This window comes from Rattus norvegicus, chromosome 17, assembly GCF_021556685.1.
Source record: "Rattus norvegicus strain SHRSP/BbbUtx chromosome 17, alternate assembly SHRSP_T2T, whole genome shotgun sequence".
In the NCBI taxonomy this organism is placed as follows: Eukaryota; Metazoa; Chordata; class Mammalia; order Rodentia; family Muridae; genus Rattus; species Rattus norvegicus.
In genome coordinates this window covers 21,099,900-21,161,211 of record NC_141550.1, presented here as the reverse complement: position 1 = coordinate 21,161,211, position 61,312 = coordinate 21,099,900, and the positions used below count along the sequence as shown (strand labels likewise).

The 61,312-nt window shown below is 45.8% G+C and overlaps 2 protein-coding genes across 2 annotated transcripts in view; both read right to left on the bottom strand.

Moving 5' to 3' along the window:
* Positions 1–4,076: 4,076 nt before the first annotated feature.
* Positions 4,077–17,414, bottom strand: LOC148000060 (uncharacterized). Its single transcript, XM_087591827.1, has 5 exons — positions 17,320–17,414; positions 17,001–17,082; positions 14,602–14,663; positions 13,011–13,183; positions 4,077–4,386 (listed from the first exon to the last, which is right to left on the bottom strand). Exons 4-5 carry the CDS (start codon positions 13,121–13,123, stop codon positions 4,140–4,142), a joined length of 360 nt encoding a protein of 119 aa, XP_087447953.1. The 5' UTR covers positions 13,124–13,183; positions 14,602–14,663; positions 17,001–17,082; positions 17,320–17,414; the 3' UTR covers positions 4,077–4,139.
* A 38,814-nt stretch (positions 17,415–56,228) lies between these two features.
* Positions 56,229–61,312, bottom strand: part of Mcur1 (mitochondrial calcium uniporter regulator 1) — a 17,098-nt gene continuing 12,014 nt past the window's right edge. The window contains 3 exon segments of the mRNA NM_001305178.1: positions 56,229–56,305; positions 57,433–57,547; positions 58,638–58,691. Of these exon segments, the coding sequence (NP_001292107.1) occupies positions 56,250–56,305; positions 57,433–57,547; positions 58,638–58,691 (225 nt within the window). The 3' untranslated portion in view covers positions 56,229–56,249.

Below are 61,312 nucleotides of genomic sequence, written 5' to 3'. Positions count from 1 at the left end.
ACCCATGCTTCTAGTCCAGGGGCAGATAGACCAAGTTCTGAAGAAGGATGGTTCTGTGTATGAATTGCCAAGACATCTTGGACAAAACACAAAGGTGGCACTGCTGGTGATTGTCACACACCCAAGGACAGTGTTCCCCAGGTCCAGGGTTCAGGGCAAAAAAAGTCCTACAATCATATGGGCAGTACAAATGTGCTATTTCAGATTCATGGGTTGTTTTTATTTATTTTTTAATGGTTACAAGCCACTGTTTTTCTGAAACAAAATCCATGTGGAAAACCAGTTATTTTAGAGGAAGCTGCATATTTCATTCATATGCTCTTGAAGAGTTTGGAGAAAAAAATTACAATTTTGGATGAAATAATCTTCATTAATGACTTGACAAGTTCATACAGTCTCAACCTCCTGATTTCCCTCTTAATCTTTTTTTCTTTCCAAAGAAAAGGTCACACCCACTTTTCCACACAGATGTCTATATTTTTTATTGCTGCTAACTGACATGCAGGATGCATTCAAAATGGAGCAGCAACAGAAAACAGAAAACAAGAACTCGTCTCCTTCCTCACTGCTTCTGGATCAAAGGTCAAGTTCACGATGAAATGGTAGACAAGGAAGGCTGACCCAGAAAGTCTGAGCCCCAGGGAAAGGTGCCTGCCATCCTTGGAGGTGCTATAGTTAAGCCTGTGCTCCCTTATGCGGGCAGCCAAAGGCAGAGTTAGGAAGGATGACACAGGAAAAGGGACATAGGAGCCAAAAATAGACAGTGTAGGAAAATAGAGGAGAAAATGATGGTCCTTTAGGGCAATGATAAATAGCTCTCCAAAGTGCCAGATATCATGGGGCTATAACTTGCTTACCCACTGTGGGTTGGCCCAAAAACCAGCCTGCATGCCTTTCATTAACTATCCAGAGCCAACTGGATGAAATACACAGCTAGGCAGCACACAGATCGGAGTCCACCGGAAATTGAACCCAAGGCTTGGTACACGCTCTACCACTGACAAACAATTCTAGACCCTAGTGGGATAATGCATTGTTTTGCTTTGATTTTGCTTTGCGGTTTTCAGCAGGATCTCCCTCTGTAGCTCAGATCCTGGAACTAAACCGCCTTTAACTTACCAGGACCTTCTGCCTTAGCCTCTCGAGTGCAGGGGTTTACATGCCACCAATGGCCCAAACACCATTTTTTTTTCTTAAACTTACCATTCTTGTCATTAAGAAGCGTGTGATTTGTGGGAAAGAATGTTATTTACATGATCAGCCCCTCACAGTGTGGAAAGTGCTCTAACAAAGGCAGCAGCGTCAGGGAAGCCAGGCAGTGGCAGCTGTCTATCATCTTAGTACTTGGGAGGCTGAGACAAGCGGGCATCCAGTTCAACGCCAGTTTTGGCTACTTATTAACCTACCTCAAACAACCCACAATGCATGAGTGTCAGGCTGATATCACAGGAAAGGGGATTCTCCAACCTAACCTATTATTTTGAGTAACGTGAATTAATTTTTCCAAGTTTCTTTGTATGTTGTTTACAGCTAGAGATAGCTGAAGGATTTTTTTTTTTTTTATTTGAAGTCAGGTTGCTTTCAAAGAAGGCACAACATTAGCTTGTGCTTGAAGTACCACAATTTGAAGTGATTTAGTGAAACCATTTCAGAAATCATTTCTTTCATTATGGGTTCTATATGCTTGGTAAGGTTTTAATATTTTTGTTTGTTTTCTTTAAGCATCTTCGAAGAATCACAAGGAGAAATCTGAACGGCAATGTGGAAGATGTTCTAAACCTTAGTATTTCAAAGATGTTAAAACATCTGTACCTTTAAAATGATGAAGGTCTTTCAGATACATCAGTCATTTTTCTTCTTCGGCTACAGGTATTTAACTTAGAAATGGACACCAGTTATATCAAGGCTAGCCCTACTTGCTGTAGTGTTACTAGTTACCAGTAGTCCCTCAAATACACACTTGGACATTGTCCACATGGAAACTAACCATAGGTAATATGTGTGATGGGTAAATTTGCTCCACACAGGGCTTTGATATTCGTGAGAAACCCCGGTCACACTGAGTCCTGTGCTACCCCATAAAATTTGGTCAGTGTCAGTTAGGGTTTTACTGCTGTGAGCAGATACCATGACCAAGACAACTCTTAGAAAGGACAACATTTATTTGGGGCTGGCTTACAGGTTCAGAGGTTCAGTCCAGTATCATCAAGGCAGGAGCATGACAGCATCTAGACAGGCATGGTGCAGCAGGAGCTGAGAGTTCTACATCTTCATCTGAAGTTTGCTAGTGGAAGACTTACTTCCAGGCAGCTAGGATGAGGGTCTTAAAGCCCACACCCACTGTGACATACCTCATCCAACAGGGCCACACTTTCTAATAGTGCCATTCTGGGCCGAGCATATACACACCATCACAGTCAGTGTAATGGGTGCAGCCTGCTACAGAGGCACGTTGGTATTGAGTGTTGAATGGCTGGCTAGTTAACTCAATAACCAGGGGCATGCTTCCATGCAGGGTAGCATCCTCTGTACTCGTGAGATGCTTCATGCTTGCAAAATGAAGTCAGGACATTCTGAATTGCTTCAAAAGTTAGTGTGAATACAGCCGTTCAGTGTGAGTACATATGTGCTCATACTGCCCTGGTTAAATTTGGGGGGGTTTGTAGCTTTTTGGTTTTGGTTTTGGTTTGAGGATATTGTATTCTATGATTTTGTTTGGAACACCCTCTGTCTTAGTTAGGGTTTCATTGCTACAATAAAACACCATGGCTAAAAAGCAATTTGGGGAGGAAAGGGTTTATTTGCCTTCTGCTTCCATATCACTCACCATCCCCAAAGGAAGTCAGGACAGGAATTCAAGAAGGGCAGGCTCCTGGAGGCAGAAACTGACCCAGAAGCCCTGGAGGGGTGCTGCTGACTGGCTTGCTCCCTAAGGCTTGCTCAGCTTGCTCTCTTATAGAACCCAGAACCAACAGCCCAATCAATTTCTAATTAAGAAAATGCCTTATAGCTGGATCTTACGTGTTGCCGGTTATTTGATCATATCGTGCAACCCAAGACTGTGAATTGGAAAAACCTATTCTTGTGTGTCTGAACCCTGGCACACACCTTTATCCCAAGAGCTTTCTGTAAACAAGAGCTAAATAAAGTCAACCATAGGTCAAGAGGAGGAGCAAGCAACCAGTTGAGAGGGAGTGATCATGAGATAACCCAGGACAGAGAAAGATGGGACTTTTAGTTGAAGGGTATTTAAGACAGTGTGGAAAAGGAGGAGGAGGAGGAGGAGGAGGAGGAGGAGGAGGAGGAGGAGGAGGAGGAGAAGGAGGAGGAGGAGGAGGAGGAGGAAGAGGAAGAGGAAGAGGAAGAGGAAGAGGAGGAGAAGGAGCTTTTTCCTTCTGGGACATTGGCTGAGAGGTCAGCTGGGTGCATTCTCTGCCTCTCTGAGCCAGAGGCTTTCACCACAGCGTCTGGCTCCCGAGTCTTCATTTGGTAAGTCGAACATTTGGGATTTTGTTTCTTAAAACCACACGTCCCCAGCTCCGGAAAAAAAGGAAAAACAAACAAACAAACAAACAAAAAAAAACCACACGTATGGGGGCATCTTTTCAATCGAGGTTCCCTTCGTTCAGATAACTCTGGCTTGTGTGTCAAGTTGACATGAGACTAACCAGCACACTCTCCCTGTGAAGCCTAGCTTGGACTGAAACTTGGGAATCCCCCTGCCTCCACCTCTCAAGTGCTGGATTTATAGGAGCGCCACCTTCTTTCCCAGCTATGCTATTCGTTTTTCTTTCCTTCGTGTGTATGTATTTGTGGGTTGATGCGATTCTGTGTGTGTTGATGTGATATTCTCTCTCTCTCTCTCTCTCTCTCTCTCTCTCTCTCTCTCTCTCTGTGTGTGTGTGCACATACATGTCCTTCCATGTGGAAGTCTGAAGTTGAGCTTCCTCACTCTTTATTGAGGCAGGCTGCTCACAGAACGTGGAGCTCAGCTAATTCAACTAACCTAAGTAACCAGCTTACCCAGGCATCTCATATATCTGACTCCAGAGTGGTAGGGTCATAGGTGGCTACCGGGCCTGCCCAGCTTTTACCTGGGTTCTCGGGATCTAAACACTTATGCTGATACCCCATCTGCTTCACCCAGAGCTCCCTCTACAGCATACTTTCCTGATTATATTCTTCAAACACGCAGATCTCTTTCTCTTCACATCATCATAGGCACACACAAGCACACTTTGAAGTGTCCCCCACAAAGATGTGCATAACAAATGCCTAGAACTTGTGAAAAGGGGGCCTGGTGGATGTGCTTGTGCCACAGATCTTGAAAAGGGACAATCCCGCAGACTCAGGGGTTGTTGCGAATGACCAGAAGGGAATCTGAGACTGAAAAATAGAAGATATACATTGTCTTAGTCACTGTTCTATTGCGGTGGCAAACCCTATGACCAAGGCAACTTATAAAAGAAACCACTTAATCTGGGGCTCTCAGTTCCAGAGGGTGGGGTCCATGACCATCATGATGGAGAGCGTAGCAGCAAAACAGACAGACATAGCCCTGGACCAGAGCTGGGAGCTGACATCCAATCCACAATCAAGAAGCAGAGACAGCTAATTGGGGATGACATTAGCTTTTAAAACCTTAAAACTTACCCCACCTCTCCAAGTGACATGCTGACTCCAATGAGGCCACACCTCCTGATCCTTCCCAAAACAGTTCCACCAACTTCCGAGCAAGCATCCAAATATATGACCCCATGGGGGCCAGTCTCATGTAAGCCACCACACACACAGAAGAAATCACAGCAAGATGGTGCAGAGAGAGAGAGAGAGATGTGACCACAGCCAATAAATGTTCTGCCCACCTAGCCCAGAGGAAGCAAAGAATGGATTCTTCCTATGGAGCTGGAGCAAGTACATGCATCTTTGTGACGTCTTGATTTTGGATGCCCAGCCGTTTGAACTAAGGTATTGTAAACCTCCATTACAGTAATCTGTTAAGGCAGCCAGAATACAGACAAGCACACCTTGTGCTGTATACACCGGGGAGAGGGGTGCATGCGCACAATGTCATGAGAACACCAAGCACACTATGTGTTGGGGAAGGTAAAGTGAAATAATAACCATATTTCCCCCATCAGGATTGTGATGCCTTTAGCCTGGTGGTGGTGGCTCTCGCCTTTAATCCCAACATTCAGAAGGCAGAGTCAGGCAGATCTCTGAGTCTGAAGCCAGCCTGGTCTACAGAGTGAGTTCCAAGACAGCCAGGGCTACACAGAGAAACCCTGTCCTGAAAAACCATTAAGATGAAAAGAGTTGTAATTGTAATGGCTTTAATTTAAAGGTACCTTCCTGTAAGACACAGAGCACAGTATGCCACTTAAATGATGAAACTTAATAAGGCAGATCAACAGGCCTTGTCTCATGCTATCCTCCTATTCCCCCTCCCTCCCTCCCTCCCTCCCTCCCTCTCTCTCTCCCCTCCTCCACACTTTAGTACAGAGGCAGGTTATATAAATATCTGGGCTAGTGGGAAAGTAATTTTCTGATTGAAATATGAGTGGGGATGTCCTACTAGCAGAAGCCTAAAGGCCATAAATTATCTTTCAGGACACCCTTAGAAGGTTGCCATGGCTCCGAAGCTCAGACTTTGAGATGTTAGGTGCTTCACAGCACATCTACCCGCTTACCAATTCAACCTCCTCAGGATAGCATCATGGGCTACCGGGTGTTCCAGATTAGTTTTCTAGAACACCAGGATCCGCTGTGGCATATCTGATAGAAGTGCTTGAGAGAGGCTCCCCAAATTCATTTGAAGGGGAAGAAAGCAGGAGACTAAGGTGTATGGAGCAGTGTAGCCAGACAGACATACACTCAGGAAGTCTGCCTTTAGCCTCCCTCAGGGAGCTCATGAGCACACATACATCACATAATTGCCCCGTCTCCCTGAGTAAGAGCCCAAACCCTTATAACCTGTACTAATTACTCATTAGCTGCAAGCCATATCGCTCCCATGGGTGGCACAGCATCCCTGCATGTGTGGCTAAGGAGTCATTGGCAACCAACACTCCCAGAAGCCTTCAGATGTGTACTGCTCAGAGCACTGAGGGCTCCAAAGGGATACAATGTCTCCTTCTTCCAACTTTTTTTTTTTTTAAGATTCTGTGGCTACTTTCTAATTTCATCTCAAAGAGATGATTGATAAATATCTGAGAGAGGAGTAAAAAGAAATAAAAAAAAGACACCCAGATATTACTGAACAGAGTGGGGATTTCCTGAGTCTTACAACTCCTATCAGGGAGATACAGCCAGCAAATATCTTCACATTTTTCATACAGTAACCAGCTTTTAAAAGCCAGGTTTAAAGGAGCCCAGGTTCATAACTTTGTGTGACGGCTTATCTTGTTTGTCAGCTTGACACCCCTGACAAGAGAGAATCTCATCTGAGGAATTGTCAAATGGCATAGACTGTGGGCATGTCTGTGGGGGCATTTTCTTGACTTGTAGTTGATGTAGGATGGCCCAGCTTCCTGTGAGCTTTAGACCTGTTCTTTAGGCTAGTCAACCTGTATAAGAACGGCAAAAATCTGTATAAGAAACCTCAGTTGAGGAGCGAGCCAGTAAGCAGCATTCTTCTGCTTCAGTTCTTGCCTCCAGGTTCCGGCTTTGACCTCCCTCAACTGTAAGTACCAGCCAGATAAACACTCTCCTTCCCCAGCTGGCTTTTGGTCATTCTGTTTATTCACAGAGAGCGAATGAGGACAGCTAGGCCATGCCCACACTCTGCACCTTGACTCTGTTTGGGTCTGAGGTCTCTGTATGTTTTGTTCAATTCTGTCGGCCTCGCACAGGTCTGTCTGTGTCTCGGTGGCTTGTCTCAGTCCTGTAGTGACTCGGTAGGTACAAGTCACATGGCTTATTGTTTTCTAAGTATGCTAAACAAGGATGCCTCTTCTTGTTGCTGCGATGCAGACCCGTGCGGGCTTGCTTTGCTGGAGGCCGTGCTCTCCTATTTAATAACTGCTGAAGCTCTAACAGTGAGGCTAAGGCATCCTCCCAGACAAGAATTGCAAATGCAAATACTCCAGACAACCAAGGTACGAGAGTGAACTCAGCCAGGTATCAAATAATTAACAGACCAGCAGGCAGGAAATCACAAATTGGAGTGCTTATAATACTATACAGGACAAACAGAACACCTGTGTAAGGCAGGGCTGGCCAATGGGTCACCAGTGGGTAGCCCAAAGGCTCTGAATCCCCAGAGCTGGAAATGCCAACCAATTACAGATGTCCTGGATCTGTCTTCTGTTTGCCTGGGTCACCAAGGAGCCCAAAGCTGTTGTTGCTTCTCTCTACCTACTTTGGATAAAACAAAGCACCGTATTCGCCAGGCATGCTGCCCCATCCTGAAGAACCAGAATGGAGGATCTGGGGACACTCCCTGCCCCGCCCAGGGACGTCTGAGTCATAGGGGCAACTGACTAACACCAAAGCCCCTTGTAAGAGTGGGTTCCTCCTGTACTGCTCCTTAAGCTCTTCCTGGTAACATGAAGAAGCTTGTTTCATAAAACTTGATTCTAGCTCTTTCTAACTCACAGAGTCTTCCTTTTTCATCCTGAGAATGATTCTTTTCATGATTTGATTATGAAGCAAGATTACATAAGGTCCCAGAGCAAGTGTTTGACGGATGTGAAGAAATCCGTCCCCATTACATACACTGCTGGTGTGGAAACAGTAAGCCAGTTTCTCAAAGGCCTAAACCATAGACTCACATATGACTCAATCTACTCCTGGGTATCTGGCCAAGAGAAAAACATATGCCCACATATCATCTTGTACATATTCACAGCCAGCATTCTCTCGGTAACCCCAAAAGGAGACAACCATAATGCCTGTCCATGGTAGAATGGGTAAATCAAATGTACAGCCACACAGCAGGACAACATACAGCAATGTCAAGGAATGAAGCTCTGACCAACATCGCAACATGGAAAAACTTTGAAAACACGGTGCTATTTTCAAAGGGCGCTTGCCCTGAGAGAGCACATGATCTTCACATGTTTGAAATCTCCAGGGAAGGCAGCCTCTAGAGATGGAAAGTAGATCTGTGGTTGCCAAGCACTGGAAGAAGAAAGAATGGAAGCAAGAAGACGTGGAAATTTCTTTTCGCAGTGGTGAAAGGCTGTAAATGCATTGTGTTAATGGTGGTATAACCTCTTGAATACACTAAAAATAAATTGAATGGCCCATATCAAATGAATAGATTAATATGTAAATTATATGTCAATCAATAAATCATATGGGATAGAAAACGCAGCTCCATTGGTAGTGTTTGTCTAGCCTACATAAAACCCTGAGTTCAATCCCCATTACTGCCTACGACTAGGCGTAGTGGTAAATGCCTGAGAGCCCAGAACTTGTTAGGTACCAGGAGTCAACATCAGCCTCAGTTACACAGCAAGCTCAAAGCCAGTCTGACATACTCGAAAACCTGACTAAACATCAAGAGCCAGACAGTGATGATGCATCTCTTTAATCTCAGCACTTGGGAGCCAGACCAGGCGGACCTCTGAGTTCAAGGCTAACCTGGCCTACACAGTGAGTTCTCGGACAGCTGAGGAAACCCTGTCTCGAAAAACAAAACGAATATCCCAAACCAAACAAACTATTATTGATAATAATTAGATAAATAATAAAATGTTAAAAAGAGGGACTTTCAAGATTGCACAGAGGTTAGCACACTGGCTGTTCTCCCAGAAGACCCGAGTTCAATTCCTGGCACCTACATGGTGGCTCTGTAACATGTCTGAAACTCATTTCAGAGATGCTGATTCCCTTTTCTGGTATCCATAGGCACTGGGCACGTAAAACATACATGCAGGCACAAGACCCATACTCATAAAATAAAAAAAAAAAGTTGTTATTTGTTGTTGTTTTTGTTGTTGTTGTTGTTGTTCTTACAAAGATTGCAAGTCTGGAGGCATAGCACTTGCCTTGGGTGTGTGAGACCCTGAACTTGCTGTAGGGTGATTTGAGTAAGAAAGGCCTCCCCTAGGTCTCCAGTTAGCGGCTCTGTGTGAAGGGGCGTGGGAGGAAGTATATTTCTTAGGAGTGGGCTTTGAGCGCTTAAGCTTCACCGTGTCCCTAGTTCATTCTCTGTGTTTTGTGTTTGCGGTTCACAAAGTGAAGTTCTCAGCTTCCCGTTTTGCCGGCCATGCCTTCTGCTCTGCCATTATGGACTCTTGACCCTTAAGTAAGCTTAAACTGGAGCTGTAAGCCCAAATAAACTCTTCCTTCCATAAGCTGGTGGGGTCATCATGCTTTACACAGCAGAAAGGTCATTACTATTGATTCTCAAAACCAAACCAGAACAACAACAACAAAAACAAAACAAAACAAAACACCAATGATGTGTGCTTTGGAAGCTGGTCATGATCACCAAACTCTGAATGTGGGTCTATCTGACAGTACCTTCCCCACTCAGAAGACAAAGCAAGCAATCGCTAGAGTTTGCACAATGGATTTGTGTGAAACTAGACTGTTTACAGTTCGGAACAAAGAATGCTGGTCAATTAAATTTCCTGACATGCTAGAGGTCGTCTGGAAAGCTGTGGATTTCCCTTCCTAGAGCAAAGAAGCTCTCGTGAAGTCTGGCGTATGGTGTACTTGAAATAAATACTCCCATCCTCTTTCCAAAAGCAGTGCTAAAAGTTTGTACATTTGTGCGTTTAAAAAAAATAGATACTATCAACTTTTGAAGGATTGAAACAGAGGTAGGAGTCTTAAAATTTTGCTGTGGGGGCTGGAGAGATGGCTCAGTGGTTAAAAACACCAGCTGTTCTTCTAGATGGTCCTGTGTTCAAATCCCAGCAACCATATGATGGTTCCCAACCATCGATGATGTGATCTGATGTCCTCTTCTGGTGTGTCTGAAGAGAGTAACAATGTACTCATATACATAAAATAAATTTTAAAAATGTTTTGCTGTTCTTCAACAGTGGGAGTCACACAGCTAAGAAAGTCTCTTCCCAGGCTTTTGATCCCTGTTCCTTGCTTTGAATGTGGTCTAAACATGTTCCCCAAAGGACCATGCGTTGGAAGCCTCTTCTCTCTCAATGTGGTGGTTTTAGGGAGAGGTGGGGGTCTTGTAAAAGGTCAGTAGGTCACTGGGTTCATGCCCTCAGGGCATATTAGTGTAATTATCATGGCATCCTGGTTTGTTCCCCAGAGAGTGGGTTCTAGTCTGAAGAGAAAAGCTGGCTTTCTGTATGTACTCCCCCTATACTGTTCGCCATATTGGGGCATAGCCAGAAAGCGACCCCAGAATTGAACAAAAAAGTCAAAACCAGGTACTTGAACTTCCAGGACCATGAGCTAAGTAAATGTCTTTTCTTTACAATTTCCCAGCCTTGAGTATTCCCTGACAGCAAACTGGACCAATACATTCCATGTAAGGAGGTCTCTGTCGTCTGACTTGGGCTCTGACTCACACACTTCATACATGCCTATGCTTCCCACCTTACGGGAAATGGTCCCTCATGCCAGGCCTTGCTTGACATGCAGGCCCCACCTAACCTTTATGGCTTCCATACACTGGCCCTGCAAGGAAGACATTCACCCCACGCTGCCCCTTCTAATACTTTCCAGCCCAGTTGCTCAAGGAAGAAAGGGAAGGGCTAGGAGAAAAAAAAGTAACAAGATTGTCTTTCATTTCTCTGTAGTAAGTACTACAGTTCCCTTCCCCTCCCCCAAAGATGATAGCGAGTATCAAACATTCCCTCAGCAGATGGTGCGAAGTGTGAATGGCCGGTCGACGAATTTACAGCTCACTAACTGGAATTGAAGGATGAAGCCTTATATAAGAAGCAGCCGGGGTTTGGGGATTTAGCTCAGTGGTAGAGCGCTTGCCTAGCAAGCACAAGGCCCTGGGTTCCGTCCTCAGCTCCGGAAAGAAAGAAAGAAAAAAAAAAAAAAAGAAGCAGTCAGGAAGAGGGGGTGGGGTGGGTCCCCATCCTTGCCCCTCCTCCATACCTTGGTCAGGCTTTTGCATATTTAGTGTCAAAAGCCCAATTTCCCCATTTTTTTGTATTAAGTTATTTCAGAACTGCACTTCATCTGCGGGCCAGCTTCTGAGACTCCTTTTTCTTCCCAGCTAGCTCCAGGGTCCTCTTTACAATTCAAACATCTTTGCACCCACCCACCTTCTAGCTCTTGATTCCATATGGCTTGCTGTTCATCAGTAACTTTCTCATGTGTGCCCTTTCTTTCTCCTGGGGTAAATAGAACTTCCTTGAAGATGTGCATCCCAGTGACTTTCCAGCATGTGTTGGGTGACAGGCACCAGCCAGTCTCTAGAACAGAGCGTAGGAATACTTCCAGAAGGGTGGCCACTAGCCAGTTCATGTTTTGTTCTCTTGCTAAGCTCACTGTGTAGAGGGTAAACATATCATGGGGATGTTTAATAACTGCAATTAAAGATCAATCGTGATCTCTCCAGAAAAACTGACCACAGACACATGTGTAATACATGACACCCATTAAAATGGAATGCATGCAAACACAGAAGGATAGCTTCACTTAGAGATTTTTCTGTCTCCTGCACATCATGCTAACCCTAGATTAGAGACTTTCACTGAACATGGATGCACAATGACTTTATAAACCACAGGGAGATACCAAGTATGACGGTGCATGTCTGCAATCCCAGCGCTTCGGAAGTAGAATCAAGAGGGTCAGGAATTCAAGGTCATCAGGTGCTTCATAGCAAGCTCAAGGCCACCCTGAGTCACATTAGACCATCTCTATCTCGAAGAACAAAACCAACTAGGCAGAAGCTGGAGAGACGGTTGCGTTACACCCAAGTTCAGTTCCCAGCACAAACGCTCCCACTACCACTAAGTCCAGCTCCAGGGGATCTGATGCCCCCTGCTGGATCCTACAGGCATGTGCACTCACAGGCGCACACAGGTGTATGCCATGCCCACATATCCCCGGAATTAAAAACAAAATCTTTTTTTTTTTTTTTTTTGGAGCTGAGGCCCGAACCCAGGGCCTTGCGCTTGCCAGGCAAGCGCTCTACCACTGAGCTAAATCCCCAACCCCAAAAAACAAAATCTTTTAAAGGAAATAAATCTGAAGGAGAAGCGTCGGAGGCTTAGAGGGTCTTCTGCTACAGAATTGAGTTTAACAAGGTCACGCCACTTGCTGCAATAGTAGATGGGGATCAATTTCCTATCGTAAGCCCCGCGATGCTTAAGAATGTTGCCCCTTGCAGATCTTTGAGCTATTCAGCGTATGACGCTACACGCACTTTGAATGTCAACGCTATTTATAATAACAAATCAGATGTGTGTCAAATACCAAAATCTCTAAGTAACTATATAGAGGTTGGATATTTATACAGGTTGTTTTCCGTTCTGGCTGTTGCCATTATTGGCCTCATGTAGCCTCGCTACGTAGCTGAGGCTGGCCTCGAACTCCTGATCCTCTTACCTCCAAAGTGTTGGGTGTGTGCCACCAGGCCTGAGAAGTTAGATACTAATCAAGGTGGAAGAAGCATTAAATACCTTGCCCTGAATCACTAAGAAGCATCCAGGGTGAGAAATCTTGATATTTGGATCAGTGTGTTATAAATATAATTTTATGTTATATGCATTTGTGGGAGGGCATCGGATTTTCTAGAACTGGAGTTACAGACAGTTGTGAGCTGCCATGTAGGTGCTGGGGATTGAACCCAGGTCCCTCTGGAAGAGCAGCCAGCGCTGCTACCCACTGAGCCATCTCTCCCCCTATCCCACCCCACCCCCACTCCCACCCCCATCCTCACCCCCACCCCCAGTGTATTTTCTTAGAATCCTTTCCCCTCTCCTTGGTGTTCCCAGTTACAAATAAGATCGTGACTTTGGGCCCTGCCCTACAGTCAAGTGTTCCCTAATCACCCTGATCGGACATCCTCCAAACAGCTCCGCGGAGCAACATCACACAGTCGCCGCCCACGGTACATCCGTCACCTGCTGCCAGTGTGACAGTTGCTGTTCCACTCCGCTGCGTCTGGCTCCTTTAAGGGATGGAAGCAAGGAGGAATGCTTGCAGGCTGCCAGAAGAACACGTGAGCTATGAACATGATCCTGAACTCAAGCACGTGCGGCAGGGTGACGAGAAACGTACACAGTGCTCTTTCTTTCTGGCAAAAACAAGAGGAGACAAAAGAGACCTCATACGGAGGAGATGGAAAGGGGAATTATTTTTTAGATCTTGCCATCATGGCCATTTTTAGAGGGTTTTACCCCATCATATATTACAGTTGTTTTTGTTATTGTTTTTGCTGGGTTTTTAAAATAGATCATTTGAGTCCCGTTCTATAAATAATTGGACACATGTGTGTACTTGCTTGGGCGTTTGTCTGGTTGGTTTTCCAGGGACTATCAGACCTCTATATTCACTTTTGTTCTCTGTTTTAGGGGCTTTGCTGAGGTTGCCCCTGAATTCTCTTGTTCCCTTGAAGTACTACTGGGATGTACTCTGGTGCTGGGCACAGGGCTAGCTTCTAGAAAGAACAGCCCTGGAGTTTCTCCTGGTGTATTGTTTGCTCACTACCACACCACAAAATTCATACCATCCTGGGATGAGAGTGGGTCCCCAATATAAGGGAGGCTGGAGGGCTGGGGCTGCAGCTTGGTAGTGGTGAACTTGTTCACATGCATGGATGTATGAGGCCCTGGGTCCCTGCAGAGAGAGACTGGTCAACAGATCTGCACATTGAGCTAAAAACAAAACAAGCTTTTTCTCAAAAGAGGTATGATATTTTAAGGATTTCCTTTTCACGTTTATTTATTTACATACTGCGGAGTATGTCTCTGTGTGCACATGGACTTGCACACACCACAGTTGCACATATGAAGGTCAGAGTACAACTTGTGGAAGTCGGATCTCTCGTTCAGTTATGCAGGTTCCGAGGATTGAACTCTGGTCCTCAGGCTTGGCGGCAAGCACCTTTACCTCCTGAGCCAGCTCCTCCACCCATATATACAATGTAGTGAAAACTCTTTCTGCTTCTGGGCATTCGTCTGAATCTTCAGCTTGCCTTTAAGTTCTTTATGCCCATAAGTTCTACACTAACATTGCTGAGGGATGCTAAGAACTGCCTTTCCCTGTCAGAGTATAAAGGATAGGAAGGGCCATGAACCTATCTGTAGCTTACTTTTAATTAATTAATTAATTAATTAATTATTAAATTACTGATTAATTAACAATTAATTACTTTTTAGACCCTGACCACAGCTTCCCTACCTCCTCTCCTCCCAGTCCGACCCCTCTATCCCTCCTCTTTCCCTCTCCCTCTCAATCCACTCCATTTCTCTCATTAAAGGGGAGGCCTCCCAAGGATATCAACCAACCATGGGATATCAAATTGCAATAAGACTAGGCACCTCCTCTCCTATCAAGGCGGGGACAAGGCAACCCAGTAGGAGGAAAGGGTCTGAAAGGCAGGCAACAGAGTCAGAGGCAGCCCCTGCTCCCACTGTTAGGAGTCCCAGGAGACCAAGCTACACAGCGGTGGCAAATGTGCAGGGGACCTAGGTCAGTCCCATCACAGCTCACCTTTTGCTGCTTAAATAACAACAGACACGTCACTGTGTTTCTCTGATCTTCAGTCTCTGCATCTGAAAAAGTGGGGGAGGGGGCCACTATTATAAATGGGGAAGGGGTGCTCAAGGAAAAATATAGGGGTGCTCTTTCCCCTGCTTGAACTGGTTAACATTTTTTAAGCATTTGTTTCAGACTCCCCAGCGATACATACCTTTCTACCTCTTCAGGCTGCAGACTAGGAAGCCAAAGGCACACAGGGCCTCCGTGCCTTGTCCCAAGACCCAGATCTTGTAAGTATGAAGCTGGGATTTCCATCCTGGCTTCAGTGTCTCGGCTCAGAAATCCCACCTCCACACCCGAATGCACTTTAGATTTCCAGATTCTCCCACTCCAGCCTAGGCCTTAGAATAAGAATCATTAGCTTCCCAGGTGAGTCATGGGTACAGTAAAGACTAAGAAGGTCAAAACCTACCCCACTACGCAGCAAATGTCAGCTGCGTGACAATAGTGCACGTGTTTAATAGAAAAGCTAACTTGGAAGTCTCTAGATTTTTTTTTAACAGTTAATTATAGAAATTAGACCCAAGGAAAATCTGTCTTAAATTAGCCATGGGCCAGATTTGTCTAGTAACCTATTTTTTTTTTTTAATTTTTGTGATATTTGGGAGTTGACCCTAAAGCCTCGGGCATGCTAAGTCAAAATTAGGCTTCATACCCTGTGTTATCCTGAATTTGAATTTTGTCAAAATTTTGCCGTGTTTTTCTCCTACAGCTCCTTCGGAAAACTTTCCTGATTTTGCCTTTTATAGGACAATAAAACCTTGGTGAGTTGACCTGGACTCTAAATTGTTTTACACTCATTTGTAATGTGGTGACATCTTTGGTTAATTTAAGAAGAAACTGCTTAGCAAACAAATTGCCAAGCTAGTCCATAGGCCTGTTGGGGTAGTCGAATAAGAATGGCCCCCATAGATTTAAGTATTTGAATGCTTAAGGAGAGGTATTAGGAGGTGTGGCCTTGTTGGAGTAGGCGTGGCCTTGTTGGGGTAGGTGTGGCCCTGTTAGTGTAGGTGTGGCCTTGTTGGGGTAGGTGTGGTCTTGTTGGAGTGGGTGTGGCCTTGTTGGGGTGGGTGTGGTCTCGGTGTGGCTGTGGCCTATTGAAGGAAATGTGTCAGTAGGGGTGGGCTTTGAGGTTTCAGAAGCTCCAGCTAGGACTAGTTATACTCTCTTTTTTCCTGCTGCCAGCCAATCTGGATGTAAAACTCTCAGCTACCTCCAACACTTGTGTGCCGCCATGCTTCCCACTATGATGACAATGGACTAAATCTCTGAACTGTAAACCCTAATTAAATGCTTTTCTTTATAAGAGTTGTCTGCGGTTAGAGTGTCTCTTCACCCCACTAGAACTTTGACTAAGACAACTTGTAAAGGAACATACTTGACAACCTAAACAAAGACAGTTCTTCTTCACTTTTAAGGATCTTAATACGCGATTGTTCCCGATTATAAGTGAGACATCAACATTTATTAAGAACATGACAGTGCCTCTTCAGAGTCAATCTGGAAGTACTTAACTAATTGGAATCTAGTTTAATGTGCTAGGATGAATTTTCCTAGGAATAATTTTACAATTCATACACTTTTTAAAGTGGTATAAATTCTAGCCCCCTCCTAAAACACCTACCCTTGCAAGTAAGATGAATTAATTAGGTTTCATTTTTTAAAATCAAACTTTGACTCCTACTATATAGTTATTAAAATATCGATCAAACCCTTAACCAGCGGAGTTTCTCTGAGTCCTTTCTTGCCCCAATCCTTCCATCTGTATAATGGGTATGTTAAGCAGGTAGAGGCAGGATCAACACTTATGGCTGAAAATCTTATACATCTGGGACTGGGTAGATGGCTCAGTGGGCAATGCTCTTGCTGTAGAAATATGGTGGTCTGAGTTTGAATTTCCAGAAGCCAAACTAAAAAGCTAGACACAGTAGTGCACTTATCTGCAATCTTTGGGCTCCTACCTAGAAGTTCACAGGCCATCTAGCTTCTGGCACTGTGAGGATCAACTCTGACCTCCAAACTTTGTGTACCGTGGCATATGGGCTGCAGCACCCACAAATATCCTGTACACACCCACACACTCATACCCAAACAAAAGAACTCTATGAAGTTGAGGACACCATTCCCAACTGTGTGACTGTAGGCTCCTCTTCTGCGTGCAGAGTTTTCTGCCCTAATTAAATAAGTTGTACACAGGTCAGGAGAGACCACGCCTGGCACAGGAGAAGCACTGTTGACGTGTTTAATAACTTTAATGGATAAGGGCTTTACTCAAGGGAGTACTGGCCACGCATAAATATTACAATATATGCCAAGATAAAGGAGTTCGAGCCTAGCATGGCGGGGTATACCTGTAGTCTCAGCATGTAGAAGGCTAAGGCCGGAAGATTGCAAATTCACGAACAGCCGGGGCTCCGTAGCAAGATTATCCCCCTATAAACAAGGGGAATGGATTTGAGAGGATGGTAGAGGAATCTTCCTTTCTTCCAACAAAGCGGACGGATTTGGTAAACAATGATTATAATCACAGCCTTCCTTTTGGAAAACTACAAAGGGAACCCATACAAAGACAGAGGTAATCTAGCCTAATGCTAACACAGGAATATGACTCCCAGAGAGCCAGGGTAGTGAGGCCAGTCTGCTGTAGCATCGCCAGCTGGAAAGCTTCACCTCGTGAGGCTTCTTTAGTGTTGTGGGGGGATTGCTGATGACAAGACTCAGCTGTGGTGAGGGCAGAGAGAGGCAAGGCTCACAAAACTCAGGCCTCTCTGCTGACACAGTTCCAATCTGAGGGATCCCCTGGCTGCTGCCTCTTCATTCGATTACCATTGTTTCCTCACAGAAAACCACACTGCCACTCCCCCCTCCCCGCCCCCTTCTCTGTGTGCCTGCTTCCTTCTGGAGGACACTCACCCTGTCGCCCTGGTTATCACCTTCGTGGACTTAATTCACAGTATTTATTCTGAATCTTTCACTTGACCTATCTTGAGACTCGCCTCTCTGAGCCCAGGCCTACGGGAAAGGCCCGGAGAGATGGAAACCCAGTCAAACTGGTCATTTTGTAATAATTAGCATCCCTGCCTGGCTCTTGGGAGGAGAAAAATTAGGTGATTCGTTTCTCATAATAGGGTTTTGATATACAGTGCCTGCTGTAACATGAACGTCTTCAGGCACATTAAAACCATGCATCCCGGATGTTTCTTTGCTTCCTGTTTAGCTCTGCGTTACAATTTTGAGGTCTAAACATTAGTTGTCACCTTACTTGGTCTGTTTTTTTTTTTTTCAGGTCACATCGGCACACAGTTGCCTGGTGTTTGTTTGTTTGTTTTTAAAGGAAGGAGTGTTTTTTAAGGGAGGAGACAAAAGGAGAAAGATTATGATGGACCCTCAAGAACCATCCAAGATTGTCAGAGAAATACACAAAAGGCGGAGTTATGGTTTGAGAGTCAACACCATCCATCGGCTCAGGTGTTGACTGCTTGGCTCCACGACGCAAACGCTCTTTTGAGGGGATGGTTTAAAATTCGGGCTGTGTGGGCCTGGGAGATAGCACATCCGGTGAAGGTGCTAACTGCCAAACCTGAGGACCTGAGTTCGAACCTTAGATTTCACAGGGTGGAAGGAGAGAACTGACACCTGTTAAGTGGTCCTCTAACTTTCGACGAAGGTCTCCGCGCCCACCGCCACCGCCACGCACACCTCCTGCCTACCCACCACACATGCACACACACTAAAAGGAATTTTGTCATTTAAAAGTTTTGGCAAAGACGACGATTAAAATAAGATTTGGACAATGGGGCGAAGCTTGTATAGAGCGTTACTGAGGAAAGTCAATCACGGGGGTGTGTCCTGGGGTGGCCTCGGCGTCTTGGCTCCTCCCTCCTTCTTTCCTTTAGTCGCCAGGAGCTCAACCGACTCCTGCACGTGTTTCTGCGGCCTTGGCTCAGTAAGAGCCCAGTACCATGAACTGAACTCTCTGACGCCATGAGCCAACGCAGACCTTTCTTTCTCCTTGTATGTTGCTCTCTCACATATTATGATCAGAAGTACTGTAAAAAAATGTGTTTGCATGGAAGGCTATAAGGCAGATAAAGGCTTCGGGTATACCCGGAAAGTATCATACTTTTCTAGCGTGCTCTCTGCTGGTTCTTTTGTCAGCTCAACCCAAGCTGGGGTCATTTGAGAAGAGAGAACCTCAGTTGAGATAATGCCTCCATCAGACTGGCCTATGAGCGTGACTACGGGGCATCTTCCTGACTAATGATTGACACAGAAGGGCCCGCCCACTCTTGAGGCTGCCACCCCTGGGCAGCTGGTCCTGGATTCTCTACGAAAGCAGACTGAACAAGCCAGAACACAGCATTTCCCCCCACAGCCTATGATTCAGTTTCTGTCTCCAGGCTCCTGCTTGAGTGCCTGCCCTGACTTTCCTCCATGACAGACTGCAAACTTTAAGATGAAATAAGTTGCTTTTGGTCGTGGTGTTTTATTAGAGCAGCAGTCAGACAAGGAGAACAAGGTCACTGCCAGCCCAGAAGATAGAACAAAACCAAATCCAGAAAATCTCAGGGTGCTCTGTGTGCATATTTGTATATGTTGTATTTGTATGTATATGTATGTATAGATGCATGTATATATGTGCACATGTATATGTGTGCATGTGTACACACGTGCGTGTATATATGTATGTGTGCATGTGTACATATTATGTACATGTATATATATGTGTATATGTGTATGTACATGTGTGTGTGTGTGTGTGTGTGTGTGTGTGTGTGTGTGTGTGTGCCCGTGCGGGAAATGATTCTTCAGGCACCATAGGAAGGAACTTAAGAGCCATAGCCTTTTCTACTCCAGAGAGAACCAGGCCCAAAATATTTAAAATGGGGCTGGAGAGATGGTTCTGCGACTAAGAATACTGACTCTTCTTCCAAAGGTCCTCAGTTCAATTCCCAGCAACCACCTGGTGGCTCACAACCATCTGTAATGGGGATCCGATGCCCTCTTCTGGTGTGTCTGAAGACAGAGACAGTGTACTCCCAGACATGAAGTAAATAACTAAATTTTTTTTTCTTTTCTTTTTTTTCGGAGCTGGGGACCGAACCCAGAGCCTTGCGCTTGCTAGGCAAGTGCTCTACCTCTGAGCTAAATCCCCAACCCCAATAAATAAATCTTTAAAAAAAAACATTAAAATGATAACAAAATCAAATAAGTGTGTAAGTGTCAGCAGAATGGAATGTACTGTCAACCATATGTCACAAGCTCAAGTGACATTTTGAAAACAACTTTTAAGGGACTTTCCCCCCATAGCCCTAGGTACCCACAATTACTATGGATTGAGTGACTGTGGATGGAGACTCATTATTCATGTCCAAGCAACATCATAAGGCCCATCCAGAATGATTTCTATCATTACATAATGATTAAGGAGGAACATGAATGTCCTGGTACATTTAATGGGGTGTGAAGTGAGCATCCAGGGGCAGTGGGGCAGCCTACTTAGAGTCTTAGAAAACCTTTGCTTATCACTGTGTGAGCTCTTGGAACGGTGAGGGATCGAGACAAGGGGCCACAACAGCTACCTGAGGGGAGTTGTGAATGGAGAGTTAATGTTTAGAGGTAAAGTGTCTCTCACAGGCTCATGTGTTTGAACCCTTGGTCTCCAGTTGGTGTCACTATTTGGGAGGCTAGGCCCTTGCTGAAGGAAGTGAATCTTTGAGGTGGGGTACAGTTGATGACAATAGTCTGGCCATACTTCCTGTCCTGTCTCTGCTTCCTTGTCTACTGAGAGGTAAACAGATAGCTACCTCATGACCCCATTGTCATAGAGTTGTTATCCCTTCCACATGGCATATGAAGAACTATATCCTCTTTTAAAAAAAGTATTTATTTAATGTATATGAGTACACTGTAGCTATCTTCAGACACATCAGAATAGGGCACCAGATCCCAGTACAGATGGTTGTGAGCCACCATGTGGTTGCTGGGAATTGAACGCAGGACCTCTGGAAGAGCACAGTCAGAGCTCTAAACCACTGAGCCATCTCTCCAGCCTGGACTATATCCTCTTAACAACCCAGCTCAGGTAAAGCTCTCTCTCCTTATTGATCCGTGTTAGGTGTAGCTGTGGGGAAAAACAACGGACACAGAGAAAGGCAATACAATAGCTGCCACAGAGAGAGAAAGAGCTGACTCAGCTACTTTTACCAAGGCTGCCTTAGTGAGGCCCCATGACTCCATGGCTTCAACAGTTGAAAGACAATTCAGATCTGCTCAAACGCTACAGATCCGGAGGCTGCGAGTCAAAGTTCAGGTGTAGGCGTGAACACTGTGGTTCCTTCTCTAGGCACGAGTCTGAATACCTCCCATGATCCCCAGTCTCTGGTGATGGTCAGCCAGCCTCAGCAACCCATGTGGCAGCAAAACTCCAGTCTTCCCCTAGAGTCCTAGGCCGTGGTTTAGTGTGTCCAGGTCAGCCCCTTTCACAATAACAGGAGTCATTTACGAGGCCACCCTTCTCTCGTGTGAGCTCATCCTGACTTATCTATTTCTGGGATGGTTCTATGTCCAAACCTGCTCACATTCTCAGGATCCAGGGGTTAGAATGTCCAAGTATGACTTCCATTTGTTTTTGAGACAGAGTCTTGATAGGTAGCCAAGGCTGGCTTTGAATCCATAATCCTTCTGCCTCAGCCTCCTGAATGCTGAGATTACAAGTCTACCACTGTGCTCAGCTCAGTATGATTTTTTACTTTTAGGGACACAATCTAGGTCATGGTAGTAGGTGAGGAGGGGATGGAAGGAAGGCTAGGGTATCATGCAAAGGCCTCACAAGGAAGATGGGGACTTTTCTGGAAACAGAAAGAAGCAAGCTGAATATAGTGGTTCAGACCCTCTACTCAGGAGGTTATGAGTTTGAGGCCAGCATGGGCTATAGAGCGCGCTCAAGACCAGCCTTGGCTACATGGGGAGATCTTATATTAAAGAAAGGAGATGAGCAGAAGGGAGGGGTGGGCAGAGGAGGGAAGGTGAGGTAAGAGGTGAGGTGGGGTTGCTGCAAGGGCTAGGACAGATCACGAAGCCTCTTGTAAACCCAGTAAGGGCTTAATTGAAAGGCCAGGAGTTTTCATCGTGGTATTTAAATGTCAAAACGAAGCAACAAAACAAAGGCCTCCTGCGTTTTTGCCCTCTGCTTGCTAAAGCTCTTCAGCCCTTAGGATCTGGAAGGATCTCAGGGAAGAACTGAGCTCAGAGATCTGAGGAAGCTTCTAGGTCCCTCAGGTCACTCCTGGCATGACCTAACTAGCATGCAAGGTACTGACTTGTGTCCAGGTCCCACCTCCACTCACCATGCTACTATTAAGGTTTACTTAGAAGGTCATTGTTAGCTCATCATGTACTTAATGTGGACCTCTAGTCATAATTCCTTGGATGCTGCCTCCTTCTCCTCCTCTTCTTCCTCCTCCTCCTTTTTATTCATGTTTATTTACTCATGTTGGGGATTTAACCCAGGGCCTCATGCATGCACTCTGTCAATGAACTACATCCCCAGCCTCCTTGGACTCACCTTTAATAAACTGCTTTAAACAAAAACAAACAAACAAGCAAAACTTCTTTGAAAGAGATTCTTGTGTAGCTCAAGTTGACCTCAGATTTGTGATCCTCCTGCCTCGGCCTCCCAAATGAGGAATGTAGGGTTTTGTTTTGTTTTAATGGTTTGTCTTAGTTAGGATTTTATTGCTGTGAGGAGACACCATGACCAAGGCAACTTTTATAAAAGAAAACATTCCACTGGGGCTGGCTTATAGGTTCAGAAGTTCAGTCCATGGTTCAGTCATCATGGCAGGAAGCATGGCAGTGTGCCTTTTGCTCTAAGCTATGGGCCTTCACGTTTCTGATCTGTCTCTCCATGAAGATTTGGGGCTGAGAGTTCTACATCTTGAACCATAGGTAGCCAGGAGGACACTCTTCTGCACTGGGTGTAGATTGAGCTTACATGTGAGACCTCAAAGCCCACCTCCACGGTGACACACTTCCTCCAACAAGGCCACACCTACTCCAACAAGGCCACACCTACTCCAACAAGGCCACACCTACTCCAACAAGGCCACACCTCCTAATAGTGCCACTCTCTAAGGGGGTCAAACCTATTCTACCATATGGTAGCTGGGGACATATCTCTATTAGTGCAGGACTTGCCTATGTGCACAACCCTGGCTTCTATCCCCAGTACTACATAAACCAGGCACACTGTGCATACCTATATTCCTGACACTTAGGAGGTAGAAATAGGAGGATCAGAAGTTCAAAACCAGCCTCACCCACATAACAAGTTTCAGGTCAATCTGTCTCATAAAAAACAAAACCCAATAACAAACAATAGAACTTCGTAATACTAAAAGAAACAATCCAGTCCACATTATTACTGCCACAAAACTAAAGCCCAACATGGTGGTACAAATCTTCAATTCCAGCACTCAGGAGGCAGAGGCAGAGGCAGGTGGATCTCTGTGAGTTCAAGGCCAGCCTGGTCTACAGAGCAAGTTCCAGGACAACCAGAGTTACATAATAGACAGAGACCCTGTCTCAAAAACAACAACAACAACAACAACAACAACAACAACAACAAACTAAAGCCAACAGGGCTGGTGAAATGGCACAGCTGTTCTGGTTCCAGGAGCATGAGCTCCTATAACCGTCTTCTGGCCTCCTTGGGCACCAGACACACATATGATACACACGCATGTTTGCAGGCAAAATATCCGTACACGTAAAGAAATTTTTTAAAAAAAATTAAAAAAACCTGCCCATGATAGTCTATAACGAACTATTTAGGGACATGGTGGTGAATGCCTGTAATCGCCACATCTGGGGAACAGAAACAAGGAGGACTAGAAGTCCAAGGCCAGCCTTGGCTTTAGACTGAGTTTGAAGCCATCCTGGGCTATGTGGCACCCTCTCTCAAACAAACAAACAAACAAACAAAAAACCCAAACAAAACAAAACAAAAAACCCAAACCAATGTTTACATTTATGTATTGTAACTAAGATTTAATGCCCTAAATGCACACAAAAAAGAGAAAAAAAAAAGGAAAAAAGAGAAGAGTGACTAGCCTTTGATGTGGCAGCAAAAATGGCTCATTAATGTATGAGTCAAAACTTGTAAGCAAAAACGATAATGAAGACTTCTTTGCCTCCTGAATAGGCAGAATGTGTGTGTGGTGTATGTGTGTAATGTGTGTGTCTGTGTTGGGGTCAGTGTAGAATGTGTGTGTGGTGTATGTGTGTAATGTGTGTGTGATGTGGGGGTCAGTGTAGAGTGTGTGTATGGTGTATGTGTGTAATGTGTGTGTCTGTGTTGGGGTCAGGGTAGAATGTGTGTGTGGTGTATGTGTGTAATGTGTGTGTCTGTGTTGGGGTCAGTGTAGAATGTGTGTGTGGTGTATGTGTGTAATGTGTGTGTCTGTGTTGGGGTCAGTGTAGAATGTGTGTGTGGTGTATGTGTGTAATGTGTGTGTCTGTGTTGGGGTCAGGGTAGAATGTGTGTGTGGTGTATGTGTGTAATGTGTGTGTGATGTAGGGTCAGTGTAGAATGTGTGTGTGGTGTATGTGTGTAATGTGTGTGTCTGTGTTGGGGTCAGTGTAGAATGTGTGTGTGGTGTATGTGTGTAATGTGTGTGTGATGTGGGGGTCAGTGTAGAGTGTGTGTATGGTGTATGTGTGTAATGTGTGTGTCTGTGTTGGGGTCAGGGTAGAGTGTGTGTGTGGTGTATGTGTGTAATGTGTGTGTCTGTGTTGGGGTCAGTGTAGAATGTGTGTGTGGTGTATGTGTGTAATGTGTGTGTCTGTGTTGGGGTCAGTGTAGAATGTGTGTGTGGTGTATGTGTGTAATGTGTGTGTGATGTAGGGTCAGTGTAGAATGTGTGTGTGGTGTATGTGTGTAATGTGTGTGTCTGTGTTGGGGTCAGTGTAGAATGTGTGTGTGGTGTATGTGTGTAATGTGTGTGTCTGTGTTGGGGTCAGTGTAGAATGTGTGTGTGGTGTATGTGTGTAATGTGTGTGTCTGTGTTGGGGTCAGTGTAGAATGTGTGTGTGGTGTATGTGTGTAATGTGTGTGTGATGTAGGGTCAGTGTAGAATGTGTGTGTGGTGTATGTGTGTAATGTGTGTGTCTGTGTTGGGGTCAGTGTAGAATGTGTGTGTGGTGTACGTGTGTAATGTGTGTGTAGTATGGGGTCAGTGGAGGGTACTGTGTACCCTCTTTCACTCTCTACTCTATTCCTGTGAGGCAGGGTCTCTCCCTGAACCTAGAGCTCACAATTTTTGACTAGGCAGGCAGGCAGCAATCCAAGATGACTTCCGGTCTCCTCTTTTCTTGAGTTTTAGGGTGAAAATATTTTTAATAAGCTTAAAAGCCACATCTGTTCTTTTTTAAAAACATGATTATTGATAAGGAAGGAGAGAGCCTGTGGCCATGGGTATGCATGGAGTCGCCTCCCTTCCTGCTCCTTGATACGGATCCCAGGGATTAAACTCGGGTTGCCAGGATTGCATAGCATCTGCCTTTACTCACTGAACTGTCTTTCTAGCCCAACATTTGTTCCTTTGTGAAAACAGCTGGCTGTTCATACACTTCAACTCTTTCGTCTTTTGTATAACTAGAATTTTCTGGGAATGAAAAAATATGGAGGTGCTTTTAACTCCCTTCTCACAGGAAAACGGGACATTAAAAAACCCCCACGGCTCTTTAGGGAGGTGGGTTCCATGTGGATGCTGAAGCTTGAGGGAAGGTAGGAGGACTGGACCAGGAAGAACTCTCTGGGTGAAAAGGGGGGCAGATTACAAGAAAAGAGAAACTCATCTCGGACATGACCAGTGAGCTAAGAACGGCTGAGATAATTCCGAAGGACTGGAACACACACACACACACACACACACACACACACACACACACACACACACACACACACAGAGTATTTATGGAGGGGACCCCGTGATCTACAGAACCTAAAATGTTTATTATCTGATGTCTTACAGAAAACACCTGCTGAGTTCCAGAAGGGACAATGATAAGAAGATGGGGCTGGGCTGGAGTCATCTGAGAAATGAAAGGAGAATTTGATAGACAGGCCGCTCAGACCTGAAATACATTACAAGTCTCCGAGACCGGACGGGAAGAATTCTGAGTGTAGCCAAGATCTAGGTAAATTGAAGATGAGAGAGTGCTTTAGAATTGGCAATTAGAAAGTAGGTCACTGTGACCTTTGGCAGAGAAATTTTGAGGGAGTGTTGATACTCAAACTATTAAATCGCAAGGGGAAAAACACCCGGAGGAGAGGGAAGGGGAGCGGAGAGGAGGGGAGCAGAGGGGAGCGGAGGGGAGCTGAACAGAGGGGAGCTGAACGGAGGGGAGCTGAACGGAGGAGAGGGGAGGAGAGGGAGGTATCCATACCAAATGAGTGTAGCATAAGTTAATTGAAAACAGTTGCAGACTGCATGGTAATTAGCAGTTTGAATGTGAAGATGGTTTATTTAGCAAACACCTTCGGCCTTTTGCTCTAAGCTATGGGCCTCCACATTTCTGATCTATCTCTCCAAGAAGACTTGGGGTGGGAAGCAATCCATCCTCCTGGTTGCAAGGCAGTCAGCGAGGCAGCAGTGCTCCCCAGAGAAGAAGTGATGTCATCAGGTCATCCAGCTGCAACTGGTACCCAGAAGCTGCCTTTGCTGCTTCTCTCCTGGGTCCTCAACATAACCCAGGGGGGGATGGCCTGGCATCTATGCCCGCATTCTGCACAGCCCCCTTCCGGTGGGTCACCCGTTTACCTCTGCACACAGGTATGTCACTCACAACGTTTAAGGCACAGTGATAAGAATAACCAACACATTACACTATAATTCTTCACAACTTTCTGTTCTAGAGTCCCCCCACAGAAGGACCCCAAAGGTCTCCAGTCATTGTCCTGAACCTGTAGTCACCTGTAACTCCAGAAACAGCGGAACTTCACAACATATCACTCTGTGATGAGCCCTTCCTCACTTGCTTCCCTCTCAAGCAAAAGACTTCTATGACGTCTTGTAGAACCAGAACTGAGGCAAAGAGCCACCAGACCACACTAGACCAAGGCTGCTTAGTTGTGCATGCCTGTTGTCTTTGCCCCAATTACTCTGCTATTTAATCCTAAAGCTCATGTCAGTATGGGAAAGATGGATTTGTGGGGACCCTCCTTATCTGGACTTCCCAATCTAGCCACATTGATTAACTCTCTTTTCTCTGCTTTTGGGCATATTTGTTTGTTTGACACATCATCATCGTCATCATCGTCATCATCGTCAGGGTATGGGTGTTTTGTGTGCCTGGAGCCATGAGAGGCCAGAAGTAAGCATTGGAACTCCTAGGGTTGACATTACAGATGGTTGTGAGCCCCCACAATGGTGCTGGGAATCAAATCTGTGTCCTCTGAAAGGGCAACAAGTGCCCTTAACCACTAGCCATCTCTCTAGCCCCCATATTGTAGTCTTGACGTGTTTGTGATGAGCAGAAATATCAACCATTTTTCATATGCTTATTGACCGAGTTCACATCTTTTTGGCAAAATGCTCATTTAAATCTTCTTTCCAGATTTTAAAAATTGAGTCTTGCTTTCTCATTGATGACCCTCAGAGTTATTTATACATTATAGATACAAATCTTTTCCAACATATATGTTAAAAGTTGAAGTTGGATGGAGACGTCGTGATTTGAATGTAAAGTGTCTCCCATAAGCTCATGGGCTTGGATGCTTGGTACCCACTGGCAGTGTTTAGGAGCTTATGAAGCCTTTAGGAAGTGGAGTCTCCCTGGAGGAAGTGGATCACTGGGGTCAAGCCTTGAGCCCTTCTAGCCCAGCCCTGTTTCCTGTTCACACTCTGCACCCTGAAAATAGATGCAATGTCATTGGTCAGCTTTCCGACCACCACCAACACTGTGCTAAACTCTTCCTCCTTGAGCTGTTTTTGTTGAAATATTATGCCACAGTAACAGGAAAAGAAACTAAGACAGGGTTTAACTTATTAATTTTTAATTTTATTGTTCATGCCTTTGGGTTCCACAAAAGTCTTCTTACCAACCTTAGAGTATGAAGACTCTTTAAACCTATCTTTTCTCCTACAAGCATGAGATAGTCACATGAAACCTAGGCTGACCTAAAACCCACCATGCAGTCAGATGTGACCCTGACTTTCTGGCCCTCCTACCTCTAGATCTAGGGTGCTGGTGTTACTGACCTATGCTACAGGCCCAGGTTATACATGGTAGGGGATCAAACTCAGAGCCACGCATGCTGAACAAAGCACTCTACCAACTGAGATGTATTCCCAACTCTAGCATTTTTATAATTCCAGCTTTTTAAGTTTATGACTATTTCAAGTGCAATTTTGTATATGCTGTGTTGATAAACTTAAGGTTCATGTTTTCTCTGTATGGGTATCCAGTCTTCCAGCATATTATATTTGGGGGGGGGGAGCCTTTACTCTTTGTTACTTTTTTACTTCGTTATTCTTTGCACCTGTTTTAGTAATTAGATGAGCATATATTTGATGTGAGCTTCTCAACCTAGTTCTATTCCTTAATTCATTTGTTCCCCCTTGCTCCTGTACCACATTATCTTGTTTACTACCGCTTTAAAATTAGTGTTGAAGGGCTGGAGAGATGGCTCAATGCTTAAGAGCACTGACTGCTCTCCCAGACTTCAATTCCCAGCAACCACGTGGTGGCTCACAACATGGTGGCTCACAACCATCTGTAATGGGATCTGATGTCTGTCCTCTTCGGTGTTTTGGAGGACAATGATACTGTATTCACATAAAATAAATAAATGTTTGGGAAAAATTAGCATTCCAATTAGTCAATATGATTTGTCAAACTTCGTTCTATTTTTAAAATTCTTGGTTCTTCCATGTCCTTTGAAAAATTCCATAGATTTTAAAATGTTTTTAAAAAATTTGCATACAAATCGATGGGTTTCGTTTTTGACATTGCCATGCGGATTTTAGAATGAACTTGCCAGTTTCCTTTGAAGTGTGCTAAGACATGGCTAGAGATCAAATCCATCCCTTGTTCAGTACGTGACTCACTCAGTGGTTTCTGGCTGTTTTTACATTGGATGGTTGCATGTTCTGAGATAGTTTTATGGTGAGTTCATACTCCTTAGAAATCTAGTTCTGGTAATAAGTGTTGAGGTCTGGATTTTTAAAAGTACATTTCAGAGACTATCCCTCTTTTCCCTAGGCATACTTTAAAACACAGGTTTATTTTAGACAACAAAATCAAAGCAAAACAAAAAAAAAAAACCCACCTTTTTTGTTGTTTCAGAACAGCACCCAATTCTCATATTCGTGTGTGTGTGTGTGTGTGTGTGTGTGTGTGTGTGTGTTTCTTATGGATAGGTGAGAAGGACTAACCGATTTTTACCACTTTACATGTGTGTGAAATAAAGTTATCGAGATGCATTATGGCCACACACAGATGAGCTCAGGTCTGAGGAAGTAGTTTAGGGACAGAGGATTTGTGGACCACTGGAGAGGAAAACCTGGGTTTAGTCCCCAACACCAGGGGGGAAACTCCCGATTGCTACAGTGTTAGACCAGCCCGCAGAGGATGCTCCTGATGAACCGAGATGAGATGTATGAGAGGATGATCACATAGTAGTGACTTTTCTGTTACCGTGGTGGAACGCCCCAGCAAAATGCAACCCAGGTTTACAGTTCCAGAGCAGAACATAAGGCTGAGGAAGCCAAGCAGAAGCTGCCTGGCAGTCAGGAAGCAGAGAGAGGGAGGGATGAAGGGAGGGAGGGAGGGAGAACACTGAGGCCAGGCTATAAAGCCTTCAAAGCTCGCCACCAGAGACAAACTTCCTCCTTACAGACTCCACCTCCTAAAAGGGCCATAGCCTTCCCAGACAGCACTGCCTGCTGGGGACCAAGCAATGTTTAGGCACAAAACAGCCTTAGGGGGACCTTTTATATTCAAACCACAGCCCAAGGCAGCTAGCTAAGTTTCATCCCTTTGCTGGAGTCGAGCAGTAACAGATTTATTGCTAAATCATCTCTACTGCAAGTGAACCACATAATTGTAAAAATAGATAAATAGGTTCGTGATATTCACCCCTGGTGTGCGTTGGCGTGTTTCTGTATGTCAGCATTAGAGGAGGAGAGTGTGAAGGTGCGGGGAGAGGAGCTGGATGTTAGCAAGTTGCATTTTGGAGAAGGTTTGGAGGAGAGGCACCGAGAGCAAGAAGGGAGGCTTCCACCTGCGGAAGATTTACCTCCTCGATCACGCAGCCTCTGCCTTCCGGTTTTAAGCAGCACGGTTGGTTCCACGCCGGTGGGACAAACGATCTAGTACCTCCTAGTTCCAGAAAGTAGTACTTCTCAGACTCTCCGGTGCAGTTGGAGTGCCTGGGCATCTCATGGATATGCAGATTCTGAATCATTAGGTCTGAGTAGTGCTTTAGAGTCTGCAATCCCAGAAAACCTCCACAAGGTCTAAATGCTACTAGTTCATGGCAGTATTTTACATGATAGAGCGCTAAAAACATATCTATCCTCAGTGTGTGTGAAAAGTGAATCAAACCACTAGTGCTTCCTCTTCTTTCCTCTATGTCTCCTTTTCCTGTTTCCTCCTGACTCCCGCTCTTCCTCCTCTTCCTCCTCTATTACTCTTCCTCTTCCTCCTCCTCTTCCTCCTCTATTACTCTTCCTCTTCTTCCTCCTCCCTCCTCTTCTCCTGCCAAGATGTTGTTAACCCAGGGCTTTGTGCACACAGTAAGAACACACCTATCCCTCAGTTATCCTTTGAGCCCCAGCATCACCTCTTACATTTTTGGTTGTGAGCCTAGCTGAGCGATCTCTCAAGTGCCCCCACCCACCCACCCCCATCACGTCTTAAAGGAGAAACACCAGTCATTAGCATCTCGATGTGAATTTGTTCACCGGATTCTTACTGACTAAATAGCAATAGGTTACAAGCAAGGAACTAACAAAGACTTAACCAGGAAGTTCTTCACGCAGCTGCAGTAGAGCTCATGGACACAGCCCTTACCTAGCAGGGGCAAGGCCTTGGGATCTGATGCCCAGCACTGAGAAGAATAAAATAAAGAGGAAAAAAAGAGAAAATATCATATTCCCGAGGGGGAGAGGGAACTAAACACGTTAGCTAAAACTCATTTTACATCAAAGCAGCGTATACCTACATGCTATGTTACATAATGAGTCATTACGTAACTCGGAGGCACAGTGTTCTAGGCATATGATAGTTCCCTTCTATTTAGATCCCAACTGTGTGATCAGGAGACTTTGGGCCTCATGAAGAAAATACAGCTGAAAGTGGGAGAATTAAGGTTGTTTTTTTTTTTTTTAATTATACACCAGCGTCTGTACAATGCTAAGTGTGTTCATGGCATGCTGTACACTTGAATTTAAACTCGGCTAACAGACTAAAGGGAGGGGGAGTCCTCCTTATCTCCCATATGGGGAGTCTTCAGAGTTTCTCTTTCTTGAAGTCATTCGACTCGAAGGCTGCCATTCTCTTCCGTCGCCAAACTAATTCTTAACTTTTCACTCGTTCTTTCAACAGATATCCATTGAGGGAGTTTGCTTAAGAATCTTCTCCCAGGATGAACGAGCAGGTGAATGCCTTTCTAGGGACGTGAGTGACGTGGCTGAAATGCTCTGCCTTATAAAGCATCATATACAAGGGAGGTCGTATAAGTGATGTCATATAAATGATGTCATATAAGTGATGGCATATAAATGATGTCATATAAGTGGTGTCATATAAGTGATGTCATATAAGTGATGTCATATATAAGTGGTGTCTCTTGTTCTTGGGACAAAATGCCCAGGGGAGTGGGAAGCAGCTTAAGGAAGGAAGGGCTCATTCTTGGCTTATAGTTTGAGGAGAAACATTCGCCATGGTTAAAAAGGAAGAGCAGCAGGAGCAGGTGGCTGACTGGTCAGATTGTATCCGCTGCCAGGAAACACACAGCTGAACTGGATATTGGACTAGGCTACAGAACTGCAGCACCTGCCCAGAGTGACCTACTTCTAGCTAGGCTCCCCGCCACGAAAACAGTCTGTGTCCTTCCAAATCGTCGACCCCAGCTGGAACCAGGTGTTCGAATACATGATCCCATGGGGAACATTCTGCATTTGAACCTCAGCATGTGGGACAGATGCTCGATTGGTCAGCGAGAACCAAGGCAGAAGAGCTGGAGCCTGCCGTGATGAGGCAGGCTGTTTCTTAGGTGCATCACTTTAATCTAAGGGGGAGCAGGAAGCCAAAGCCAGGAGGAGATATAAGGACTGGGAAAATAGATCCTCCAAGAACAGAAGAGAGGCCATAGAAAGAAGTAAAAGAAAGTAAGGAAATATTGAGTCCTTTTATTTGATGGAGACTCTGGAGCCTCTATAGGCTATGGGGGCTCCCGTTGCACGCCGGCAGCCTGCTCTCCTTGTAGTCTGACATTGACGGATGGAATCATCCACTCATTCAACACTTACCTAACATCTTCTGTTTTTCGGGCATTCTTCCAAGTTCTGGAGACGCAACAGTGAGCAAAACAGATGCCCGGCTCTTGTGGGAAGGAGACACAGTAAGCCAACAGGCAGACGAGCGTGTGAAAAACATCAGAAGAGACTATGGCAGGTAACAAAGCAAGGTCAAAGGTTAGAGACCGAGAGGCCTGCGTTGATTCGTGTGTGTGTGTGTGTGTGTGTGTGTGTGTGTGTGTGTGTGTGTGTGTGTAGTTCCTTAGCTCATTGCTGTCACAAAACTGCTGGGCAGCAAAACAATGTAATGGAGGGAAGGCTTGTCCTGCAGTTCAATAAGGTACAGTGTACCACACAGCATGGAAGGGCTGGCAGAAGGAGTGTGTGGCCATTCCCAGAGGAACAGGAAGCAAAGAGACAAATGATGGCCTTTCCTGTTTTTCTTTTTTGTTCTGTCAAGGACCCCAGCCCATGGAGCGATGCCGCTCACATTCAGGGCCGGTCTCCCCGATCAGTTAAGTCTCCAGAAATGCCCTCATAGACACACATATAGTGTGTGTCTTCTAACTGATTATGAATGCAATCAAGTGATACTAAGCCGTTACAATTTCCTATTTTATATAGGGCATTTCGGGATCAGTACCTCTGGTGACAGTCATTAGAGTCCTGGAGGAAGGAAAGAAGAAGTTTTATGTGCAGAAGCCCTGTCCACACAGACAAACCAATTACAGACTTTAAACCACAGTAACTCTGGAAGGCACAGAACTTTCTTTAACTTTAGTCCTTTGAATCTACACTATTGGCACAGCTCGTGAATATCTGCATACGGCCTCCTAGCACCTTATTAAACAAGATGCCTGTATACCTTGTTAAAAACATGTGTATCTTGTCAATGAACTCACTCCACAACTGGATTCGAATGGGATGATGCGGTCCCACGGGATGGAAAAAGCTTTCCTGACCAAGTGATATGTCAGATGCCACCTTAAGGATCATAGAGTCAGCTAAGGGTAGAGGGAAAGGCTCGCCTTAAGGGTGTGACACTCCAGGTGCTGTGCTCCAGCCTTGAACTTCTAGGCACCAGATTCTTAGTGTAAACCCAAACTGCCCCCCTGTCCTCCTCTGTGAGGGCGTTGAGGGGTACACATGTCCTTTGCACTCACCCCCATGTTGTGGCCAGCTGTGCTCCGCATATTGATATTTTACTACATGCTGATCTTTAAACGTTGTACATGTGTGTGTATACATGTGCGTGACCCACATGTGCAGGGGCAGGCTTTGCGTGCCGTAGCACTCATGTGGAGGTCAGAAGACAACTTTCTGGAGTTGGTGCTCTCCGAATTTAACTCCGGTTGTCAGGTTTTCTCAGCAGTCCCAATGCTGAGACCCTTAACACAGTTCCTCCAGTCATGGTCATCCCAGCCATAAAATTATCTCCACGGCTACTTCGTAACTGTAATTTTGCTACTATAATGAACTGTAATACAAATATATGATATATAGGCAGTCTTAGGCAATCCCCCCTGAAAGAAGTCTCGACCCACAGGTTGAGAACCATTTCGCTGAGTCATCTCCTTTGTCTCTTTCTCTGACCTGTTCATAGATCCGGTTAGGCTGCTGACCAGTGTGCTCCAGGGATGATGAGCCCATTTCTTCCTACTAGTGCTGGGGTTACAAGCGGAGCGGGCACACGACGCTGAACAGGTTGTAACAACATGTTGTAACAGGTTGTAACAGGTTTTGGAATGAAAGCTCTGTTCCTTCCGTTTTCGTGGTGGATACTTTATAACAGCCCATCTGCCCGGGCTCCTGGTCTTAGACCTCCCCCAAACCTGGAGAGCAACACCCCATGGCTCCTGATGTGTGTCTCCTTCAGGTCCCGAGAGTGACTGGCTTTGTTCCCTGATTTCTCAGTCTCTGCTTCACCGCCAGACTTGGTTGGGCATTTACTCAGCAACATCTGGAAAAATGATTCTACTGCTCCATGTTTCAGCTTTTGAGAATGCGTGCCTTTCTTTCATCTCAGGGCTGTTCTGTGATGGCCTCAAGGTTTTGGTTTTTTTTAACCTCTGTGCCAATTTGAAGAAAACATTGTATAAGGGCGTTTTAGCTCCTTGTTAAGTGGATAGAGAAGCAGAAGTACAATTATAGGTGCACCCTGGTTTGGAAAAATGGATGCACGGAAATTCTTATAATCCGTCTCTGTTTGGAGATCTTTCGTGGTTAAAATTTCCACCGTTTTCCTTCAGATAATTTCTCCAGCGTAGTTAAAATAAGCACAGATTTTTTTTTCCCCCACAAAATGGAGTCCTTATCCAACTGGTCAACCTCCGTAGAAATTCACTCACTAGATAAAGACGCGTGTGCATTCTGATACCCTCTCCTCCACTCAGCACACACGCTGAGGCACGGTGCTCTTCCATTTCTGGAAACTCTACTCAGCCGTCCCCTTCATGCCTGCGTACACTAGTCAGCTTTCTCCCGCTGTCCCCAACGGCTGAGAGAATCAGTCCGTTTACAAAGAGAAAAGCTTTACTTGGCTCCCAGTTTGGGAGGTTCATTGTTTTTTCCTTTTTAGGGTATGTGTGATGTGATGTGGTGTGTGTGTGTGTGTGTGTGTGTGTGTGTGTGTGTGTGTGTGTGTGTGTGTGCTGTGTGTGTGTGTGTGTACATGCTCATATGTGCTTGTGCATGTAGGCCCAAAGCTGCCCTTGGACATCCTCCTCAATCACTTCTCCACCTCATCTTTTGACACAAGATCTCTCACCAAACCTGGAGCTCACTGACTTGACTAGGCTGGCCGGCTTTGTGAGCCATAGGGATCTGCATGTCTGTCTTCCCGTGGCTGGGATTACGGGTGCCATGCCTGGCTTTTTCCAAGTATGCTGGAGATCCGGGATTGGGGGTCTCAGGCTTGTGTGGTACTTTGCAGTCCATCTCCATCTCCCCGGTCCCTAGCCTTGGAGGTTCAGCTCACCATGTATTGGCTCTGTGAAGCAGCTTGCTGGCATCATGTGGCAAAATGATCACCTCAGGACCAGAACAGGAAAGAGAGGAAGAGGAAAAGACTGGTGTGCCAATATCCCCTTAAGGGCATGCCCCTGATGACCAGAGTCCCTTTCATGAGACTTCTCAAGCATTTTTCCATCTTCTGAACGAACATGCTGGGAACCAAGCCTTTAACAGCTGGGTTTTCCAAACTGTAGCACCACCCACAGACTTGGCTTGGCCCAGACTCTGGAGCCAGAACCAGGAACCCCTGGCTCAATGGCTTACTTTTGGTCCAAAACCTACTTCATCCACTTCCCCTTCTCTTTGCTCCTGTTTCCCACAAACCCCTTCAGAAGTTGTCCATGCTAATGGACTCATTTTCTCTCCTTTACGTCTTGACTCCATTTAGATCAAGCTACCACCTCTTAAACTGCTTTTTTCAAGGACACCAACCAAATCTAGTGAAGACAGCTCTGTCGTCTGCCAAGTTGTCCTCACAGTGGCCCATTGCTCTTTCTGCTCTGAACTCTTTTCCTTTTTATGAAACAGGGTTTTTTTTTTTTTCTGTGTAACCCCACCTATCCTGGAACTTACTCCTTAAACCAGGCTGGCGTTGAACCCAGATCCACCTGCCTCTGCCTCCTGAGTGCTGGCACCAAGGGCATGCGCCAACCAAGCCAACACAACTCCCTCTTTACTTGGCATCTGGACCCTCCTTATCCAATGTTCCCCCTTCCACTCTGATCACTCTTTGCTGTTTTCTCCTTCCCTCCCCAATCTTTATCCACTGGAATATTCTAGAGCTCAGTTCTTGAGACTGAACAGAAGAGCGTCCTGTAGCATCCCATCCCATCCCAATCTCATTGTCTTAGCACCCAAACTAAATGACAGGGAGTGCAAGACCTGGCTCCTCCCAGCTAGAAATGTCTCTTGGCATTCATCGGGTCCTCAAGACCCCCCACCCCTCTGTGTGTGTGTGTGTGTGTGTGTGTGTGTGTGTGTGTGTGTATTTAAAGCATCCACTGTGCTATGTGACTCATCTATGCAGCCTTGTTCCTTCCTCTACTTTCTTTCTGTAGCTCTGCCCCAGGAGAACTTCCTAATAAGCATCGTGTGTTCTGAGTGCCACCACACATGCATACCACTGCCTGGGGACCCAGCTTGTGAACTGACCTCTCTGCTACTCCTCAACTCTTCAAGCACCCCCTTTGCCTCAGAGCTTTAGTGATGGGTCTTCCTTGGCTTGCTTTCCTGTATTCAAACTCGATCCCTTTCTCCCTTCAAGTCTCTACTCCAACATCCTATGGCATTCTTTGATGACCTTAGGCAGAATGGCAACTGCCACCATCAACACCACCATCAGCGCTCCACCAGCTCCCTTAGTATCTCAGATGTCCTGTAGTTTTTATCCTCAGCGGATCCACATTCCCTTGTTTTTCTCTCGGTGTACTCCAGCTTCCCAAGGGCAGAGACTTGACTATTTTGTTTCCTGCTATTTATAGAACAGCTAGAACAGAGTCTGTTTGGTATCAAGTCAGGATGGAGATGATGGCTTTGCTCTGCCTCAGTTCTTGTCACTTGCTCACCTGCTTTATCTCTCTGGGGAAGGTTCCATCCTGAGGGCCACTGCTTTCTTTCCTTCTCATTGTCAATATCTAACAGAGGCATTGTAGGGGGGGAGGGACTTTGTTAGGGCTGATGGCCTCAGAGTGTTCAGTTTCTTGCCCCAACCCCCAGTGCTTGGATAAAACATGGTGGCAGACAAAGGAGCTTCTTCATGGGGGCCAGAAGGCAGAGGAAAGGGATAGGGGGAGGAGTTACTGCAAGGTGTAGCCCAGGGACAGGGTGCCAGTGACTTATTCCCTTCAAGGAGGCCTTATGTCTGTCTGTATCCTTCAGCACCTCCCAATAACACCATCAGATGATGACTCCACGAAGGAACCAGCCCACGCATTAAGTCAAAGTTATCACCAGATAAACTGTTTCTAGAGACATCCTTCAGATGTCTCCAAACCTAAGCTTTGTTAATCCACAAAGAGTCTCTGAATATAACCAAGTTTAGGATTAAAATGAACCACCTCAATTGCTTTCTGCCTTGATCCCCATTCCTCTGATGCTTGATGTTGGCCTTGATCCCAAAGAGATGGGCACACGCTACCACACTGAGCTACATCTCTGGTCCTGATTCTATTATACCCTCTGTCTTAGTTAGGGTTTTACTGCGGTGAACAGACACTATGACCAAGGCAACTCATATAAGGACGACATTTAATTGGGGTTGGCTTATAGGTTCAGAGGTTCAATCCATCATCATCAAGGTGGGAGCAGGGCAGCATCCAGGCAGGCATGGTGCAGGCAGAGCTGAGATTTCTGTATCTTCACCTGAAGGCTGCTAGCAGAATACTGATTTTCAGGCAGCTAGGATGAGAGTCTTAGAGCCCACACCCACAGTGACGCACCTACTCTAATAGGGCCACACCTACTCCAACAAGGCCACACCCATTCATTCCAACAGGGCCACACCCACTCCAACAAGGCCACACCTACTCCAACAGTGCGATTCCCTGGGCCGAGCGTATAGAAACCGTCATATCCTCCAAGGCTAAGAATCTGCTTTGAGGTCTCCTCGGCCTTTTTAGAAGTTTTAATCTGGTATTCAGGTCCCAGTACCCAAAAGGAATCCCACCTCTCAAGCTTCAGAGGCCCTTGTATCGTCCATTGTTAAAACATACCGAAGTCAAAGACCTCCTCCATCAATGTCCTACCAACCCAAGATCTGTCCAGCCTTTCTGAAAACTACATTCAAATTAGTGGCCCCATCTCCACTTCTGCATCCCAGAGGTCACTAACCCAGGGGAGGAGGGTCACGCTGGGGTCAGGGTAGCCTGGGACACACAACACCCTCAGCAGGATGCTCTGAGACCAGGCAGTCCCTTGGCTCAAAAGAAAACAATTCCTGTGGACTATTAGTATGATGTGGAATTTCATGATAATTCCATACATACTTTAAGTAGGAAAATCTCATTGTCAGCCAAGTTTGCTAGGTCCAGAGTTTGCTATCTCACTTACAAGAAAACATGGCTTCACCTCCAAAGGGTACTTATATTTTATCTACTCAGTGCTAAGGCTGAGTAGGGCCTCACTCATATTAGGCAAGAACTCTACCAGTGAGCTGTATCCCAGACCCCTGAAGGGTAGCAGCCTTCCCGAACAGCTAACAAAAACCGTACTGGATTAGCGGCGAGCTTCTCTTTGCTACCCCACGTTTGCCAGATCTAATGGAAACAGTTTGTTAGATCTTGCCAAACACAGAAAGTTTCTCTCGTTCCCACCACTTCGCTATTGGAAAGGAAGGGAGTTGCTGCTGCAGAGGTCGGGTGTGGTATATTTAACTGAGTGCCAAAAGCAAATTCAACACAAATAACCAATGTGGGCAGATTGCACAATTCTCAAGTTATTTTTGTGATGGGCAATGTTTTTCTTTTTCATTCCATTTTCCTTCCTCTCGAGCTGGCTAATGATTTCCAATGAAGACAAAAGCGCGATACACTTATTGCCCGGTGGACTCGTGCATCCCTGGGAGATCTTGTGTTGATACTCTGTTTTGATGGATTCCCAGCAGAGTAGATACGGGGAAGGAGTCACTGTTGGGACCTTTCCCTCTGTAACTTGGAAGTGGGTCACCCTCAGCTCAGCGAAGTCAACACAACGTCACAAAATAAGGTCACGGCAACTTCTGGAGTCTGAGAGAAGCAAAGCCACGTGCAGACACATTGTGAAAGTGCACTTAATATTCTGCCTGACTGGGTAGGACGCTTCCTCGGCCAACCCGGTGAGCCGTCTCATGTTGGTTTGGCAGGCGACCTCAGTGGAGCATGTGATGTCCACACTCAGTACCATGCAATTCGCCCCTGCCGGATTCCCAACCAGCTGCATCCTTTTTCTGCAATGCAGCCAGAGAGAATGTGTCTCCAGTTATTTGTTGATTACTCCTTAATCCATATCGCGGAGTAAGCAGAATGGAGTCTGACAGGCGTGGTTTTCTTCTCAACATATTCTGTCCAGTCTAACGGATGGGGTGAAACTGTCCCTTCTTCCCAGAAACCAGACAGCTTCCTTCTTTGTTTTCAGTCCGTGATAGTTCAGCCTACTTTTCTTCCTAGGAAACTGTGGGGGGGGGGGGGGGTCAGATGGGATATTTGAATAAAGTATTTCCCCAAAGAAGCCTAGACATTTAAACTTCACTGAGTGTGTGTGTGTGTGTGTGTGTGTGTGTGTGTGTGTGTGTGTTGTTGCTATGTTTGAAAACAATCAAAGTTAATGCAGGTGAAGAGTTGGTCTCTCTTACTTCACTGCCCTCCCCCCCCAGTTTTCTTCCCCAGAGGCCACTGTCTCAGGTTCCTTCCTTGTCTTTTTCCGTGGTTATGCAGAGTAGAGAGGCTTCGAGTTTTGAACGGCATTTTTATACGTTCAGCTAGAGTGGTTGATGAAATGCCTTTTTCCAAATCACACTCTCCATGGCAACATAGCTCTCGAACACACACGGACAGACACATATACATCGCCACACGCCGTCTTTGAAGCACAAAATGGAGGGGAAACGAGGCAACCGAGGAGCGAAAAGAAGGCACGTCGCAGTCGACCGCAGTGGTTAGCGGCTTCTCAGATGCTCCCAGACAGCTTTTTATACAGAAATAGCTCGGCGAGAGCAGCCCAGCCTACTCAGACTGCAGAACAGATCCCCGGAACCTGCCTTTGTGTAACCTTCCCCTGGAGCTCAAGTCTAAACACATCTGAGCTTGGCAGGGCCGTGTGCAGTTACATTAGCACACAGACAAACAGCTGAGCTCCCCAGCTCGCCTCGTCCTTTCTCCTCAGAACCAGCAGTGTTTTTAGTCTGCACCTGTTTTCCCCAACCTCAACGCCACCCAGAAGTGGAAAACCCTTTAAGTTTTCCATCATGAGGTTGAGTTAAAAATCCATTTCTCATACTCTAGAGAGGAGAGTAAATACAGAGCCCCCCAGCCCCGGGTGTGTGTGTGTGTGTGTGTGTGTGTGTGTGTGTGTGTGTGTGTGTGTTGTATATTTCACAAAGCTAAATTTGGGGGGGAAATCCATTTTGAGACCATTTTGGAGCTAAGCAATGAGTTAAGTTATTCTCAATTAGAAGGTCTATTGGTCACTGGAACAGAGGCGGGGGCTGGATAGGAGTGACTAGGTCACTTTATTAGTTGTGTTGGGAATTTCCCAGAGCTGAAGTGGGAGTGGAGGCGTGCACAGACGTTTACTTAACCCCTGCGTTAGAATAGACAAAGCTTGTGTTGCGCTCAGGATCGAATTCATGACCTTGCATATTCTAGGCGCGTGCTCTACCACCTGCCCCTGATACAGAATAAAAAGCACCACCTAAGTTTTAGTAAAGGGGCTGGGGAAATAGCTCAGTTGGTAAAGTGCTTGCCACACAAGCATAAGGACCCAAGTTCGATCCCCAGAAACCACATTTAAAAGGCCATATGTGGTAGCAGGTGCTTGTAATTTCTGTGATGGCGAGGTGGAAACAGGTAAATCCCCAGGTCTCAGTGGCCAGCCGGCAGAGCCTACTTGCTGAGTTCTGGGCTGTGAGAGATCCTGTCTCATAAAAACAGGGTGGGCGCACCTAGGGGCAATAGCCAAGGATGCCCTCTGGCCTTCATACACACGTGCACACAAGTACAACCGCCAGTCGATGCAGAAGTTTGAATTAAAAAAATCCCTCTGACATGTGCTTTTAATTTCAGTTCTCGAGAGGCAGAAGCAGGCAGATCTCTGAGTTTGAGGCAGCCTAGTCTGCAGAGTGAGGTCCAGGTCAGCCAGGGCTACTATACAGAGAAACCCTGTCTCAAACTCCACCCACCCCATCCCATCCCACACCCTGAAAAGAAGGAGAGCTAGGTTTTAGTATTGGAGCCATATGGAAACATTGGAAATGGACTGCTTCTATTCTACAACAGTCTTACTCCTGATAGGAGAAATAGTTATTTGTATATGTGTTTTGGAATACACCAGAAAGATCAATTTCCAAGGACATATTGCCTTGTCTTCTGGCTAGTGCCTGAAGATCCTCCATTTGTTGGGAAATATTTGAATTCTACAATAACAGAGAAAAGTATAATATGCAAATTTCTGTGAGAATTACCACAGGGTATTCATGTCCACAGCACTTAGGCGAGAGCAAAACCTTACATTCTTACTAGACAGGACTGTAGATGGCTTCCTTTAGTCTCTGTGGGGCTGCCCCATCCCCACTCCTGCCCCAGTGCCCCAGTGCCCCAGAGCCCCAATGCCCCTTGGGTCTGGGCACTCATCTGCGCTCTAGTGGGTGGATGCCTTTCCTCCCATAACCAGAAGGACGGGGCAGAAGTGTTGCTGTGTGGCCTTTCTAAGGCTGGGTTAGGAGAAGCAGTATCACTTCTGCTTCAGACTCTTGGAAAACTTATTCTGAAGAAATTCAAGTGGTACATCCCAAAGCAAAGACAAAAACAGGAATAGGGAGATGGCTCAGTCAGTGAGTGCTTGTGGCACAAGCATAAAGGCCCTCATTCAATCTGAGAACCCACATGAAAACTGGATGCCTATACCCATGGTACACCAGGGCAGGGGAACCAGAGACAGGGGAATCCTTGGAGCTTGGCAGCCAGTGAGCCTAGACAATAGGTGAGCTCCAGGTTCAGTCAGAGACCTTGTTTCAGAGCTTAAGATAGAGAGGGATAGAGGAAGATACACAACATTGATCTTTGATCTCTATACCCACATGCTTCAAGTACACAAGCATCTACACACACACACACACACACACACACACACACCACATACTCCTCTTGGGATGGTCGTTGTTAAGAAAGCCCAGGCTATCCCGTGGAGTGGTTTTGTGGGGAAATAGATGTTCTCACATGCCACACATCTGAGGGAAGACATCTTGGATGCTCAGCTCAATAGTCTGGATGGTTCTGGTCTCAACCAACAAATGCTTGGTTGACTCCAAGTGAAAACCACCCAGTTGGGCCCAGCCAGCCCGTAGAAGCATCAGAACTAGGACAAAGTTGCAGTTTTAAGCCACTGGACTTTGGGGTGCATTGTTACATAGCAACAGGTTGATAAGAGTCTTCCAATTTACTGGGCAAGGTTTTGGACCTCAATGTCCACTCCTCAACATTTCGTTCACTCCTTCTTTGCTGTGCATTGTGGGGAATTATCCCCAGGTTCCCAGGATCCCTACTTAATCCACGTGTTAATTGTTATCTAAGTATAGTCTGATGACGCTGACATCACTTCAGAACTTGTTAGAAAAACACATTCGCAGGCTTTCTTTGGGCTCTGGAGCTGAAGCCCTTATTCGTGTTTAAGAAGCCTTTCCAGGCAGACAGAGGGATGTAGCTCAGTCTGTAGATACTTGCTGGACACATGCAAAACCCTGGGTTCAATCTGCAGCATAGCATGAACTAAGGGTGGTCATGTTTGCATGTAATCAAATGCTCTGGAGGTAGAGGCTGGAGAAGCAAACTTTCAAGGTCACTTTTGGCTACAAGTGAGTTGGAGGGCAGCCTAGACTATAGGAGGCCCTGTCTCAATCTCCTTTGAGAGTTTCTGGTACACGTTCAAGCTTTAGACTGTTCTCTAAGTCTCATCCGTCCTTGCTTGGGACTGGTTTAAGGACCCAGGCCTGGGCTGGAGAGATGGCTCAGTGGTTAAGAACACTGACTGGCCTAGCAAGCTCAAGGCCCTGGGTTCGGTCCCCAGCTCCGGAAAAAAGAAAAGAAAACAAACAAACAAACCAAAAAAAACCAAAAACAAAAACAAAACACTGACTGATCTTCCCAGAGGTCCTGAGTTCAAATCCCAGCAACCACATGGTGGCTCACAACCATCTGTAATGAAAGCTGATACCCTCTTCTGGTGTGTCTAAAGACAGCGACAGTGTACTCACATACATTAAATAAATAAATCTTAAAAAAAAAAAAAAGAAAGAAAGAACGAACCTAGGCCCAGGTCAATCAGCACATAGCGTTCTGTGGTGAGAGTAATTCCTCATGGCTGAAGGAACTGCTCTTTCTGAGGTAGGCGCTCCCATATGAAGGGAGCCGGCTGGAATGCGGCGCTGACACCGATTGACAGAGAGCAGACATTTGGAGAGAACATGGGTATTCAATCAGCCCATCCTGCCCGATACAATGAGCTCCCCAGGCTGTATTTTACAGAGGGAGATTAAGAAATTTGCACTAGCCAGTTAGGAATGGCTAGGATCCCAGGGTTCTGCCGTTCAAGCCCCTCTTCAGGTTAAAGCTGGAAATGAGAGACGGGTGCACTTTCTTAACGAGTTAGGGTTCTGAGAAGCCATGAAGACAGCGAGTATCCAATCGAAGAAGCAATACCATGGAATGAAGAAAAGGTCCCCAGAGGAGCGAGGGTACAGGGACAAATGACTTTTGCCTGATTCTGTCCAAAGCCTGTGCTGACACTTGGGTCCTTCCATCAAATGATACTCCTTCTCTCCTTCCAAACGAACAGATTGGCATAATATGTCGTTTTGCAAGACCCACAGGAGGACAGCATAAAGCCAGTGTTCTTTGGAGAAGCAGGCTGCCTGGTCCAAGCGCATCTATAAACCGTAACCACCCACACCCAAAGGCAATTCGGAAGACAAAAAGCACAGTTTGGAAGATTCCCATTAGCACAGATGAAAGGTAGAGCCTCAGACCTCGTCTCCGACAGACATAGAGCATGGCATAGACTGTGTGTCTTACACCCTCGTGGCAGGGGGGTCCCCAGCCCATGTGCCAGTCGGAGGAGGAGGATGACCACATCTGAGGGAGGCTTGTGCCTGGTGTTTGCTCCCCTGTCATCTGCACTGCCGGTTAGCTCTCACCCACTCCCACCATGCTCCTGCTTTCTCTGGCGCCCCTTCAGAGCGGTGGAGCTAATTTTAACCTGTAAGCTGAATCTCGGAGCAGAGAAGTCCTAGGGCTCGGGGTGGCTTGTAACCAAAGGAAACAGGCCGTAAGTGTTCAGAGAAATAAGGCCAGGAGATAACCGCTTTCCTCTCCGACCATTGGCCACATTTTAAAAATAAGGGCAGATCACCTTTGGTAAATGTCTTGTCATGGGAAAGAAACTGCCATGGCAAACAGCAGGCATTCACTGAAGCGTGTGGAGCATTTTGGAAGGGAGCTGGTTAAAAAAAAAAGTGCGGGGCTGGGGATTTAGCTCAGTGGTAGAGCGCTTACCTAGGAAGCGCAAGGCCCTGGGTTCGGTCCCCAGCTCCGAAAAAAAAAGAACCAAAAAAAAAAAAAAAGTGCTATGTTGCTTGTAGGCTTGGGGCCATATGTATATAAACTAATATACTCAAGGGAAGGTGGGATAACAGCAGGGTTTTTTTTGGGGGGGGTTGGAGAAGAATGGGATGGATCAGGACACTTCCTAGAAGCATGATTCAGTAACGGCAGTTCAGGGAACTGTCGGGAATACAAAGTCCCCCCCCCCCCCCCATTTGCCAACGGCTGTTCTCTGTGTTTGTCTTTTTTTTTTTTTTTTTTTTTTTTGATACAGAGGACTACTATGGGCCAGATGAAAGGGACCCATCTCTACCCAGGGCACTGGGCAGGTGTTAAGCACTGTTTAAACACTCTTAAAATCAGTTAATACTAACGATCAGCCCTCGTTGTAAGCGCTCCTTCTGATGTCCTTTTTCCTGTAAATAAGCAAAGACGTTGGGGGGATGGGCGATCTGACTTCCTAATTGGCAGCTGTTGGATTCTCCTTTGTTGCCCTGGCTGCCTTGAGCAAAAGGACTGTCAATCAAAAGCCAGCTGGACTACACTTAATGCCAACATTGGCTGTGTCCAACACTCCACCACAGGCGCTTTGAGAGAACGACGCTCCGATTGCAGCTAGCTGTTCCTGCACCTGAAGTGGTGACCTCGGCCAGGGCTGTTCAAACAGACAGCACCGGACGGTCTGGTTATCACAAGCCTCAGTGAACTCAGGTTACCCTGTAACCACTTCCAAACGAAGCCAGAGGGGGAGTGCCAAGGAGAGAGACTGGGGCTAAAGGGACAGTGCTCTGATTGGTGTGAACACAAACCCTCATTTGCATGTGGTTTGCTCTGATTGGCGAAAGCTTCTCTCCCTCCTTTCTAGCTACAGAATCAAGCAATTTAGTAAGCCGCCTGGAAGACACACCTTCTTGTGCTGCCTTCCCGTGTTGCAACGTTATGCCCAATAAAATGCTTCTCCTGAGTGATCTTCTCTTGCTTTTTTAATAGTGTGGGCCGGGTTGATGGCATGAGGAAAGGAGCAGGAGAGACAGTGAAGCAACTAGAGGATAGGTGACTGGCAGGGCAGGCTGCCGAAGCAGTAAGGTGAGTGGCTACTTGCCAGCTGGAGGATACAAAAGTTCCAAAGAGTTAGAGAAAAGAGAATGCAGGCCCCTGGCAACTGGAAGAGTTCTAGAGGGCTGTCAAGCCATCTGGGCCAAAAGATCTTGGACACCCCAGGCCCAGGAGCTAGACACTGGCCACTGTCAGCATGACCAATCCTGATGCCTGCCATGTCAGCAGTTGCTAAAGACAAAGGAATCCTGACTACTTAAGAACAGAAACACAGTAATGCTTGCCTTTAACCTCACCCCTCAGGAGGTGGGGGCAGGCTATGTGTTGCAGAAGGTAAAATGAAGTAAATTTCCCATAATGCCTTTAGTCTCTGGAAGTGGTAGCTCATGCCTTTAATCCCAACATTTGGGAGGCATAGGCAGGCAGATCTCTGAGTTTGAGACCAGCCTGCTCTACAGAGTGAGTTCAGGGACAGCCAGGGCGACATAGAGAAACAGAAGCCCTGTCCCTGAAAACTGAAACAAACAAACCCAGTAGCACTAAGGATCTAGTTATCTAAGGTCTCCGAAGAGCTACTAACACTAGAGGGACACTGCTTGCTGCTGATTGAAGTGGCTCTGAATATAAACGCTGTTGGGACCAGCTAGCCTCCTACTTACCCACATTCTGTCCTCAGTTTTTTTGTCTTACACTCTAAACGACATTGCTCTCAAGCACAAAAAAAAACAAAAAAAAAAAACAAAAAACAAAAAACAAAAACAAAAACAAAAAAAAAAAAACCACGAAGTGGAAGTTTTTGTAGTGTTTTGTGATGCAGATTCGGGTGGCTTTTTGCTGAGGCAAGACCATGCTAGTTGGACTGGTGGCAGCTTATAGCCAAGGCTGGCTTCCAGCTCTTGGTTATCTTTTGACTCAGTCTCCTGAGTGCTGGGATTATAGGCATGCACTCTCAGTTGAGCTTACCTTGTGTTACTTTAATGATTGTGACGGACCTCTCCCCACGTGCTTCCGGTCTGACAAGTCTGTGAGGGGTATACAGCATGCAGTCCTAGACAGAAGTTCTGTGGGGTCATAGCAGTGGGCTGGGCAGGACCACTAGATTGTCGATTTCTGAGGCAAGTGACTAAGAGCCAAGAGAGCCTACGGTGGTTCACACTGGCCTCCACTCTCTCTCTTCCAGGTTCTGAGTTGAGGGCATGGGCACTCATCAAACCTTGTTTCCTGAGGTGCTTAGGAACGGAAGTGCACCTGGGCTGAATCCGAGGAGGTTACCCCTGGCTGGAGAGAACTAAAGAGCTCTGGCTTGCCTACCTGGATCAGTGCTGACTTTGGGAGATAAGCAGGCAGTTCCCTGAGGAAATTTTCCTGGTGAGGGTGGTTTGAACTCCCTGGGTGGCCCTGGACTCTGTTCTTGGTGCTCCCTTTTGGTCCCTGGCTGACTTGCCTTAGTGAAGATCGATCTCATGTGTTTACCACACAAGCACAGAATATGGATCCCCAGAGCCCACTGTCTAAGTGAGCTCTGGCTTCAACCGCCTCAATTAATAAAGCAGAGAGTGATTAAGGAAGACTTCTGACATCAACCTGGGGTTTCAATATGCACGTGTATGGACATATATGTTCCTGCACACATAAGCATGCATATGTGCATATCCGTATTTGTTGTATATTCTTTATATTCATTAGATTTATATATTTATTATATCTCACAGTATATCTTTTTATAACTTACATTTTTATAACTTCATAAAGTTATAATTTTATAATTATATATAAAATTATTTATATATAATGTATAATTACTTATGTATCATGTTATTAATTATATAGGTGTTTATTATATTTATATATCATTTCAATTTTATTTTTAATTTTTTTTTTTTTTTACAAAAGAAAAGTACATGCTACCTGTCATAAACCTCTGAGAGCTACCATCTGGGATGGGTGATAAGCAAGCCTTGACCAGTCCTAGGATACTTACGAGAAGCTGGGGGGGGGGCATGTTCTAAGCAATGATTTGAGTTTCTCCACACATGCCACCAAGGGGTTGGCTCTGCCCCTCATCAGACATCGTAAACACAGGACAGGCCTTTTATTTCTAACTGAACCCTAATAAAAGGTGCCATGTGGGACTACAATGGTGGCATTCTCCTGTAATCACAGCACTAGGAGGCTGGGACAAGGGGGCTGAGTTCTAGGCCAGCCTGGGCTAAGAGAGTGAAGAAGAAACAGATTGCTTTCTGAAGTTCTATATCATTTCTGCTTTTTTTGAGTCAGGGTCTCACTATGCAACCCTGCCTGGCCTAGAGCCTTCTGTGTAGATTAGGCTGGTCTCAAACTCATAGAGATCCGCCTGCTTCTGCCTACCAAGTGTTGAGATTAGAGGAGTTGTACCGCCATGCCTGGCAGTACAGCAACTTTTTGACAGTTTTTAAAAAAAAAAAAAATCTGAGGCTCTGGTTTGCTTGGAGAAGATGGAGAACACACGGTTTCTATTTCACGGACTCAGTGGGAAGCTGACTACTGCAAGGGAAGAAAGCCTCGATGCAAATGACAGAGAAGCTAGGTGTGCCACCAACGCTCTCAGAGGCCTGGTTCCGGCCTTTCCATGGAATTTTCCTGCTAATTTATTTGCTTAGTGCTGCAGGTGGTCCACAAGGGTAAGAACGATATGACACACATAGAAGAGGTAGAAGCAAACAGTAGGCCTAAGCTTAGATCACTCTAAGGCATGAACGGAAGGTTCTAAGCTTAGAGCAACTCCTTTGTACAATACCATCGCCATCTCCCTTTCGATGTGGACAGGAAGTATTCCTCATGGCTGACCTACACTCTCCCTCTGCCTCTCACAGTCTGGTCTTTACTCTGGCTCTTCAAAGGAGAAGTTTATTTTGTAGGGTACCACTCTGTTCCCAGTCTGTCTATCTTGGAACCCTAAATGGTAACTCTGGAGCCTGTAAGGGGAAATGTGTTCATCTGGGCACTTGTGCAAATAAAATTACCATCGCCAGTGAATGGTTTCAGCTATTGTACACAGACTACACAACGGTTTCTAGGCACACTTGGGGTTTGACTGTTTACTGAACATTTTCCTGCTTGACTTCATTTGATTGCCTACGACCGTGGTGTCTATTTCCTGACAGTCAAGTGTTTGTAGGGGTCACTGCTTCTAAGCTAGGTGCTTGGGGCAGGGGGAATTTCTAGGCCTTGGTGCCCTTACCTGGAACCTAGAGATGATTCCAGGGCACACTTCCCCTGGGGTGTGATGGGCGAGGTAAACAGGTGGATGCCAGAGCTTCGAGCACAGAGAGCAGGCCTCAAGTCTCTCATACACTTAGCATCGCCAGCACCATTAATTTAGAACTTGGAGAACTGAGGTGTTGGTATCCTCCCCAAATGATGTTGAAATGAATCTCTGATGACTCTGGGAGGTGCGGCTCTGCAAAGTAATTAGGTCATGAGGATGGGCACCTCCGATGAGATTAGTGCCTTAGTAAGAGACGGAGATGCATTCTTCCTGTTTCTGCAGGGTGAGAGCTCAGCAAGAACACAGGTCCACGAGGACAGGGATGGTGGGCCCATAGGCACATCTTTCCACACACGGCTAGTGAAGTAAGGACATTGCTCCCTGCTGCCTCTAAGCAGAAGGGAACCTTACTCAGCACCCCCACTCTCTGGTTAAAATAACACAGCAAAGGTAAGGATATATATATTCTCCAGCTGAAGTTTTAAGAAATGCCCAAATGTGTATGAATGTGTATGTGAACTTACTTTCTCCCTCTGTAAGCATCTAAGCTTATTTATCTATTTATTTATTTAGAAAACTAGCCAAATGATTTTGAAAAACAATTTTGAAAAAAAAAATCAAGACATGAGGTGGGACGGATGGCTCAGAAGTTAGGAGCATTGGTTTCTTTTGCAGAAGACCTGCAGTTGGTTCTCAGCACCCACATGGTAGCTCACAACTGTGTGTAACTTCAGCTCCGGGGGACCTAGCTCCCTCTTCTGGCCCCCACTGGTACTGCACACTGATGTTGCACATCCATGCAGGCAAAACCGAAATCAACAACATCAAATAAAAATACATCTTAAGTAATTAAAGAGCTAGTAAAACTGTTTGAAACAATAAAATTAAATCCCCCCCCCACTGTTGGTGTTAAAAGGGACATTTCTGAAGTGTTTGTGACCACTGAGGGATGGCAACTTCATGTTGATTGTATGCCTTTCTATCTCACCGCAGGGATTTATTTTTGTGACATTGTAACCAACACTGTTTCCGCAACATCTCTAGCCATAGTAGGCTTGCCCGATTCCTACCAAAGAGGCTGAAAATGCTGACTCTTCACTTCTGTCTGTGGACTCAATCCTGGTCCATGACACTTACAGAGATGAAGAGCCCCTCCCCCTTTTATTTTAAATACTGTCGGATTGAGATGTGAGGCTTTGGAGTTGTGGCAGCCTTTTTGTGATCAGAAAACCTTCAGCTTGAAACTAAAAGCTAAGACAGAGGGAAGTATGACTGGGAAGATGAAGAGTTGCCCTGACAAGAATTTTCATGGGAAGAGGCAATAAACACATCTACTTATTACAGAGAGAGCCCACAGCACACCAAAGTACAGATATGCCAAATGACTTGGCGAACCAATGAGTTTTACTGGTGTTACTTACAGGAATATGGGTGACTTTCAGGAGCAGAAATGACTCAAAGACAGCAGCATCACTAAGTTCACCTCAGCACCGGTGACAGCTCACAATGGGAACCCACAACACATTGTACAGCCTGTAGGCTTCTCAACAAAGAAATCCTTTCTAGGTGACTCAGCCTAAACTACTGCCAGGCAGCTCAACTGGTTCCTGCTTCTTCCAGAGCAGCTGATCTGGTCTGAGCATCTTCTTAGCAGCTGATCTGGTCTGGGAAGGGAGGAGCTTAGTGAATCTGGTCAGTTTTGGAGACTTCCTGAAGTTACTTTGAGTTGTTTACCTTTTGTCTTAAGGAACATCCCCGCAGGATAGAATGTTTCAATCTAGGAGGAAACCACTATTCAAAAGACCTCCCTCTTGACTTCACTGAGTTGAGGACCACTGATTTCTGTATTAAATAACACAAGTCATATTAAATAAGAAGGGTTTTGTTTTGTTTAGACAACTAAACACATATACTGATAGAAATGTTTGAAAAAAAGCCCTCTTAAGTGCTTTCCTTTAAGAATATTGATCTTTTGGGGTTGGGGATTTAGCTCAGTGGCAGAGCGCTTGCCTAGGAAGCGCAAGGCCCTGGGTTCGGTCCCCAGCTCCGAAAAAAAGAAAAGAAAAAAAAAAGAAAAAGAATATTGATCTTTTTGGATTTCATCTTTTCCCTACAAAGTGTTAACCACTGGGGTTTCCATCCATGGTGATCTTGGAGGTTGGAGAGAAACTGTTACACTGCCTTTCCAGGAGACCCATGGTACTCTTTTTTTTTTTTTAAATAATATATATATACATATATATATATATATATATATATATATATATATATATATATATATATATATACTGTAGTTGTCTTCAGACACACCAGAAGAGAGCGCCAGATCTCATTACAGATGGTTGTGAGCCTCCATGTGGTTGCTGGGATTTGAACTCAGGACTTTGAACTCAGAAGAGCAGTCAGTGGTCTTAACCACTGAGTCATCTCTCTAGCTCCCCATGGTACTGTTTAACAGAAGTAAGAGTAATAAAAAAAAATACTATGCTAGGCAAAGACTTCAGGGCAGGCAAGAGAACCTGAGTGGGCAAAGGTGGTTGTTGCCAAACCTAACAACTGGTGTTCTGTGGTGGTTGGGTAGACACATGGTAGAAGGAAAGAACGAACTCCTAAACTGTCCTGACTTCCACACGTGTGCCCCAGCATGCATACTCACACATACACACATGACAAAGAAAGGAAAACGCCAATGTTCGTGTTGGGAGGGAGGGGACACCAGCCGAGCAGCTGCACCTTCTCCTGGGAGCATTGGTACTGTGGGGTCTGAGGGCTGAGGTTGGCGAATGAGCTTCACCAAGGACACTCACAGCAGAACTGATACGCTGGGTTGAACCTGCCACCGGACACAGCTTCCTGGCCTTTACTATTAAGCTGGCCTGAAATTACGGAATGACCGGCAAGTGACTGGGGTCTAATGATACATCCGGGTGCATTGAGGGAACAAAAAGAAGTATGGTTTCTAGTCAGGGGCTGATTAACATACATGCCACAAACGCTTATGCTTTTGGCCTAAGAATAGTTACCAGTGGTGCTGGGGGGCTGGGGGCGGTGGGGCGGGGAGCTCAGTGAAGTGCTTGCTGCCCAAACTGAGGCACTAAGTTCAGATTCCTAGCATGGAATCTCACTGAGCCCCGTTATAGTAGGGTACCCTGTTTTGTTATTTTTGAATAGAATGCTATTAAGGAGGATGCCTAGTGGTAATCACTGGCCTCCACATGTGCATGTTGCATGAACACACGTGAACGTGTATGTACATGCACACATACCTGCATATTTATATAAGACATGTGAGATAGGGTACCCTTGGCTCCCACTGACCAAAGCTGATGCTGGTGGTAGCAGGCAGCCTACCCATCTCCTGGGCCCCTTGATTCATGACCTTGTAGCTTCCATAGCAGGGACCGTAGATGGAAACAGCAGGGCTGAGGGAGACCGGTGTCTGGCAGGATAGCAAACAGGAAGGATGGAAATCTGTTTCTAGAAAATCCCTTCCTCTCAAACTCTTGGGAACATCCAAGTCCCTAGACAAAGGTTTTGGTTTGCTGGTGATATGAGCGGGGCAGGGCAAGATAAGGCAGCACAGAGCAAAATATAACACTGTACAGCAATGCTAAGCCCGATCCAAGATTTGCTCAGGCTTAGCCTGCCTCCTCCACCCGCTACTCATCTTTGAGGAGCTATGGGTCACTCTTTAAGCAGTTTCTTCTTCCTCTGAAACAGGACATTACCCGGTAACCCTCAATCTCACGGTGGTCCCTCACCTCAGTTCCCTAAGTGCCGGGAGGGACTGCAGGTGTGAGGCACCAGATTGGTCCCTAGCAAGTACCTGAACAAACAAACAAAAACAAACGGAACCCCCAAAACCTGGCTGCATCTAGTTTCTCTTACCTTTGGTGAAAGGTTTGTGGTAGGGAATGAGTCTTGGTCAACAGAATTTTCTAGGCTGTCCTGACACTCCATTCCCCTACCTTCCCAAAACCCTCCCGTTGAAAGCCTCTGGGGCAACCATTCCTGGCTCAAGGCCAGCCTGAGGAGGCCCACGTTTCTAAAGTAGAGAATTTGCTTGCTGTTCCGAGCCTCAGGGCTAACTTCCGCACCACTGTGGCCTTCTTAGAAGGGACTCTCTGGTCACCGTGACTTCCCACAGAAGGCACTCGGTGCGGTACTAGTCGGTCTGAGAGAGTCTGTCCACGGGGCCAAGGTAAGTACAGAGAGAACTCTGACATCACTGGACTCTTGCTTTTCCCCACATACACTTACCCCTACATATTAATTGTACCATTTCTTCTCACACAGGGACTTAACGCAACACACGGATTTAAAAAAATTCTTTCAAATAAAATTTATTTTGCAGATCAGAATTCACCTTCAAATATATTTTCTCTGTAAATACAACTTTTTAGGTATTAAGTTTGTCATTCACTGGAGGCAATAGAATGGTGCTATTTTACAATGGACAGAATTAACAGTTTCAATATGGTCGTTCCAGGTAGAAGGTACAGTCTAGCTTCACACATTCAACCTGAACCCCCAGAAAGGTGCATTAGCCACACAAACATAAATCTGTTATCTTAGATAATAAAACATATTCACTCTGTACAATAATAAAACACAACTGGATATTTGCTGCAGCTATAAAAGGATTATAAAATTATCCGGATTATCACTGAAGGAATGTAAGAAGAAATCTGTAAAAACATTATTCCTGAATACAATTTCAACAGGGTTAAACATTCCCACGAGATCTTACATACATACAGAATAAGTTGTTCCTGGTTAACACACTTTTGCCTTAGTGCCATAAAAGCTGTAACAACTTTCATCACCTTGAAGTCCCAAGTTTGCTGGCAGTCCTGGCATACAGCACATGAGGGTTGAGGTCAGCAAATTGCTTTAAGTATCGACACTGTTAATTAGCAGGCAGAAAGGCTTGAGAAGGAGGGACAAAGAAAATCAAGGAAAATCAAGGGAAGACAGTACCAAGGCACAAGACAGGCCAGCTGAGGCCCAGGCTTGCTGCATTCAGAGTCAGACTCCGGCAAGGCTTCTGCCTCGGGTCAGGCCTATCTTCTTGAATGTGACTTTCTAACTGAATTGCTTGGCATACTTGAAGGGAAAATCGAGTTGCCAGATATTAAGCAAGAAAAACAGCCAGGAGACTAAAAGCAATATAGAAATCAAAGCAAGTGTCTCCAGTAAAGAGCCCCAAAGGGGTTTTGCAAAAGAATGTAGGAGAGGAGTGAAACTGGACTTAAAGTTCTTAAAAAAAAAAAAAAAAAAGACAGAGGAAGCCTGACTTTCGAAGGCTTGTCATCCCAGCATTTGGGAGGCCGAGGCAGGATGACAGAACAAACCCTCTGGGTTTGATCCCCAGCAAGTATCACAGGAGAAAAGGAGAGGACAGAAAACAGTGCCCAGCGAGGAAGCCCCGCCCACTGGACGCTTCCCCCGTGGAAGTGGAGCTATGTTAAGTTCCCCACAGGCCGGACTCAAGGCTGCTGCCTGGGAAACCTGCCAGGCATTTCCTAAGAGCTCTGCAGCTTCAGCGAGGTTCAGTTCAGTGTCTGGTCACACTATCCTCACTGTTCAAGTCCGTCTAAGGCAGTGAGCGACAGGGGGAACGTGTACATTTACAGAGCAATGCCTTCCGACTTTATTAGGAAAGAAAGGGGACAGAGTCCAAACTCTCCTAAACTTCAGATATGCACACCACCCATACCCTCACTGGCAACAGTTTCTAAGGCCACGGAAGACTAGTGTGCTACAAAGAACTCTAGAGCAAAATCAGACACAGCATGCTGAGACCAGAGTGGTGTAGACCACTTCAAACAGATATAAGAACGTGTTTCTTAAAGAATACTTATCAGGGTGTGAGGAAATGTAACCTCTATTTTTAACCTACCCAGGTTAGTCCATATTGTAAAACATAACTGCTCCCAGGAGTTGGTCTTTATAAAGAGCATGTGGGCTTTGAGCCCTGTCTTTGACATCAAGCAGTTAACTGTGGTTAAGACTTTTTTTTGTCTACTTGGAAAGGATAAACTTCTGTTTCACCGTGATACTGTTCTAATACAAAAGCACTTGATTCCCATAATATGTGGGGCTCAGAGTCTTTTTCGCAAATGTTTTCTAATGAGGCAAGAACTTAATGGTTTCTCAAACTTGGAAATTACAGCCAAGGAACAAAAGGTAGCTTTTATTTTTAGCAGTGTGGTTGGAACAGTGACAAGGGGTGATTTATTCCACCAATCCGATGGCACGGTCTCTTGTGGTTTCTGCACTGTGCACCAGCTTGTGCATTTGTGCGAGCCAGGAAGGGTCCCCGAGTGTCTGAGTGCCAGCAATTTAAAGGAGAGGAGCATACATTTCTCCAAAGTACGTGCAGCTGCACAGGATCTCTCTGTCTCAATAGAGACCTGAGGTGACTGGGAGTGTCTTCTACACCAAAGAAATCAATGCAGATGAGGCCGGGGCCAAGCATGGGAGCTCTTTCACTCCGCAAGTGACAACCTGAGCTGCTCACAGGGAAAGGCATATTCATTCTAAAAGCTGTGCACACTGTCTAGATATCCCACAGGAGCAAAGTGCTGCGTGTCATTTTATAAAAAGCAGGTGGCCACCAGAAGGAAGTTCACTTTAAACCACACCCTGAAGCAGGGCTTTCATTCCGAGAACTACAAGTTTTCCGAGTAGGTAATGCCAGGAGTGTGGTGCTAAACTCTCACATCGGGAAGGAAAGGAGGAGGAGGAAGAGGGAGAGAAGGTTAGCGTTCTGAAAGGTAGAAGCTGGGCATGGTTGTGCTAAGGCGGGAAGATGAGTTCAAAGCCGACCAGAAGACCTTGTCTCAAAACCAGAAGGGCAGGAGTGGCAGCAGTGAGAGAACCTGTGCTAAGATCACAAAGCTTAGTTAGGCACCTAGACTTCCAGCTGCAAGGCACATTAACAATGTTGCTAAGACAATGAGAACCCAGAGACAAAGGCCCCGGAGGTGTACCAGGGTAGCTGCAACAGTACCGGGAGGGGCTGTCTGTAGCAAAGGCACAGAAGGGCTGGTATTCTGGGTTGAATTCCAATGATTCTTCAGATTTAAAGCTACCTTGTTTCCAAAACGCGTTCTCATGTTCTCCACATTACAAACTACTTAAAGCTCTACTTAGTTTTGTCAAATACTGCAGGAGAGACTAAGTCCATTGGTTTGGCTGAAAGGAGTCTTGAAAGCGTGGCCCATCCACACTGCTCAGCCGAAAGCCAACTAAACAGAGTTGCTCCGAACAATGATTACAGAAATCCCGACTTTCTTCACCTTGGTTATGGATCCACAGTTTGCACAGAAATAAATAATACACACGAAGTCAAATTAGGACTAAAAAAACCGAGAAAAGAGAAAAAAAGGGGGAGTTGGGTGGGTGGGACAGCAATCTGGTACTCTTATGGCAAAACAATGGGGGTTTCTTTAAATAGACACTTTATTATATCCACAGGCGGTAAAATCCCAGAGCTACTGTTAGGCACGTAAACACAGACCCTGTAAGAAAAAACAATGAGAGGACCGTTAGCCCCTGAAGGGGTTTTCTTTTTGTGCTGTACCAGGTGTCAGAAGCCACTCAGAGGGCTGAGTAGGGAGGGATGCTGGCTACTTAGTCAGCATGTTGGTCTTCCCTCCTTGGGCCGCCAGGACCTGGAAACAGCAGACTGACTGATGGGCCTCGATCCTCGAAACTGTTTATTAAGAACAAGTCTCCACCCGGCGACCGATGCAAACGTGTCCAGTAGTCAAGAAAACCTTTGAACGCAAGTTAGACTCACGATTGTAGGATCAAAGGGCACACATATGTGCTATGCTATAAGGAACAAAATTTCATTGTTGAATACCACCATAACTTTAAAATATTTGATTGCGCTGAAATGTTAGAACTGACTTGAAATAGTGGGTTTTGTTTTTGTTTATTTGTTTTGATGCCAACATATTCCTTCTTGGGCTTAAAAATTACAAAAGCAAGAATAACTTCTTTACACGATTGCCCTGTGGCTGGAGAGATGGCTCAGTGACCGCAAGCTGAGTCTGAATTCCCAGAACCCACGTGAGAAGCCGTACAGGCCAATAATGCCAGCTGTGTATGTGTGTAGGGGTGGGGTCAGGGGGTCAGGGGGTCAGAGGGTCAGGGTGTCAGAGATAGGACTGCGGGTGTCAGCCTTGCTCCAGATTCCGGGAGAGACCCTGCCTCAAGGAAATAAGATAGAGAAAAACAGAGCAAGGAACCCACGCCATCCTCTGGCCTCTGCTGGTGCACACATGGGTAACCCCAAAGTGTCACAGCTGAAGTAAGACGGTCACAGGCCTTCCATTGTAGTTTTAAGCTATTTCCTGCCCTACTTCCCTGAAATCCCTAAACCATAAGAGAAAGAAGAGCATCCTACCAAAGTTAAGGTCCCATCAATTATAAAGTACAATGGTATCTTCATTACTAAGGAGGAAAATGGCAAATCAGAGGCACTCCATGCACTGGGGAGCGCAGGATGTACTGTAACAAGAACATGTTCAAGCAGGAGAAAGGCTCAGTCAATGCCACGGGCTGCTCGCCTCCTGGTGCTCTATGACACTGGCCATGCTCTTCTCAATTGTTTGAAATACTCAGATGTGAAGCATCTTACCTGCTAAGTATTTGATTGTGTCAAGCTTGTGGGCTTCCAGCATCGTCTTGAGGCCAGCCACCTCGGTCTCTATCTTCCTGTCGGTCTGCGTCAGGGCTCTATCCTGCTGGGCATGCTTTCAAAGCAAAGAGGTTGAGAGCGTTAGAGCCTGTGGGTGCCGCCGGGTTCCCTGGTGCTCTGACCCAGAACTCTTTCTGGTTCAGTGAGGAGCAGTCCTAGTTTGAGAACTGGAGTTGGGACTTAGCGTTGGCTCTGATGTCGTCAGGCCACGTTGCATTGTCCAGAGCCCTTAATGTCTCCTGTCTCAGTTCCGTTCTGTTTGGGAAAAGGGATTAAAAGAAAAACAAACCAACAGCCCATCACTGGTCTTGCCCCGTAAGAGCTACCGAGAGACTCAAGGCCAATAAGCTACATGGAAAAAGTTGTGAGAACTAGAGACTGCTTTACCTGCTGTGCCATTAGGAGGCCAGACTGTTCTCGATGGTAGTGATGTGTGGTCCCTGGCTAGCCCCTGCAGGGGACAGTGGACTCGAAAGTTCTGCCGACACATGGACACAGCCTTAGATCTGACAACAACAGTGCTGTCTTGATAGTATTTCTAGCCACACCTTTCCAGGCCGTCTTCTCTCACAGGTCAAACATCAGGTATTTTATTAACACGAGGCACAGCTACCAGGGGCTGATTTATGTCTTTCTCCAAACATAAGACGACTCCAGGCTGCACATTTAACCCTTGGTGGGCAGTGACCCTGGCTGCTATACTGATGTGTAAAAACACTGGGAACATTTTACTAAAAATTCAAGCACGAGTAGTTTCTTATGGACACCCATGTGGGCAAATAATAAGGAAATGAAGCCATTCCAGAGGAAGGTCTTCTTGTCTCACTGGTCCTTCTGCAGCACAGGTCCCAGGCAATACGATATGGGTATCACCCATCCTATAAGCTACATACACACTCTACTGCTAAGCTATGCAATGTATACAGAAACACATGCACATGCGCACATGCACGCACACATACACACAGAATTATGCACATCAAATTGCTATAACTGTAATTCATGCATATGTTTTACTGCAGTGAAAAAGTCCCAAATTAAATGTGCACACCTCCTGTAACATGTCCGACAACAGTTAACCCCAGAGCCATGCATGGAGAGGTAAAGATAAAAAGAATAGCAGAGAAGTCAACCTCAGTCCTTACCAGGGACACTATTTCTGTCCTCAGTTCCAGCATCTTCTTCTCATTCAATGAGTACTGAAACAAACATTCCACATGATTAGAGTCTCGTCCACCATTTTTCTGGTGCCTTAAACATGCAGTCCTCATTGCCTCCTGGAACATCTAACAGGAGACTGTCACCCTGCATCACTGTAGCCCGCCTGCTCTGTCTTTGTAGTTGAGGCTTCTCACACTCACTGTGTGGCTGGCTTAATATGAACCGGACACAGCTAGAGTCATTTGGGAAGCCGGAGAGAATGGCTCACCAGGCTGGCCTGGGGGAAGGGGTGGGGCATTTTCATGATTGCTGTGGGAAGGCCCAGTTCACTGTGTTGATGGTTGGGATCTATAGGAAGGCAGACTGAACAAGCCATGGGGAGCAAGCCAATAAGCAGCACCCCTCCATGGCCATCGGCTCCTGCCTCCAGGTCTCTGCTCTGACTTCCTCAGAGGATGACCATGGGCTGTGGTAAACCCTTTCCTCCCCAGGCTGTGTTTGGTCATGGTGTTTCTCACAGCACCAGAAAGAAAGCAAGGCCCTGGTGATGTGTGACCCTTTTCCATTTCTCTTCGATCTTTCGTGTTTGTTGGTTTGCTTTAAATCTCTCAGCTGTGATATCACTGGGTCCTGCCCACTATTAGAACAGCATTTCTTGGGTCCCATTTATATGCGTGTTGATCAATGTGCCTTTGGGCTTGGGAGGGCTGATAAGGGGGAGGACACCATTTAATTTTGGAATGATATCCCCAGAACTACAAGCGTGACACACATTACCGGCATTTGTAGAAGCAATGTAATATCGGGAAAAAATAGCTCAAGAAATATGATTCTGTAACAAGATATATTATCATTGTAAAGCATGACACGGATACAAGAGAGACAGCAGAGCGTCCCAGACTGTCTTAACAACAATGAAAAGAACCCCTGCTGTGGGAAACCGCAGCGCAGTGCTCCTGAAGGCTGTCAGCTATTAAAGCTGGTAAAAAAGATTTAGTACAGCTCTGTTGACAATAAAATAAAAATCAGACATGTTTCCATAATAACGAGTATGAGTATTTAACTTAGCGAAGGGCAACCGGTAGTTTAAATCAACATTTTAAAACAATATTGTTACCAGGAAAAATGTTAATGCCCTTTAAAGTCCCTAAAAATTTATACCTATAAGTTGTTTTCTTCAAACTTATTGGGCAAATAAATGTAAAAATGCAGTGGTCAGAAGTAACTCCCCACCCCCAACTCTGGAATCCTAAACTAAAGACCGGCCAGTGACTAAGGACCCTGGCTGATTTCATAAGCTGGGTTTCGGATCGGTGCTATTCCTCAGATCACCAGCAGAGGGCAGAGTGCAATGCTCTGCACACCTTTCCGCTCACAGCACTAACAAATACACAGGGAAAAGAAAGGCCTATATCTCCACGCTGTCGCCATAACAATGACACGTCTGGGGCTCTATCCCCTGGAACTTGGAACTGCTGTGGAAACTGGCTGTAAAAATGACCACAGTCTGTTTTTTTGTTGGCTGTGCTGAGCATTAAGCCCAGGGCTTTACACACGCCCAACATGTGTTCTTCCACTGAGTTACAACCTTAGTCCAATTCTACCAAAAACGTAAAGAAGTCGAATCCCTTGTCTGCGTTACTGCACGGTCACAGGTTTACTGGTGGTACCGTTTCGGGCTTCAGGGTACCTTCACAGTCTCTCGCTCAGCAAATCCTCCACTTTGCATACATCTACGTTCACGCCCTGGAGCTCTGCCAACCTCTGAGATACATTTCTTCCCACCCTGGTTACGCACGCCCACGTCACTGCCTTCCTAAACCAAGTGGATTACAGCAAACCCTAGCACAGAGTTTCTCTTTTGGACACTAGTCAAGGAGGTCACTGACGTTTCCCATAGGCAGGGTGACTAGATCTCCTGACTCAACAGCTTCATGAGGTGTTAGGGCAGCCAATGGACTCAGCAAGTATTCCGAGTAACCACTGAAATCAGGGCAGCTCAGATACGATCACACACTTGTCTGAGTTCTAGCTTCCGTCATCACTAGGATACACTGACTGAAGGCAAATTCAGCAATGACAAGAACAGGAAGAGCAGTGTGGACTCCCCGGCATGGAAGCCATTTCCTGCTGGTGCCGAAGTGCTTCCCACACCCCAGCCTGCTTATGCGACAGGTGACAAAGGTACCTTTGATATCACTCAAGCTAAAGAGGGTCCCAGCAAGAAGATGGAGAGCTCAGACAGGAGTCATAAGTCAACAGAGTGTGGGGGATTTTGTAGCCCGGGGAGAGTGTGTGGTGTGTGTGTATGGGGTCAGGGGTTGGGGGGTTCAGGGTCAATGGTTATCACAGTAGAGAGTGTGAGGCCAAGAGTCTGAGTCTCAGAACTGCTTAAAAACCAAAACAACAAAAACAACCATCACCAGAACAACCCGACATATATCCACTGAAATACATGACCACTCACAGTATTTAAAAGACAACAGAGAAAGAAGCTTTAGTCAAAGTTCAATGTAGAATTTAATATAATGGCAATTTTACCTAAGTCAGAAAATCAGCTAACTTTTAAAAAGTTAGGGGCTGTGGGGATTAAATCAGTATTACATAGATTAAGACTGAGTGTAACTTTCTTATTAACACCTATGTAACATATTATCAT

What these genes read in the sequence shown, in the direction of transcription:
- LOC148000060 (XM_087591827.1), bottom strand. Translation starts at nt 13,123, where the DNA reads ATGTTCATAGCTCACGTGTTCTTCTGGCAGCCTGCAAGCATTCCTCCT. An exon ending in AACTGTCACACTGGCAGCAG is followed by an intron (nt 4,387 to 13,010) that starts GTGACGGATGTA and finishes TCTATTTTTCAG; the next exon opens with TCTCAGATTCCCTTCTGGTC.